This window comes from Takifugu flavidus, chromosome 16, assembly GCF_003711565.1.
Source record: "Takifugu flavidus isolate HTHZ2018 chromosome 16, ASM371156v2, whole genome shotgun sequence".
In the NCBI taxonomy this organism is placed as follows: Eukaryota; Metazoa; Chordata; class Actinopteri; order Tetraodontiformes; family Tetraodontidae; genus Takifugu; species Takifugu flavidus.
Window position 1 is genome coordinate 7,485,301 of NC_079535.1, and position 69,540 is coordinate 7,554,840.

The 69,540-nt window shown below is 49.6% G+C and overlaps 3 protein-coding genes and 2 long non-coding RNA genes across 8 annotated transcripts; 2 read left to right on the top strand and 3 right to left on the bottom strand.

Moving 5' to 3' along the window:
* Positions 1–7,720: 7,720 nt before the first annotated feature.
* On the bottom strand, positions 7,721–10,946 carry cmpk2 (cytidine monophosphate (UMP-CMP) kinase 2, mitochondrial). The gene is made up of 5 exons (XM_057058273.1): positions 10,244–10,946; positions 9,895–10,009; positions 9,434–9,635; positions 9,123–9,356; positions 7,721–8,215 (listed from the first exon to the last, which is right to left on the bottom strand). Exons 1-5 carry the CDS (start codon positions 10,829–10,831, stop codon positions 8,095–8,097), a joined length of 1,260 nt encoding a protein of 419 aa, XP_056914253.1. The 5' UTR covers positions 10,832–10,946; the 3' UTR covers positions 7,721–8,094.
* Positions 10,947–11,166: 220 nt separating this feature from the next.
* Positions 11,167–13,387, top strand: rsad2 (radical S-adenosyl methionine domain containing 2). Its single transcript, XM_057058274.1, has 6 exons — positions 11,167–11,525; positions 11,609–11,770; positions 11,866–12,095; positions 12,170–12,319; positions 12,702–12,734; positions 12,836–13,387. Exons 1-6 carry the CDS (start codon positions 11,234–11,236, stop codon positions 12,998–13,000), a joined length of 1,032 nt encoding a protein of 343 aa, XP_056914254.1. The 5' UTR covers positions 11,167–11,233; the 3' UTR covers positions 13,001–13,387.
* Positions 13,388–13,758: 371 nt separating this feature from the next.
* Positions 13,759–29,666, top strand: rnf144aa (ring finger protein 144aa). Of its 2 annotated transcripts, none has more exons than XM_057058276.1 (8): positions 13,759–14,257; positions 22,438–22,588; positions 22,681–22,785; positions 23,214–23,274; positions 23,897–24,113; positions 24,744–24,891; positions 25,250–25,339; positions 26,794–29,666. In XM_057058276.1, the coding sequence occupies exons 2-8, from the start codon at positions 22,454–22,456 to the stop codon at positions 26,923–26,925; spliced, it is 888 nt and encodes a 295-aa protein (XP_056914256.1). In that variant the 5' UTR covers positions 13,759–14,257; positions 22,438–22,453; the 3' UTR covers positions 26,926–29,666. The 2 variants fall into 2 exon arrangements, with proteins under 2 accessions (XP_056914256.1, XP_056914257.1); XM_057058277.1 differs by lacking the exon at positions 13,759–14,257 and adding an exon at positions 15,220–16,519.
* Positions 29,542–37,554, bottom strand: LOC130539731 (uncharacterized). Of its 3 annotated transcripts, XR_008954207.1 has the most exons (4): positions 36,421–37,551; positions 36,178–36,316; positions 33,644–33,734; positions 29,542–33,440 (listed from the first exon to the last, which is right to left on the bottom strand). It is a non-coding gene; the product is annotated as an uncharacterized LOC130539731 (long non-coding RNA). The 3 variants fall into 3 exon arrangements; XR_008954206.1 differs by having other exon boundaries at positions 29,542–33,734; positions 36,421–37,554; XR_008954205.1 differs by lacking the exons at positions 36,178–36,316; positions 36,421–37,551 and adding an exon at positions 34,178–36,155.
* Positions 37,555–57,116: 19,562 nt separating this feature from the next.
* Positions 57,117–59,239, bottom strand: LOC130513049 (uncharacterized). Its single transcript, XR_008946592.1, has 2 exons — positions 57,714–59,239; positions 57,117–57,528 (listed from the first exon to the last, which is right to left on the bottom strand). It is a non-coding gene; the product is annotated as an uncharacterized LOC130513049 (long non-coding RNA).
* Between the last annotated feature and the right edge of the window lie 10,301 nt (positions 59,240–69,540).

Consider the following 69,540-nt stretch of genomic DNA (forward strand, 5'->3'; position numbering starts at 1 on the left):
GTTTAATGCGCACGAGGAGGTTGCGGTGCCCCGTGACTCGCGCACGCCGCCCGGAACGAGCCGGCCGTGCAGAGTAATGAATGACACCTTCACTTGCTCTCCCTATCTGCTCCGATGAGGGATAGCTTTGCCAGCTTCACATCATAAAATGGTGGTAAAAGTGTAGCCTGCCATCAGCGTAGCGCGCTATTAAATAATCCCTGGTGTTTCCAGTGGCCTGTGGCGGATGACACGCAGGGTGAAATAAACATTAGCGTCGGGAACATCCCTCCGGTTACACTTTGTACGCCATGTGAACAGGTGTGAACTCTGCTCTGCCTCGACGCTATCCGCAATTGCCGCTATCGACGCGGAGGCTACGGGCTGCGCGAACACATTCTCCTTGAAGTATATCCAAACGGCGGCCTTCCCAAATCTGTGCAGCAACAGCTTGCGAGGCTCAGCCCATGAATACTGCCTGAGCTCCGCACCAAGCCAACAGCTCCGAGTCTGCGTTGCATCAGAGAAGGGATGGAGAAGTTAGCTTCAAATGTTGCGCCCATCTATCATTCCCATAGTGGGCTGGCTCTGTTCGGGGTCGGGGGAACAGTCAGACGTTTAGGAGGGCAGAAAATTGAGGTCAGAGGGGGAAGACAAAAGGGAATGAGGGCGGACACGCAGCCAGCACTTGCACGTGGCGTTCAGAGCCGTGGCGGACACGGCGGCGAGAGAGAGACATCCTCAGGCTACCAAGAAATGATATTCTCCTTCGTGTAATATAGAGAACACTATAAAAGTCACCACTTTTACAAGTCTGTGTTCTCTTCAATCTTTGATTGCGCCAAAGCAATAAATTGCCTTTTTGGCAGCTTCTCCCTCTTGAAAGTTTCACAAGCGTCTTTTTTAAAAATTATTATTATTGTTACAAGAACCGGGACGAGACAGAGGGATGAGACAGGGCAACCGAGGCGGACAGACTTTAGAAAGAGGCGATGACGGAAGAAAAACAGAGTCTGGGAGTGTTAAACGACCAGGTGCCGCGTTCTCACAGCGTCTCCGGCGCTGACGTGGCTGCACGAGAGAAATCCAGAGGACGGCTGGATGTTCAGATCAGAACGCTGAGCTGTGCATATTAATCACACCAGGCTAGAGGACTACTGCACCCTCAGGGTACTTTGGTTACTTGCCCTGTGGCTAACGTCCATTAATTACCAGTGAACGGGCGCTGCTCTGGAATTGCTTTTGCCTACATATTGAAGACAGTTTGAGGGGAAACGCTTTAACACGAGATTATTACAGCTGCTTCTTTTCTTCTGGCTTTGCTTCTCTGTAGAGCTCAGCGCTTATCTCCTGTTGCTAATACGCGAGCGCAGGTGCGCGCACGTGTAACTGAGCATTGCTGGTGGCTGCTGGACTTCCTTCAGGGTGACCCCAGGGTCAGGGGTCAACGGCAGGAATACTTTGCTCCGGAAACACAAACTCGATGACGTCGCTGCTACGGAACAGAACCACGCGGTCGATTACGGCACCGATGCCTCCGAGACTTTCGACGTGAAATCCCCGACGTGTTCCCTAAATGTCTCACGTACTTCCGCCACGTTTGTGTAAAAGACCCCCCCCCCCCCCCACCCCCCCCCAAAAAAATGCCGCCTGCTGAAAAACGCAGAGCAGCGTGCAAATATGTAAGATCTGTGTCTCCGGGCGGAATTGGCGGCTCTTCTCTTTTTTTACCCCCCCCCCCCCCCCCTTTTTTTTTTTAATTAGCCGACTCCTCCACCACAGATCCCCTGAAAACATTTCAGAAAATGATTTTTTAAAGACAACAACAAGTCATTAAAACGAAAGATCGTTTTAAATTCATTGTTTATTCTTCGCCGTTGCTCCGCTTTGAGAGCGCTTTAAATTAGGTGGAGAAGTGAATACCTTCAGGGCCATTAGTGCGTGCGTGCTCCCGCCTGCGCGTGTGTGTCTTTTTTGTTCTGTCGTGCTGAAATTGCCGTTAATGATCACGCATCAGTCAACGCTCCTACACGGCCTGACAGCCTGGTGAATATTTAATAACTGCACACTGTTGTGACTGTATAGGAAGACGCTCAGACCTCTATACGGAGACGTGTGGACAAACTTTAAGAAAGAAATATCAGAAGTTGTGATCTTCTCCTCACAGTCGAAGGTGTAAACGCAGCACTTCGATCCGTGTGATGTTTCCATCGCTCAGTGTTTTTGGGGTTGTTTTTTCCCATAAAGCTACTATTTGCAGTGTGTCTGAGTCCAGCCATGCTTGTGTATCCAACAGGGCAGGATTAATCATCTCCCCGCCGCAGAGGTACGGCGAGCCGCTCCGTCTCAGCCACAGAGGAGACATCAAACCCGCTCTCCCTGCCCGCCTGCCTCCTGTTTCCCCCCGGAGAGACAGAGATGGGTTCGAGAGTGGAGACTGGCCTCTGGTATTGCAACTCTCCGTAGAGTCCATATTGATTGCACCTGCCACTGGCAGCTAGCTGGAGCCGCGCGCTCTGGCAGCTGGCAGCGCAGAGCAAGATGGATAACTGCTCCAGCAGAGGTTCCGGACAACTACATCACTTGGCTGTGCAGAGAGTGTTTGGAAGGTAAGGTCTTTCTTTTTATTGTTGTTGCTCCTCATCTCTGTAGGGTTACCTCTGGTTTCCAGGGGAGGAAACATGTCTATGTCAGGGCACAGGGAGAAAAGTCTTTTGGGTCATTTCCATGACAACAGATATCAGACGACTGTCACCTTCCTCTGGCCACTCTGACCACGCTCTTCTGGTCCATTCAAGGTTCAGCATCAAATAACCAATGAAAACTAAATGAAACCCGTTTCAGTCAACAATGAGGAGTCACCTCATTGCACAAAGGTTCTGGGTTCAGTTTCTGCCAGGCTGTTCTGCTCCTTTCTGTGTTCTCCCTGAGCCTGTGTAGGCCTCTCCTCCTACAGTGCAACATTAGCTTGATTGGACCCTGTAAATTACCCTCTTTGTGTGTGTGTGTGTGTGTGTGTGTGTGTGTGTGTGTGTGTGTGTGTGTGCCTGTCTTGTGATGAACTGGTGACCTGTCCAGGGTGTATCCCTGCCTCTCACCTGGTGATTAATGGGATGGGCCCCAGCACCCCCATGACCCTTTTTAAGGAATAAGTAAGAGGGATGGAGGACAGGGCTCCCTGCAGTACTGTGGCCTGCCAACAGGGGGCAACCAACACAGATGAACTACAATCTTTGGCTCCCCAATATTTTCCACCCATGTCCGGTTTAGTAGCCCATTAAAAGGATGAAACCTTCCCCACGTTTTACATGCAGTTGACCACGTTCTTGACTAATACCATTTTCCTTATCGGCGGTGGGCAGCAGGGGAAGTGCTTCAAAGCTGGAAAGTTAGAAACATGAGGAAGAAAATCCCCCTGCTTTCAATATTAGCCCCTGAGGACTGCATGCTAACGTCCGTTTAGAAGGCAGGAGGGGTCACACGCGGGAGGACCTGGGAGGTAAATCCTTTTTCCCCGGTTTGCTGGCGGTACCTCCTGTAGCCTACTGGGCATATAGTGTTTATTATGAAGATGAGCAGCTATAAACTCAATCTTTTCCACGGCGCAGTGAGGAGACTGTAAAGTAGGCGAACGCCGCGTCTCTCCTGCACTACAACTATGGAGTGAGTAAGCTAAATGGGTGTAGAGGGATTGAGATGGCTTAGTCAGGATAAGGCACTGGGATCTGGTGGTACGCTTCTCTCATTTGCGTCTCCGCCTCTCTTGCCCCCCTCTCCCCTTCTCTCTCCCTCTCTCTCCCTCTCTCTCCCTCTCTCTCTGTCTCTCTCTCCACACCCCAAAGGCCTTATTTTCCAATCCTTTCCTTCTCCTGCTGCTGCCGTGACAACTGCAGGGTGGTGGCGGAAATTGAAACGCAAAGCTCGGCCCAATCCCCGGTCATCTGGCGATTCCGAGACGTGGCGGAAGTTCCCCAACTTAGGCGAGCTTTGTGTGCGCCGCCTCGCCGCACGTTCACGCCGTCGTCCCCGTGAAGTTGAGCAAACATTTGCTCTGCTTAATGATTCATATTCTTCGGCATTATTCTCGCCGTCTAGAGAAGCCTCGCATCCCCCAGCCTCCGTGCATCTGTCTCTGCTCGTGATCATCAAAGACCAGCGGGTCCCCTGACGCTCGCCGAAGATTCCAGGATCAAGTTGCTCTACTTTTGTTTATATGTAAAGCGGCGTGTCTAAATATCTTTGCACACGTGGGGAGACGACTGCGTTCTGACCTCGGCAGGACCAGATAACCAGATACCTGGGGAGACGCCAACCGGAGCTGCAGAGGTTGTTGGTTTGGGTCTTTTTGGAGGTGCTGACTCGAGCAGCTCCTCCGTCTGCTGCCGCCTGATGAGGCAGCAGAGAGTTAATGGAAGTGGAAACAAAAATAAACCGTTTTCAAGTATAAGAAGAGACGCAGAAGCAGCCGCGTACAGCTTGGCAGGGTTGCCTTTGATTTATCCCTCTGGGGGGAGGAAGGACTGTATTCCTCTGTTTTGGAGGGGGTGCGTGGCGCGCAAGGAACGCTCCGCGTTCGCCACAGGAAATCAATTTATTTGAGAGGGCAGCCGGGCTAAAAATAGGGAGGCCCCAAAACAATAGCGTCTGAATTAATTTGCGAGGGGGGGGGGGCGCAACTCCAGAGAGGAGAAGTTGGCTCCTGTTTTCACATGTGCGTTAGGGGAATGTTGGTCTGCTCCGCTTTGTCCTGCTATTTGGTTTTGGGTTTTTTCCGGCGCGCTCGCAGCTGTCAGACAGGACCGAGCCTCGATCTCTCTCTCTCCGCTCGCCACTCGTCACGCAGTCCCGCCAGCTGCCACGTTTGACAGGATGTGACGATTCATCACGAGCGCTGCGGCGCAAACAGACAATAACTGTTTTGTCACACTCCGCCGACTCCTAACTGGGGTTTTTTGGGGGAATGTGTGTGGGGGAGTGCTGCGGGGGCCTTCTGGGGCCTGACGTGCTGTTTTTAATGAGATCTCACAGCGGTGTTTAAATATTTAACCGTTCCTGGTAAAACCTCCCCAACAGCCACCAGGCAAAACCAGAGCGGTTTCAATCATCGCAGGCTATGCTACGCTAACCCCCCCAACATCAGAAAATAAGCCTGAATATATAACGCCGTCATGAATACGTGGCCTACTGGGCCCACAACCGGCACCTCTCCACGCCGACGCCGTCGTCACGCGCTGCAACAAAAGGTGAGGATGAGGAGGAGGAGGCTGAATTATACATCTGCTTTATGATGGGGTGGAGCGTTTTTGAGCGCTCTTCCCCGTTTTTCCACTTCGTTTTGGAGCCTCGCCGTGTGTTTTCGTTAGCCATCTCACCGCCGCCGTCGTGTTTTTACATCCATCCACCTGACATGTGGGGAGAATGGTGTCTGCCACCCCCTGCTGAGTTAGAGGGAAGGTGTGTGAATGTGTCCTCTGTGTGTGTGTGTGTGTGTGTGTGCCTGTGTGTGTGTGTGTGCGTGTGTGTGTCTGTGCGTGTGTGTGTTTGTGCTTGTTTGCTCATTGCTTAATAAGGATTACTTGACTCAAATATCAGATAATGATAAATAACAGCATCAGATCCTGATTCCCTAAAGAAACTGCACATCTAATGGGTAAGGGCGAGGAAATATCCCAGAATCAGACTCCCCGACCCAGTGGTGGTTGCTGGTTCCTGAGGAGGGACCTGATTCCAGCATAGTGGTCCATTATCTGCTGAAATATTTCTCCTGCCGGCTGGGAGATCTGCAGGCCACAGATGACAACATCAGCACCCCCCCCCCTTCTCAAACCACCTCTCCTCCTTTTCCCGTCTTCCTCTTGTTCCCTCCTCCCCCAAAACCCCAGACAGCCCATCCCTGCCAGTCTCAGGAGCCGGGCCGATGCTGCGAGGGCCCCGCTGATTGAAGGGGCCATTATTAGCTCCCGCTAACCTGCGCGTCGGTAATGTAACGTGTTGTTTACTGGACGGCGGGCGTACCAGGACGGCGCTGTCGGGTCTGAAGGGTTTGGCAGCCACTCCGTGCCAAATCATATGCATGACTCCTCTTGCCATGCCGCTTCATGTGGCTGCCAAGTGAGGCCCACTGGGGTCTTTGCCAGAGGACCCAGACTCCCATTCGGAGCCCCGCCCCCCACAGAACACACTCCAAAGACACACACATGAAAAACCCACCTTGTGCCTCCCTGATGCCCCTTCTCCCTGCCCCCCAAACTGTACCAGCCCGTGGCCTCCCGCTCCTCTCCCACCCTCCGCCCCGCAGTCTCCATCCCCGCGCTCATTATTAATGATCTGAGGGACAGCTTTCATTTGATCTATTACTTACGATGGGACGGCGGCTGCTGTGCTGCCGCATCCCTGCTGGATCTTTAATTATTTCGCGGAGGGTTTTTCCTCCTCTCTGCTGCCGCTTCTCTGTTGTGAAGATGAAATATTGAAGTTGAGGAGCGCAACTTGAGGAGCGCGAAGTGGCCCCATACAGAGCGAGGTGCGCGCGTGCGGTGCAGCCTAACGCGGACATGCCTGCGCAGAGCGCCCGCGCTCCGCCCGCTCTTCCCAGCGAGCGGCCTGGGTTTTCCCATGGAATGTGGGCAGACTTTCATCTCCAGACTTCAGCGGGTTTGCAGATTAGAAGCAGGATGCGGCTAACCCGTAATTCTTCCTGGAAATGCCTCGGATTCACCGAGTATCGTGCAAGGATCTGACTTACTCAGAGTTTATCTGACAAAAACAACCCCATAAATGCTTCACGTGTGAGGGAAAAAGCTATTAGCTATACATCCATGGCGTTATGTGTAATGTACTATGATTACGGGCCATTAATGTCATATTAGAGTCGTGTTGAGGGCCAGTAATGGCATATCACCACCTTATGTTGCCAAGAAAAACATCTTATATGGAAACACGCCCGACGCCACGTGGCCGCAAAACTTTACGTCCACTCCCGACGCATGGAGTAATGGCTAATTGCTTAGCGCTCCCGCTTCATAAATTCTGCCCTCTCCTGAGAAAGAGCCCACTGTATTCACAGTGAACAAAGTCCCACAGGGGCCCGAGAACAGTTACCATCCCTCAGCACATCGCTATGTCACCACACCACCGAGGGCCCTGCAAAGATGCCCTCGGATACTTACCTCCATCTTAGCGCGGGCTTTGGTAAACGTACCGGTGCCCCCCGCTCTAGCTTGATTACACGTGACGGTAGCATTTGCATCGGCGGCACCTCTGCTCCTCCTAAAACGCCGGATGGCTGTAATTGGTAGCAGGAGTAATCTCGTCGCTTATGCGGGGAAGCGCCGGAGTGACATTGATATACAGCGCTCCATTAATTGCCATATGAATAGGGTCTGGAGTGGATGGCGCTCTGCTGGTGCATCACGGTGTAAGAGATGGGTCACTCTGTCTTCCCCAGCCTGAAGCTTTGCCAGGCTCATAATTACTAAAACCTCCAATTAATCTTCCCATCACAAAGGCCAAATATACACTTCCTCCTATATAGAAATGAGTTACGCTGCACGCTGGGAGTAAACGTGCAGGCCTGGACACGAGTTTATGTCGTGAGGCACGCATGTGCATTTAGGGTTTGTCTTCGAAAGATAAACAAATACAGTGCTTAATTGCATGTGTGTGCCCAAAAGTTCCACAGTCGGGGTCGCATCCTAGACCCTGAATGCATCATACATTAAAAAAGAAACCATTTTGAAGATGTTTTTAAACAAATTTTTTACTTAATTTTACATTTAAATGTGTTTTTTTCCCTTAGTGTCTGGACAGAGGACAGAGGACAATCCACAAACGTACAACAGCACTTCTTAGAAACAGCCGTGCGTGTGTGTGCATGCGCACGGATGCCAACATGAATATGCATTTCTGAACGTGGCCTCCAATTCAGGCCTCTGGACATTCAACCTTCACTCATATGCTGAACTACAGACGGTCAGTGATCAGAGCAGAGGCTCCTCTCCACAATCATGTCTGCAAAAAGTACCACAAAGATAAAGCCTTACTGGCACCTAGCGTCAAAAACGGGTACTGCAGCTGCTTCGAGCGTGGCCGACAGCTGGGAAGAGGAAGAACTGTTTACAAGTGGCATTTGGTCTTAATTAAAAGCTGCACTTCTCGGAGCACTTGGTCGGCAGAAGGGCTCGCATCCACAGTCACACACACTGGACCGACGATCCTTCGGTAAGCCTGCTCCACTCTGCAGAGACACAGGAACAAGTGTGGCAAATAAGGGCACAGCATTAAAACAGAGATCATTGCGTCACACTTCATCTGATCTCCCCACGACTACGAGGGTCGTTTGCTGGCTCAGCCTTTTGTCAGAGTGATGAAATGTGGAAAATTTAGCATGAGAAAGAGCACAGATGGCGCCGAGAGCGGCCATTTCTGGAGGAGAAATGAAGAAGCGCCCTCGGGAAAGAGATTGACCCGTTGTGCAAACTCTCTCAGCGGCAGACTTTATTTCTAATTGCGCCGGTTCAACATCTGGCCGGCCCGTGTGGAAAGGCCATTATATCAGGACAAGGGATGAATGGAAGTAGCCTTCCGCTGTCTGCGCGGCGGCTAACTGGGCCGCCAGGTCCTGAGAGTTTTGACCAGCTTAATGGAGCACAGCAGCTTGGCAGCTAATCACCTGTTCTTCCTCATCAGCAGCCTCCCCCACGGGACAGTAATTGATTGTTAAGCGTTTGATGGATCAGAGCAAGGCTGAGCTGCAGTGAGACATGCAGGCCAGTTTGTAGCCCATCTGTGCTTCGGTGCTTTCACACTCACCGAGAACTTGTTTTCCTCCTTTTTCTGCCCGTCGCACAGCTGGTTTTGTTTTTGGTTTTTTAGGTGAGTTTGTGAAAGCAGTCAATTTTTTTTTTCTTAACTGAAATGCAATGAGAAGCTGAGATTGATTTAAGGCTTGAAATGTTTGGATTTTACCCTTTATAAGTGCGGCATAATGGTTCCGTCAGCAAAGCGTGTTTGTTCATGAGTGCTGAGGTGAGCTGCAGTTCAGCTACAGAAAACCATCCGCAGCACGATATCAGCAGCGCTTCCTCTGCGGACCAGCGTTAAACGCTCAATTATAACCTGTAAAAGCACTTCAGGCATCTCACTTGAGTCTGAAGAGCTGATTGTGGTCCAGCTTCTGCTCCTCCTCTGTCTTAATCAGACCCCTGTCCCTCAACCTCCTCTTCCTCTCCTCAGGGTCAAGGGTGAGCAGGACCACCAGGGTGGGCTCAAGCAGGTCACTGGGCCAGCGGTACAGCTCAGAACCCTCGTCAGGGAGGTTGCACACTGGGCCGCCCACGGCTGTGGCTATGGCGTACGCTGCCGTGCTGTGCCAGAACCTGGAGGCAGAGGACAACGATCTTGAGCATCCTTACGGCCAGATGGAATTCTAACACGACACCTGTGACCCATCTACCTGTCAACAATCACAGGGCCCTTGGACGCTTCCTGACTGACTTGATCCGCTGTGATGTAGTTCCCCAGAGCATAGAAGGCCCTGCGGATGAGGGGCGGTTCTTGATCGAAGCGCTCCCTGAACGGGGACAGGCACTGCGGTGGGGAACGCAGAAGTGCGGCGCCCAGAGCCCCCTTCAGGGACTCCGTCAGAGTGGTTTTACCTGAAATGGGAGGAGAAGAGAACAAACCAAAAAAAAACCATAAAGACTCGCCGTCGTAGTCATTGAGTCTGCAAGAGCGCTAGACAATCAGCATCTTCCACCATGAGGTAATGCTTCTGAGGTCATGACACTTGATATTCCATTAGCAGAAGATCCCCAGCAGACAAAAGCTTCAGCACAGAACAGCCGGCCTTCGTTTTAGCAAGTCATCTATACATCAAACCCGTCCCTTATTTATTTGTAAGGTAATGGCATTAACCTGTGGCATCCAGGCCCTCAATGACAATAACTGGAAAGTCTGGTCTGCCTCTGGGCCCGGCTCTGCTCGGCAGCAGCTCCAGAACAGACGCTGCCTCTGGGATGATGTCACTGCTCTGCAGAACAGACATGTTGTTATGAGGGTACGCGAGAGGGAGTCACGTGATACACATGATCTCGCACGCATGCCACTGCGAACTACCTGGCACTTACAGGGAGAAAATGGAATAATCGAATCTCCCATTGGATCGCTTAGCATGTATTGCAGTACCAACGTCTAACGCACGATGGCGTCGTTTCGCGTAAATGCATGTAAACAGTAAAATCACACAAGATTAAATGTTTTTAACCTCCTTCAGAACTTCGCGGGCCTCTTCGAAGCTGTAGAACACGTCTGAGTTGATGATGTTGAGAGTAGATGGGTGAACCTTTGGCGCTTCAGAGTGGACCACATAAAACTTTTTAATCATCTCACTGTGCCCGTCTGGCCACAGGTTCTGGGTCCACGTCCCGCCGTCCTCGCATTTTACGTACGAGCACACAAGCACTGGATCGTCCTTTATCAAGTCTCGCAAAAGTCGGTCTGAAAAGGACGGATCCTCTGAGCTGGCCTTCAAAAAGTAGCCCCTGATGAGAGAGCCCCTGGTACCGGGCAAAAACGAGGACATGGGGTCCACGGCACAGCCTGCGGGGAGAGCTTTCAAAAGCTTCTCCTCGAGATCTGCGTGGAACTTGACTTGTCTGAGTCTGTCGCTGCAGGAGACCAGGACGGAGTAGAACCTGTCCCAGTTCGCTCTCCTGAACGCCTCCGGTAAAACGTCGCCTTTGCGCGTTTCTTGGATCGCAAAGTAGGACTCTGCTCCATCCAGCTCCACCGAGAAGATGCGGGAGGACCACTGGGAAACGACAGACATGGTGCGTCGAGCCATCAGCTGCATCGGCTGCGTTAAGTTTCGGCACCTAAAATCCGAAGGCGGGGAAACGAAAGCGAGTTGAAAGGCGGGGAAAGGAAAGCGAGTTGAAAGGCGGAGAAACGAAAGCGAAACTTAGCGGGAACTTAGACCTTGAGTCATAAAGTAGAGTCGTAAAGTTCCTTCAGGAATACTGCAACGTGTGCCTTTTAAACAATGAGTCAATAGTTGGTTTCTGGCTCAGTCCAGTTATCTCTTTTGGAGCCGTGTGAGTCACGAGCTTGAGTTTCGGTTTCGATGTTTGGGAACAGAAACAGCTGATCAGCGGTTAAGCATTCATTTCATGTCAACAAACCGCCCAGGCGGGCGGGACCTTTATATAAGGAGTGCACATCCAGAACAGATCCAGGTCCATCTCTGGTCAGCAAGATGCATTTCTCCTCCGTGATCGTGTCTCCGATTCTGCTGCTGCAGTTCTGCATCAGAACTCTGTGCAACCTTTGGAGCAGCGTCTTTTTAAACGTCCGGCGGCCGTCCGACGACAGCACGATTCTTCCAGACGGCGAAGCAGAGCAAACTGCCACCGTCCCGACGAGCGTCAACTATCACTTCACACGCAAATGCAACTACAAGTGCGGCTTCTGCTTCCACACTGCAAAAACCTCCTTCGTTCTGCCCCTGGAGGAGGCGAAGAGGGGACTCGAACTCCTGAAGGATGCAGGTAAATAAACCCCCAGGAGATCACAAACACGGCTGTTTGGGGGCGTGGATGGAGCTCTTCAGTGTACCTTTGTGTTGATACAGGCATGGAGAAGATCAACTTCTCAGGAGGGGAGCCCTTCCTGCACGAAAAAGGAGACTTCCTCGGCAAACTGGTTCAGTTTTGCAAACAGGATCTCCAACTCCCGAGTGTCAGCATTGTCAGCAATGGCAGCATGATTCAGGAAAGGTGGTTCCAGAAGTACGGTAAGATGTTATACAAGGAAGCAACTCTTTTGTTTTCGAGCCCAAAGGGGAAGAAAGTCTTTGGCTCAATCAAAACGTTCTTTCTGTCCCATCAGGTGACTATCTGGACATCCTGGCCATCTCCTGTGACAGTTTCAATGAAGACACCAACCAGCTGATCGGCAGAGCTCAGGGGAAGAAGAGCCACATCGAGAACCTTTACAAGATCCGCGGCTGGTGCGCGCAGTACAAAGTGGCGTTCAAAATCAACACGGTGGTCAACACCTTCAACGTGGACGAGGACATGCAGGAGAACATCAACAAGCTGGACCCGGTCCGCTGGAAGGTGAGCGCAGGGACAGGCGACACGGAGGTCCGGGCATGACCCCCCCGCCTTGACCCTCATGCGTGTGTCTCCAGGTGTTCCAGTGTTTGCTGATTGACGGCGAGAACGCAGGAGAGGAAGCCCTGAGAGAGGCGGAGAGGTTCGTCATCAGCGACCTGCAGTTCCAGGACTTCCTGGAGAGGCACAGCAGCGTCACCTGCCTGGTTCCAGAGTCCAATGAGAAGGTGCGCAAGCAAACTGTGGCATGTTGATGTGGGCGTCAGATGGAATGTTGCAGGTGACCTCAGCGGAGATGTTGAGAAATCCACACTAATCATTTACACCCTGTCACCATGGTGACGGGGTGTAAACATGGGTGTGAACATGGGTGTAAACATGGGTGTAATGCTAAATGCACATTTTGCCACTTTAACTGGACATGATGTCAGGTTAAAGTTCCCACTTTTACAGACATTTTGCTATTTTAGCTCTGTATTTTGAGACTTTAATTGGAAATTTAAAAATTTTAACTCTACACGTCTTCATTCTTGTTGTCTTGGGTAAATAGACATTTGTAAAAAATTTCTTCTGTTCTTCTATTTTAAAATGTGTTTTCCTTTTTTCCAGATGAGAAATTCCTATCTGATCTTGGATGAATATGTGAGTATTATATTTGTCTTCACGGCAGAACGACCTCATTGACCTCAGATATCTCTTCCTGCGTCCATTTAACTGTTTGGTTTTTTTGTTCTTTATCCCAGATGCGTTTCCTGGACTGTCGAGAGGGCCGGAAAGACCCGTCCAAGTCCATTCTTGATGTGGGTGTGAGAGAAGCCATTCTCTTCAGTGGCTTTGATGAAAAGATGTTTCTGAGAAGAGGAGGGAAATATGTGTGGAGCAAAGCCGACATGAAGCTGGAGTGGTGAAAACATCCGCGACACCATTTGTCAAAATGCCGAGGAATCAAAAATATTGAAAAACATGAAGGGTCTGTGTTGCAATTACCTTTGATGCACTTTTGGTTCTTTTTAGTTGTTGCTGATAGTTGAAGCACTGTTGCACACTAGTGCAAAAGTTTTCTGCATTTGAATTATCTTAGAAGTTGTGCAGAAACATGACTTTTTTATTATTAAAAAGATGTATATTTTTGTCGTTAAACCAATTTAAAATGTACCAGTGTTGTTGTTATCCCGGAACCCTTGTAGGGGGCGTGGCTTCGTTGAGTCATGTGAATAGTAATCTCTTATTAATATTCTATTCAGTTCCTGTTTACTTTGTTGGTGAGTCAGCATTAAAATGCAAATATGTTGGTCACGTTTGTGTTAAAAAAATATTTGATTTCACTCTAAATAAGTATATTCCTGAGATCATACATAAAGTTTCACTTGAAGTGAACCTGAAAAATGGCTTATTTACATTGATTTTCTGTTACAGTGATCAGATCTCTTGAGATCACTGATCACTGTCTGGATCCATTTTTGGACAAATCACTGATCACAATAAAAAGGAAAAAAGATCTTCGGGCTGGATGTTAAATTTTAATAAGAATGGAATACTGGTAGAAAAGAAAATACTATAAATATATGTACTTTTGTATAAGACGTGTTTAAAATGACCGTCTCAGAGCGGCGCAGTGGCGGCTCCGGGCAGCAGGGGGCGCTGTTGTCCAAGTGACGCTCCGCTCCGCTTGAAGCGGAGCAGCAGAAGGAACAAATGGCGTCTCTCCAGTGCGCAGCAGCTGATATGCGACCGCGCACAGCAGCAGGAGCCGCTCAGAGGTAAACACACCGCCTCCGGATTCCTCCGCAGCGAGGACGAGCTTCACATTAGTCGCCGAACCTCGCCTGGACGCGGCGCACTCGCGGAAGTCGGCGGCGAGGGAGGAGGACCGACCCCCGCTGTCGAGCAAAAACACCCCCCCTCCCGCGGTCGCCGATGGTCGTCGGTGTTTGTGTTCCACCGGGGTCCGATCATTTGCGCTGTGGGCGACAGGAGCAGGTCAAATGTTTCCACCCCGCCGCTGCTGGAGGGACACGGTAGCCGCCATGGGCATCACCCCTTCCCAGCCGTCTTCCCGCTCCGCCTGACCGCCTGGCCGCCGCTTCGTTAATCCAATTCGGGAGATCATCTGCTCAGCCTTCCCCGGGGTTCCACCACCAGCACGGCGTCATCCCACCAGCCAGGTACGGCTCCCTGTTATTGTCGCGGCGTGCAGGGGGGGCGGCTGTCGCAGTGAAACGTCTTGGTGTGCACTGCAGGTTGTGTTGCTGACAGACGTGTTCATGTGTCCGTGTGCGTGCGTGTTTAGACGCATCTGTGCTGTCAGGTGGCTGCTGCGGGCTGTGGCGCTCTTTCCTCCGTGCGTTGCATCTGAGCTCGAAACCTCCCGTGTTTTCAGAGCGGATGGCTCCTCTGAGCCCTCAGGGGTCACCAGCTGACCCGCCATTTCCATTTTAAGCAGCGACCCCCCCGGTTCCTGTCAGATTATAGGCATAGTTCTGAAACCAGGCCACCATGAGGAGTGTGGGTTTGTGCTCCCATGCCGAGAGTAAAGGGATCGTGCACGTACTGCTAATTTCAGCAGACGTTTTGGGGTTTTTACCCGTGTCACCGTCACGTCATGGTGCGTTTAAGGGCCTTTTTCAACATTACATTTGGCCTACAGGATCAAGCCTGCTATGCTAATAACCTCTTCATTCTGCGCCATCGATTCTCTCTCCTGTGACATGCTTCCAGTATTATTGCAGGCGTTCCAGTGTAACCCCCCCCCCCCCCCTCCCGGGGGGGTGGGATAAACGCGTCAAACTGCCTCTCCGTCAGTCAGAAACTGGGAAAAAAAGTGGTTTCTATAGCGACAAAACTGTAAACTGCTCCCAGGGTAGGATCGCAAAGGGTTGCCTAGCAGTGACCAGCCATCCCATCGCGGTTCTGCTGCCAAAGTCAGACACAAATATTGACCCTGGAGCTGAGATTTGCCTGCACCAGTAGCCCCTGAACTGGTGGCTGGAGGTGAGCAGCGTCCCCCTACAGACCTGTGGAGTGGCCCCACCCTTGTGGACTCCCGTCCTCGCCGATGCGTCACTCCCCCAGAAGCATTTCTTCACTTGAAAATAAAGACACATTCTCCACACTTGGGGCCTGGACGGCAGACACGACACCGCCGTGCGTGTGTATCTGTGTGTGTGTGTGTGTGTGCGCGCTCCAGTTTTTCCAGTTGGGATTCCTCCAGTTCTTTTCCACATTCTCGCAGTTACTTGTGAGAAGAGCCCAGATGTGTCGGACTAAATTCCTGCTTGAGTCAATGACCACCCACAGATGCTGCGGCTTGACAACACAGTGAAGGCAAACTTCTAAAGTCTTGTTGTGTTCGGCGGCCTGTCGCGATCTGATGAGCATTTTAGCCGTCGCTTAGCAACCACGTTTGGGGGGTTAACACGGAAATGAAAAGTTTTTTGTCTTGCAGGCATGCGGGGACCAAACCAGAGAGACCTGAGCGTGTAGTTATTAAGGGAGCGTCTCCTCTAAAGGTCGCGTGCTGTCTGTGATCTGAAGTGTGTTGCTGCACTGCACCTTTTGGTGAATTGCCCTTTTATTCCGCTGACATTGGTCCATCTAGAGGAGTGATTTGTGTGTGTCATCTGTCTCCGGGGTTTGCCGTCTGCCTGAGCCAAAGATTACGCAACAGCTTAAATGCCATTTCAGCCTGGTGTTGTCAGTGTTAGGGGTGGTGTCACTTCCTAGTTGTTCAGTTTTTGGTGTGAGGAAGAGGAGGGAGTGTTTAAGAAGCTACCAAAATGGCCTCCTGATAATGATTTTAATATGTCAGAGCTAGCCTCTGTGTTTTGGTTAGCATCACGCTCGTCACATTATTCTATGATGTTTGACTGCCTCCGACGTGGTTTAGCTCGTTTTTATTCTTCTTTCTTAGCAAGTCAAGCAGAAATGTCATGATATTCGTTGTTGCGTAGCCTGAAATAAAGATAACATTGTAATTTCAAGGAGAGCCATTTGGAATTTTTCATAGCTGACCTCAATTTTCGGCCTCGAACTCACTCGCTCCGTTTGGACTGGTTACAGGATCTGCTGACTGGCTCCACCGCTTAGCAAGAATGTGTAAACAAATTAGATTCCCACAGAAACGAGCAGCAACAGAAACAGTAACGTTTTCATTTTGAGTCCGGAGCTCAGAACCTGAATGGGACACTTGGAGTGTTGCTGTCGCTCCTCCGGGGCCGTCGCGCTAAAGTTAGCCGCTGCAAAACAAAGTCAGGAAGCAGCACGTCTTGGGTCTTTCCACCCACTCAGATGGACCCGAGCGCCTGTCAGTCGAGCGGGTCGTGTTTCCGTCACGTTCTCACGTTTTTAGTCACCTGGGGTTAGCGACTTTCCTTTACTCCACTCAAACGGAGGCTGTCATCCTCGTTCTGCCTCTTCACAAGTCAACGGTAAGCAGACTTTTGTTCCTATTTATTCTTAATACAAGTGGATTTCTTTTGGGTCTGGTCACGTGATGCCACTTTAATCAATAAATGAAGAGGCGTGATTATGACGTTGTCGGTCTCGGTTTTAGTTGCTCTTTCCTCCGCAGCGTTGAGGATAATGAGCCTGCAGCTCTGGAAACAATAGAATAATCAGTGCTTCTGATATTTCCTCCCCTGCTTATTATTGTCTGATTTCCTCTAATATGTAACATTATGTCACGTCCCTGATAGCGAGCGCCTCATTTAGGCGCTAACGCTGCTCTGGCTCAAAGAGGATCGCATTACTCGGGGACCCAAAAGCCTCTAAATGGGCTTATAAATTCTAATGAGCACATCGAACCATGAGCACCGTGACGTCACCAGCAGAGCCAGCGATGGGACGCTGGCGCATTTCCTAAGGTACCTTTTAGGCTTCCTCCTTGTTTCCCTCCGTGCGTCCGGGGGCAGGAGAAGACAGGATGCGTTATTGTATAGGAGGATGATGATGATGATGTGTTGGCACCGGCATGGCTGCAGATTGAACGAGGAAATTGAGTGCACGCGGTCCCGGGACGACACCAGTTAATCACTTTTAAATGGACCTTGCTCCCGGCCTTGTGATTCCTAACATTGCTTGGGAATAGTTTGGCTGCACAGCGGTGAGAGTAGCCCTGGAGCCCCTCCCCCCCCGTGACCATGAAAACTGGATTGCTCGGCGCCGTGAGTGGACAGCGTCTCAGACGCTGTAATGAACCCGGACGTGCCTTCTCACTTGGAGACAGTCTGATTGGCTCTTAACGTGCACAGATGTGCGCTTCAGTGCAGATCTGCAGGTCTCTGCTGCACCGTCTCTCTCCTCCAGGCTCCGGGCGCGACACTCTGGGACCATGCTAACTGGTGCTGTCTCGTTTAGATGACGAAAACCCAGTGAAGACCGGGCCAGTGGTCCCCACGGTGGCCGCCCACAGCAGCAGAGCGTCCTTAGAATGGGAATAAAGGATTTCAGAGGTCTTCAAAAGCTGTTCAGTTAGAAAAAGCAACTATAGTTGGTTCCATGGTGCGCCAACATATTTATTTGCAGATGTTTCCCACTATGGAAACAGCCCGCGGCTCCTTTTAAATTCCAAAAAGCCTGAAATTAGCTCAAATTCAAATTGGTTCATCCCGTGAATGCGTCCATTGTTTCCATCCGCTCCTGAGTCTGTTTACCGTTGAGGAAAATAGGCGTCCTTTTGGCAAAATCCAGTCGTCCACCCTGGACAAACAAGCCAGCAGGACTCACACGCTGACGCAGGACGGGATCTCGGCGGGATCTCTAACGAAACTTACTTCAAAGGTGGGGAAAACTGGCACAGGAAGGAGGAAACGGTCCAAATTGAGCTAGCAGCTCTAACAGACAACATTCCCAAACGGTGAGTTCTGCCAGGTTTGATTTGTTTGATTCCGGTTTTGGATAAAAGTACACAAGAACTTTAGCCGCAGGTTTTAAGTGACAAAAACACCGTAACATGATGAAGAGGACGGCGTCCAAACGTGTTTGCAGCCAAGGAAGCTGCTGGGAAAAGGCGCTTTTTCAGGATTTTCAGGGAGGTTTTTCCTTTGACAGTAACGTTCGAAGAAGAAGAAGAAGAAACTGGAGAACAGAGCTTCTGAGAGCTGCGGCCCACTACAGCGACGGGCTCGTGTTGGACAGAATCTGCAGGTTTCCTCACTCGATATGTCACAGCCGGGTTCGCTTGTGCAACCAGAACAGCAGGCCGTGACCTCTGCCACGGCCGGAAAGCCTGGAAGAACATTCCAGATTTAATTACAGGTTGGGAGAGAAACTCAACTACACGAGGAAGTTGCATTGCGCAACATCCAGCGCCGAGGTGGGCGGGTCACGCCCAGGAACACACCTTTGCCGGAACTGTGTTGTGGTTTGGTGCAGCAGGACCAGACAAGTTAGCAAATAGGGCTTTAAACACACTGTGTGTGTCATTACTGTCTCTGGAGAACCAGAACTTTGTTGTTGTGGATCAACTGGGTCAGATCTGTCACTCATTGTTGCAGCAACAGTGGCAGGGGACCAGCGAGACTGCAGTCCGGCCTTCTGCCCCACTTACCCCGGCCACTGCCTGGTCCAGCCTGTGGAGGCGACTTTGGATTGTTATGGGCAACACACACACACCCGCACACACACACACACACACACACACACACACACACACACATTCAGGTCATGGTGCTAAAATACATCTGTGTGATTGTGTAATACCTTGAGGGCCAAAAATAAGTCGTATCACCCCACGTCAAGGACAGATGGTTACTGTCCCCATCCACCGTTCTCTCTCACACACACACACCACACACACACACACACACACACACACACACACACACACACACACACAGAGTCTCTCACATGACCTCTCACATTCTAAAAATAGGGTGTGTGTGTTCTTTGTGCAGATCATGCTGTCTGGTCCTCAGTCAAACTTAAGATGTTGTCTTAGGGATGCTGTCAGAGAGGGATCATAGAGGGATCATAGAGGGATCATAGAGGGATCATAGAGGGATCATAGAGGGATCATAGATCTCACAAAAGTACGTTTGTGTGTGTGTGAGTATAAGTTTTAATTATCTTATGAGCACACTGGTATCAGATACGTACGGAAATGTCAAGAATGTCGTAATGTAATCTTTAGAATCTGCCCGAAGACAGAATGTGTCCCCAGCTGATCCGACTTTTATCGATGACATCATCCGTGTGCTGTAAAAAGAACTGTGGCCTGTAAAAAAAGAGGCACCAGAAGGTGGAAAAGGGGGCAGTCTTTTACTGCTTCAATAGTGGGGACGGGACGGGACGGGACAAGACAGGACAGGACAGACAACAGCACCTGGAACGTGTCTGATACACAGAACACTGCTAATCCTTCACTCACATTATGGTGAGAAATAGTTCCGTGAGCTTCCTGTGACATGTTCCCAGTATTCCCACTTTTGAGGCATTGGTTCCAGCTGACCACCCACCTCTCCCTCTCTCCATCCCTCCCTCTCTCCATCCCTCCATCTCTCCTCTCTCCCTCTCTCCATCCCTGCCTCTCTCCATCCCTCCCTCTCTCTCCCTCACCCTCTCTCCTCCCTCCCTCCCTCCCTCTCTCCCTCACCCTCTCTCATCCCTCCCTCTCTCTCCATCCCTCCATCTCTCCCTCTCACCCTCTCTCCATCCCTCCATCTCTCCCTCTCTCCCTCACCCTCTGGAGTGTGTGCTCAGCCATATTTGATTATTTGATTCCCCTGGTTGTTTGTGAGGTGGATCACATGATCAAACTGGTCGGACCAGCTGGGAGGAGCGTGTCCCTCAGGCTGTCTGCGATGGTCTAGCTGTAGGTCACAATAACCCGATCTGAAGGTGCGCGGTGCCGGCTGGGCCCAAGCTTCAGGTAGAATAACATCACCTCAGCTGTTTCTCCTCCTGCTCCTCACCGCCGCCGCTCCTCCCGGCACGCTCCTCCTGGCACGCTCCTCCTGGCACGCTCCTCCTGGCACGCTCCTCCACGGCGAGGACTCCGTCTCCACGTGCTGCATGGAAATGTGACAGCTAGCAGCGCGCGGAGTGGCTAACGGCTTTTCCCCACATTTGTCTCACATTAGGTGAGCTACATAAATAGCCCCTTACGCAATGCTTTGATATGGGATTATATAATCCAGCGGAATGGAGCTAAAGGTGAGCGGAGGAACGGCGGCTTTGTTGGAGACACGTGCTGATGTTTCATATTAGCGGAGCGATGCACGTTGCCGCTGCTCCTGGACTCTTCTGGTCCCTCTGGTGTCGGAGGCGCCGCGCTTTGTCTGCTCACCTGCTTCGCCACAGCTGGAACGAGCGAGCGCACACGTGCACAAATTCATTATTCACATCTCCTGGCAGTTCCGTGGCTGCTCAGGATATAATGGTGATCAGGTCCATTTTCCCCTGCGTGTTGTCTCTCTGGGGGGGGGCAGTGCCAGGCCCAGCCTCCAGCCTGCCTGACACAAACGTGCACAGCCAGCAGATAATGGCTGTATTTTCTCCTCTTCGGTGCAGGTTGATGTGTGACCTCTCGTCTGAAAGCCTGGATCCACCGGTCCAGGTTCACAGGGCCAGGCTGGTCCTGGAGAGGACCTGGACTGAACATGGACCAACGTGTTCCACAGTGATAATGGACACGTGGTGAATAATGCAGCAGGCGGACGCCACCGCACACCGTTTCTCCTTTAGCCTAGAAAGCTCATTTTCCTCTCCTCTCCTCTCCTCTTCCTCTCCTCTCCTCTCCTCTCCTCTCCTCTCCTCCCTCCTCTCCTCTCCTCCCCTCCCCCCTCCTCTCCTCCCCTCTCCTCTCTCCTCCTCTCCCTCCTCTCCTCTCCCCCTCTCCTCTCCTCTCCCCCTCTCCTCTCCCCCTCTCCTCTCCTCTCCTCTCCTCTCCTCTCCTCTCCTCTCCTCTCCTCTCCCCTCCCCTCCCCCCTCCTCTCCTCCCCTCCCCTCCCCCCTCCTCTCCTCCCCTCTCCTCCTCCTCCTCCTCTCCTCTCCTCCTCCCCTCCTCCCCCCTCCTCTCCTCCTCTCCCCTCCCCCCTCTCTCCTCTCCTCTCCTCTCTCCTCTCCTCTTCCTCTCCTCTCCCCCCTCTCCTCTCCTCTCCTCTCCTCTCCTCTCCTCTCCTCTCCTCTCCTCTCCTCCTCTCCTCCCCTCCCCTCCCCTCCCTGGCAGGGCAGATTATAATGAATTAGCCGGTCTCTCTCGGTGTTGTGAGTTTTCAGCTCCAGGTGGTTTTGGCAGCGGGTCTAAAGGAGCTTAGAGCGGAATAAATAAACAGGCTGGTTCCAGTGGTTCTGAAGGGGGGGGGGTCCTCACCTGCCACAGAGGTGCGGCTGCAGCCCCGAGTGCTTGTTGCTGAAGTCTCCTGGTGGCGTCCACATGACCAGAGGTCAGGGCGCCGTCGTCCTGCGTCCTCGACCCACATTTGTTTGTCTGCCTGACCTTTGCCCTCAGCTATGCAAACAAGCCTGACCCGTGCAGCTGGACCTCCACAGGTGATGCAAATGCCTCCCAGAGGCGCGGCGCTCACGGCAGAGTGGTTCAGAGGTCAGGCTCCATCAGCTCCATCTCCATAACAAATCGCCGTTTATGCTTCTGTTTCCATGTTCAGCACCTTGCCCCCCCCCCTGCTGGGGGCCGGCTGGCCAGAGTGATGGATGGGTGCCGCTTTCCTCACCCTGAGTTAGCTCCTGTTGCTAACGTGTGGGGGAGGGGCGTGAGCTATCGTTCCTGTATTTGCTGAAATGTAATGTTGGTCAAAGGTGCCCCCCCCACCCCCCCACCCCTCCCGCCCTTGATTCCTCTCAGCTGTCACATGTTGGCGGCGCACAGGTCTGGGGATGTGAGGAGAGCTGTCTCCGCCCCCTGCTGTTACTGTCCCCCCCCCCGCCTGTGGCGCCCAATCTCTCCTCTTTATTTTTTTCAGCACTTTTTTTTTTCCTTCTCTTCCATAATTTCCCTCCTTCCCGTTGCTAGGCAGCAGCCGGAGAGCTCGGCGGCGCTGACGTCTCGCGTACGGGCCCGAGTGGGTGCTCTCTGCTCTCGGAGCGGAAGGACGGGGTGCGAGGAGACGGCCTAAAATAACCGTCTGGCACAAAAGAGCCCCGGTGACGCAGAGAGGAGCGAGCTGAGATGGATCGGGCCGCCGCTACCACAGTTTTAGCACTTTTCTAGTGGTTTTTCCCTCAGAAAGATGAGTGGAACGACCTGAGAGGTCCAGCAGGCTGGTTTATAAAAGCAGATTCCCACATTCCGGACTTTATTCTCCATCTTCCGCGGAGCAGGAAGTGTCTCTCTCGCTCATGGCTTCATTCGTGGCGCTCACAACCCGTCTGTCTGTCTGTCTGCCAGCTCAGCGGCGGTGAAGATGACCACGGCGCGCTACCGTCCCAACAGGGAGCTGGCCATGGACCCCCTGGTGTCCTGTAAGCTGTGCCTTGGAGAGTTCCCTCTGGAGCAGATGACCACCATCACGCAGTGCCAATGCGTCTTCTGTACTCTGGTGAGGAGGCGTTCCTGGCGTTCCTCTATCCGTGCTGTGTGTTTTCCTGTTAGCATAAGCTAATTCCACATGTGTCTTCATCCCCCCCGCAGTGCCTGAAGCAGTATGTGGAACTTCTGATTAAAGAAGGGCTGGAGACTGCGATTAGCTGTCCCGACTCTGCCTGTCCCAAAAGAGGACACCTGCAGGAAAACGAGGTAGATGTTCGGAAAAACCAACCAGAAGTTTGTTCTTGTTTGTTTCTGATGAGTTCATTGATAGAGGAAAAGGGAGATACTGTGTTGTGATGCTAGTAAATGCTGTTTTATCACCCTAAAATGGACCCGCCGTCTTTGTGATGGTCAATCTGAGCGCTTTCAGGCGGCTTTAATGGATTCGAAGCTACCCTGAAATGTCAGAGAACTTAAGGAAGATCGATCATGGGACTCGGCCTCCTGCCAGCCGGCCTGTTTGTGACAGCAGGGCTGGAAGTGACTACTTGTTTACATTCTCCATTCAGCAGGACATTTTCCTACGCATTCACCTTTAACACCTGGCAGCTGGAGGAGAAGATCGATGAGCAGTTGGCTCTAGTTGCAGCCGTGCTGAAGCTTTCATGTCCTCGTGTCTCTCTCCTCCCTGATAGATCGAGTGCATGGTGGCCACAGAGGTGATGCAGAGATATAAGAAGCTCCAGTTTGAACGAGGTGAGTCAGCGCAGGAGCAGACGCAGCTCCTCGCCGCCGTCCTGAACGAGGTGTCGGCGTTCGTGCATCGGAAGCGATGGCGTCAGCTCCCGACGTGTTTCACCATCGATTCCCAGCGTGGGTTCTCTGCTCAGCAGCCCGAAGCTCGTCGGCTCGGCGCGCCTCCGTCTTCGTTAGTGACGAGGTGTCGATGACGAGCGGCTGACTCAGAGGGGCCTGTTGGGCTTGTAGTTTAAAATATAGATCTGGCATCAGCGGCGGACGGCTAAGACTCGGGCAGGAAGGCGGTGTTCTGTGACAGGTGCTCCAGCTCAACACCTCTCTGGGCTGTAACGGGATCCTGCGACTTAACACCAGCTCCCATCAGATAAGAGCCTGGAAGACCGTCCAAAACTGCCGACTCCCCGCCAGGGACCCAGACTGACATCCCATATCTGACATTTAAGATTAAGAGTGAGGATCTTTAGAAGATGCTGAAATCTGAATTTAGTGTCATAAACTCGGAGAATCCCAGAGAAAACGTGTCTAAGATGCTCCCGCAAAGAGAATCCCACCGTTTCCTTCAGCTTGATAAACAGATGGGCGACTGTTTAAGATTTTGCTCGTCTCCCTGTTCTGTCAGAGGTGCTGTTGGACCCGTGCCGGACCTGGTGCCCCTCCTCCACCTGCCAGGCCGTGTGCCAACTAAAGGAGACAGATTCTCCGGCGCTGCCCCAGCTGGTCCAGTGCGCCGTCTGCGCCCTGGAGTTCTGCTCGGCTTGCAAGGCCAGCTGGCACCCTGGGCAGGCCTGCCCGGAGAACATCCTGCCCATCACCTCCTTCCTCCCGGGAGAGAACAGGTACTGCTCCTGACACCATCCTGCCTTTTGTATCTGTGTTGAATGAGCTTATTTAGCCTTAACCCTCTCATTAGCTAGTTTAAACACGGTTCCTTCGTATCATAGATATGAGCTACTCATAAATCATACATGAGAAAATGTTCAGGTGGCCTGGTGATACCGTGTTAGCCACAAGCTAATGCTGCAGAGGTTAAGATCGATTTCTGCCGCTAGCACCACTACAGCAGGGTGTTAGCTTCAGCTGAAAATGCAAAAATTAGGTGTATTTAGCTTTAGTAGAGTGCAGCTATTGTCATTTATCTGTCGCTGGCTGGGGTTTGCTGCGCTCAGCTTCAATTAGCTGAAATGAACTTAACTGCATTTAGCTAGTCTGTAAAATTGAATTAGATGTAGTAGACTGAGACGGGCCCGTTTCCAGATCATGGATGTATTATCTGGCGTTAAGCGCTGCAGTGTTCCCTGACCTGAAGAACATTCCTCTTTCTGCTGAGATCCAGGAAGGAGAACGGATTAGCGGGGAGAACGGATTAAGAGTCCACTGTTGGCTAGAATAGAATATCAGAGTTTCAACTTTTAAGATGTCTCCTAATGTGGTGACATCACCATCCCTTCACCCTTTTTCTTTCCCAGCTCTTTTTACAAGAACGAGGAAGACGACGCGCCGATCAAACGGTGTCCAAAATGCAAAGTCTACATCGAGAGGGACGAGGGCTGCGCACAGATGATGTGCAAGAACTGCAAGCACGCCTTCTGCTGGTACTGCTTGGAGTCCCTGGATGTGAGTTGGATGCTGGAAACGCTCCTAATGTTCACCGAGAGCTGAATTTCTCCTGTGAAACACGATTCTGCAGTAATTCTGCACACCGGGGATCCTCAGCGTAGGCATTATTTGTTTGCTTTGACACTAACGGCTTTCATTATCAGGATATTGCAGCTTAGCCTTGGTCTTAATAGGAAAAAAGAGGCATTTCCTGTTTTTTCTAGGGATTAATTGAGCCCCGGTGGCTTAAAAAGTCTTAAACATGTGAGCACAACAGCCCACGAGTCATTCAGAAAGCAGTTTCCCCTGTATCTGTCTGCCTGCTGATGGTGTGTGTGTGTGTGTGTGTGTGTGTGTGTGTGTGTGTGTGTCTCAGGATGACTTCCTCCTTATCCACTACGACAAAGGGCCTTGCCGAAACAAACTGGGCCACTCCAGGGCGTCCGTCATCTGGCACCGGACACAGGTGAGGACGCCTCTTCTCACACACTCCCCTCACGCTCTTCTCCCTCCAGCATGCGGACACACACGTGCCGCCCCTGCCCCCCACCCTCTCGGTCTGACTCACACACTTGACAGGCCGCCGTTATATTGACTACACAAAAGGGAAAAGGGACGGCTCAGACGGCCTGAGTGTCCCAGTGTCCCGCTGTCCCTTAGTAAGCCCATTATGTCCACTGTGGACTTTAAACCAGGTTTACATAACCAATAAACAAAGGGAATGATGGATTTCATAGACAGGACTGGCTGGTAAATTAGATGTGAAAAGGAAGATTACAAACAGGGATTGAGCAGACATGAATTTTTCCCTAATGCTCCGTTTTAACGCCACCAAAGGGGGGGGGGGGTGTTATTCAGTTAGGTTAGCATGCACGCTAGCATCTGTTACCCAGTGGGGGCAGGCTGAGTCATACAGTATGATTACAGTTCTGCTGGTGGAAACAAGCTAGGGCTTCACTGCTCCCTCCGCCTTTGTCTCTTGTTTCGCTCCCCTTGTTTAACCCTGACGTGTCCTCCCTCCCCATCTCGCAGAATTAGAATGGCTCCTCTCTTCTGCCCTCATAAATGCGACATATACCTGCCCCCCCCTCCTTCCCCATGAAAACCAGTTTGGAAACGTGTGTCTTGTTTCTGTGCGAGTGGTGCCATCGTTGCATATGCAGAGTGATAAACATCTCCGTACGCTGCTTTCCTCCGTGATAGCAGCTCCTGTCAAGCAGCAGTAATGCTAATAATAACCCGCCCTCAGAGACCTGTTCGCGTGTGAGGCTACAAAATGACTTTTTGCCCTTTAAAATGTGCGAAAAACCACTGAACTGTGATTAAACCCTTGTTGCAGCCACGTGACCGCCTGTGAGGCTGCTGCTGGTCCTGTTGGTGTCTTCCGCCCCCTCGTGGCGGGCTTGCGCACCTTCACTGCAGCGTGTATTTATATCCGTGATAACCCAACAATATACAAAATTATTGACCACTGATTTTAGTGGCTGATCTTAAATTGCACTGATGGTGCTGCGGTGATAAGAGCAGTGATGTCATATGTTGCCGGGACAACTAATAAACCTGAACAGAAATAACTGATTAAAAAAATGGTGCTTTTTGAACCCATCATACCGTCTTGATGTGTTGCCACCTGCTGGACATTATGTGGAACTGCAGGTGATTGGAACCACCGGAAAAGAACATTCCCAGTTCCTGCCGAAACAACATATGAGTCCATGTTGTCAGGATATGAGTGCATAAGTACATAAAATTATTCTTTTGAAAATGACTAGGGTAATGTTTAAATTTCCATCCCCTCCCTCGTTTGCTGACCCTCGTGTGACTACCAACAGATACATAAGGCCACAAGATATATGAAATATCAGAAAGTGGTTCTCTAAGTCTCTGAAAGCAAGGTTGTGTCTGCGGGTGTGTTCACAGGTGGTGGGGATTTTCGCCGGTTTCGGGCTGCTCCTGCTGGTGGCGTCCCCGTTCCTCCTGCTGGCCACGCCCATCGTGCTCTGCTGCAAGTGCAAGTGCAGCAAAGGCGACGACGACCCGCTGCCGACCTAAAGGCGCCCCCGGAGGCCGAGCAGGGAGCCAGTTCAAGGACGCGCCGTCCTTCCTTTTTATTTCTTACTTTGTCAGCTCTGTTCTGTCCCTCGCTTCATATTTTTTGGGCTGAGCCTGCACCGGCCCCGGCCGCTCGGGGATCCATCGCTCTGCATGAGGGGGGGGCGACCTCGGCCTTCTGAGAGGAACAAGTCGGACTAGTTAAGGGGGCGGCGTGTTGACGTGCGACGCTGCGGAGGTTTGTGCCGGTGCTGGGTCGACAGAGAAGGGGTAAAGACGCACTCTGTGGTGCAGGGGCACCGCTCCATTCTCGCTCTGTGTTGTGGGTCTGCCTCCCTCTCCCCCAACCACGACGGCCCACGTAGCTCTGCAGTCGATCCGTAGCATTAGAGCATCACCGCGCGCTTGGCGTTGGCTCGAACTGCACGTGGGACGTGACTCTGACGTCGCGTTCCCGACGGAGGTCGAGGAGGGGGGGCGCCGTCTTCACTCCACTCGATGTACAGCACGTGGTTTTGATGATGTCAATGTTTTATAACCTGTCGCTTTTAATAGAACCGTGCGCAGAATAGTCTTTGTGTTGTACTTTTGAGTGTTTTCCAAAGTCCAAGACGAACTTATTAAAGGGGAATGCCACTCAAAATAAACATACGCTTCCTCCTCAGAAGATGAGTAAACTCCAGGTTCGTTCTTTTCCCTGCTAAAATGCTTCTTTCATCGTCGTCGTGGCCAATTCTGATGCATGTTAGTCACTTTTCAGTCCAGATTGAGTGGTACTCCTCTTTAATGAAAGCATTGATGTAAAAACTCCAAATCAGAGGACCTTTTATCCACATGTTGTGGAATCCTTGTGAATATTACACTAAATAGATGTCAGTAATGTGGGTGTTGGCCTCTAGGTGGCGGTGTAGCCAAATAGAAATGCATAGCCTTAAATTGAGACTAGCCAAAATCAGGCATTTCCCCTGTGCATTAAGAAAAATGTCGTCCAAATCAGGAATAATCCCAGGGAAAAGCATGTTTTCAGCTATGACAGTCACTGAAGCCCTTTATCTCGAGATGATTCTATGATGTCCTTCATATACGTCACCTGTTTTGTGCTGTTCAAAGCTGATTAGAAGCAGCTGCCCCCAAATGACAAACTTGCATACGTCTTTGTGTTTACTTTGGTTTTTGAAATGTCTCGGTCTTCTGTTATTTTCCTCACCGGTAGGTTGAGCTCAGACGACGAGCAGCTGATCTTCACCAGGATGTGCAAACACAACGGTGAAGCTGCTCTCTACTGTATCACTTTATCTATGCAAGTTTGTGGCTGAGCGCTCGTTTGAGGTGTCCGCCTGTTCACGATGGGCGGGTCGGAACGGCGGAAGCAGCAGCAGGTCGTCACACGTGTGCATATCATGATTTCATTTCATCAGGGAGGGAGGAAGTGGCCCTTACCTTCAACAGCGTTGGGTGGAGAGACGTCCTGAAACCAGGATAACCAGGATCAATTAACACGGCATCATTTTAGTTGGAAGAAGCGATTTGAGTCTGATCCACGTTCCCGTCATTGTTCTGTGAGCTTGTTTGGGTTTCACACGCAGCCATTCCAACGTCCGAGAAAGCCATTTGGGACCTGGCCTGCAGCTAATGTAGCACGTCGTGATGGATCAGCTGAGGATCAGCAGTAGCCAAACAACCTTCGGCTCCGACCTGAACTTGGCTGATCGGTTTTATCAAGTAGCGTCAAATTTCAGGCGCCTCGCTTCTGATCTGCGTTGCGTTCACTGACCCGTCCTGAAGCTTGAGCACAATTTGATGCCAAACCGCTCCAGTTTTTACATTCTTGTTCAAATCGGTGCTTCAGCCCCATGAAAACCACCTCGACTCCACAAGGTTTCTCACTTTAACCGACGATTGTGCCAAGCAGCTTTTACTCCTAACATGATCTGTGTGTGTGTGTGTGTGTGCGTGTGTTTACGGTGCCTGCTTCGTCACCCGGGGGAACCTGAGGGGTTCTCCAGCAGTTCTCCTTAGTTCCGTTCCTCGGCGCCGTTCATCAGGTGCAGATGCTGCGTTATGCAACAAACAGGAAAAGGGCCAAACGGAGAGAAGCGAGCGTCGGCGCCGGTGACGGCAACATCCTGGGTCCAGTGAGGTTACAAGGACAAACTTCTACAAGATGCATGTTTATTTTTCCGTGTTTATATCACAATATGGTAGCCTCTCTGGTAGCATCACCTTTATCACCCAGCCATTGGCTTTTAAAGAAATTCTTTTGATGTTCTGTTGCTGTTTTACTACTGATATTGTCTGATTTCCTGTTTTATGAGCACATGATTTGCCCTCAGGCCTGATTAATCGTTCGTTTCACACTGAATTGTGTCGTACAGGTTGGGTTTAACGTTATTAAATGAGGATTTGTTGAGATTTGACGGAAATTTGTCAGAGTTAATCCACAGTTCCACTAACACTGTGACAGCAGGTGTTAAAGGTCGTTTCTGTGATTATTTTTTAAAATCTCATTTATTCACTGCAACGTTTAGGGGAAATGGCTCCCCCTGGTGTTAGAGGTGTGTACTTCAAATTTAAAAAAGAAGTCTTGGTCTGAAAAACATCACAGGGACAAAATAATTGAAGCACAATTTTTTTTATTTTTTTTTTTTTAATCCCGTGTAAATATTGTTGCACGGCTTCTGTATTACACTTTGCCCGTTTCCATGGATACAGCAACAATAAAAGAAGACAAATTACAGAAAGCCTGTTCTGATCACAACGTTCTTTGTTCTGCTTGATTCTTGCCTTCATATTCCCGTCAGGTTCACGTGGATGTTGATCTTTTGTCGAGGTCTTCCGGGGAACGGGTCACTCCCCCCCGTCTCGCCGCCTTTGTGTCTATTTCCTGCCAGATGCGGGATCGGGAGCATTAACGAGACAACCCTGAAAACGAAAGTGCAAACGACGCTGATGCATCATCCCCTCCCCAGCTGTTCCCTGTTTGGAAGCCTTTCAGCCAATCAGCGGGCCGGACCACAGGAAGTCGCCATCTGTGGGTATCGCGGCGACGATCGCCGAGGCTGATGTGAACGAGGTGGACAAAAGAGCCGAACCGCGGGGAAAAACAGGAAGCAGCGAGCCGGGCTCCGTCTCCGAGAGCCACGGGGCCAGAGCACCTGCTCAGACAGAGCGGGACGTGGTGGCGCCGCCAGCTCCTCCTGGTACCGAGAGGAAGAAGGACAGAGATGTGGCCCAGATTCAGAAGTGTTCTGCTCTTGTTTAGTGAAGACCTCTCTGCACCCTCCCAGACATGTGGTACTCTCGGGGTGTAGGAACGTAAAAACATCTGTCTTCCATCAGCTTATTGCCAGGTGAACCTCGAGGAAGGTCTGGAAGCCCTAAACATATTTAAGTAGTTGTGATGTGTCCATCATAACGGCTTCATAAAGAGTCGAACCTCTGACCATGATTTTGCTCCACCGGGGGGAGCATCAGCACCTAGAAGAGCCTGCACATTCATTATTCCTTCATCACCTAAAGTCTTAATTAAGAGGCAGCTTCCTGCCAGCAAGAGTTGCCTTCCACCAAACTGGGGGCTTAGGTGACGTTGACCAGATTGCCAGGAGGGGGAACTAGAGAGCTGTTACAGAATCACAGCCTTGCTCAGAGGGTGAAGATAGGGGTCAAAGGTCAATCTGAGATATTTGCAACCACATTTCAAAGCATTAGCCAACAGATCAGGTGTAACTGAGGGCAAACGTAATCAAATATCCACCACAGAACGTCTTCATCACAGCGGTATGAAGCATCTTTCTCCCTGATGACCAGCGCTCGCCCCCCAAGGAAGGACTCAAGTAAACATGAATCGACATCTAAAGCTGAGAGGTCCCCTCTCGACGGGGGTGAAGGGTTAATAACAGGCCTGAGCGTGTGCTTGTACGTGCACGCACAGTACGCAGGGCTTTAATTGTGACTGGGGGCCATTGTTGATCAGCCGATGACTGACAGGAAATGACAGAGGCCCACCCCCCGTCCATTTAATCCCAGCGTGTAACGGCGCTGCACGGCGTCCCCGAAGCCTCTGACACCTATTAGCTCTCATTAGCTTCCCGCGGTTCTGCGAGGCAGCACAGCGGCCTGTCAGATCTGCTACAAAGCCATGTACAGTATTTGTTGATCTTGTTCCACTTGACTTGAAAGGACCGGGCCGAGCACCGGGTTCCTCACCCGACACTGACGCATCTGGGGGATCTCCGGTACCAAAGCTCAGCATGAAAGAAACCGACATTATGAGACTTGAGATGCTTTGAAAACTAGATGAAAGATGAAAAGAAGAGTCTGACGGACGATCGTCTCCAGCGCCCTCTGGTGGCCGTTTAGATGTTTCGCTACAGTCCAACAAAAGACGCTAGAGTTGGAAGGGGGGTTGAAGTAGTTGGCGTTTCAAGTTATTCACACAGATAAAAATCAGAGAAGAGTTGCCAAGCATCAAATTTACCCCGAGACGGGGTGACAGGTCGTGACTGACGGATCTGAGCAGCTTTAAATGAAGCAACCAGGAAAAAGGAGCCAGCTAAGTGAATATTCAGGCCCAAAACTAGAAGATTCCTTGAGTTTTACTTATCTTTAGTATGAAGGGAAAGAAAAACCAAACAGGTCTACAACAGCTCTCCGCTTGCCACCTGTCTCATTCCTCCCTTCTCGCCTTGATTTTATCTGGGAGAAGTTAGCCTGGAGTCATTCACCTGAGCCTCCTCACCTGGCCCCCCCGACGAAGCCTGTTGGGACGGCGCGTCTGCCTGTTAAAGATAGCTGCTGCGCAGGAGCGCTGGGGAGGGGAGCAGACTCTGTTCTCTGTCATGGCGAGGTGCGAGAACAGCGAGATCCTGAGGGGTTTTGGGTTGGAGGAGAGAAAACATCATCCAAAACAAACGAGGCGGAGTTGATGCCAGGTGGAGAGCCGAAGGTTGAAAAGGATTCAGCTCGCTTCAGCACAACAGATTCCACTTCAACGCGTTCTCTTTCTTGTTTAGGATGTCAAAGATCAAATCAAAGCAAAACAACACCTTTGATGTTCATCCAGGGTTCAAAGAGATATTTCGTGGGAGAGAATTGGATGGATTTTTCAGCACATTCTCATGTTTTTCCTGGCTGTGGGTGTGTGTTTGGATGGGGAGGGTTGAGACCATCAGCCAGCAGGGATGACGGACGGTACAGGGCTGCTACCATCAAGACAGCTTCCAGCCATGCACCTGTTCCTTCATCTCTCTCTCTTTCTCTCTCTGTCACACACACACACACACACACACACACACACACACTAACCAGTCAGTCAGTCTCCCCTTCTGACTTTCCTCTAATCAAAGACTAACTGAGGTTCTACAGCTTAAGATGCAGCCATATTGAAACGCAGATGTGCCCCCACAGCTAGTCCCTGTGTTTTCCACTTAAATCATCATTCCCATCAACCAGCATCCTCAGCGATCCCGCCGGTCCCGCCTCCCACCTGTACATCAGCTCCTTAGCGCTGCCTTCAATATCGCCTGAGCGTAGAGTCGTTTCCAGCGCGCTCCTCCGGCGTGCCCTCTGTCAACAGCAAACTTTGTGAAAAGCGAGCTTAACAGGCCGTGAAAGGGCGGCACAGATGGCTACATCCTGGGTGGTAATTATCAACCACTTCCACCCGACACATGCACGGAAAAAAGGAAACAAGCGAAGGTGCTGCCTCCAGGTCAACCGACGCCGCAGACGCGTCGCTGCGATCTCTGGCAGGGGGCTCGACAGTAACTGACACGGAGGAAAAGGGCCTTCTGGAGTCGAGACAGCCCGCCGACGGGGTCAGAGGTCAAGTGCAGCAACAAGAGGAGGATTTCTGGCTCGAGCGCACATCAGCTCAAGCGGAGGTCTTCATTAAAGCCCAATTCCAGTTCGCAAGAAAACGTTTGTTTTGGTTTTTTCACTAATAAAAGATGATTTAACTGAATGTCACATCTTGTTCAACGGAAGTTTTTTATTAAAGCTTTTTAATTGCTACACAAGTGGGTTCACTCCAACGGCGCCCACAATAGACAGGCAATAAAAGCCAATTAGTCGGGAGCGACACCGGCGGCGCTAGGTGTTGCTAATGGCTGAGTTTATGTTCGCGCCACAAATAAATGGTTTTTTTTGAAGAGCTTAACCATTTGTTTAGCTGCAGATCTATTAAAATAGAAGGTGACAGCTAATTTCAATCCTCTTTAATTTGGGGCAAATTGAATACGCTACAAGGTGATCGGCGGAACCCCCCCACTCCCCGCCCGCCTCATGCAAAAATATGTAAATGCTGCTGGTATTAGAATCTTTGTCTGGTTGTCATTCTCACATGGGGCACATCAAAGCCATATGACCTGATTCTGCACCTGCTGTTTAATTAAATTTACAAGACAGACACAGTCTCCACTCCCGGTGATGTACAAATCTGGCGTTATTACCCCGGCACCGTAATTTACAAGGCAATTTACTGCTGGGCGGTAATGGTGCCTGCCAAAGTGCTCCCTCTGAAAAGATACACAAACGCGCGACAACAAGTTATCCCTCCTGAAGACGGCAGCGAGAATGCCAAGACCGTTCATGAAAATGTAACTACAGCAGTCGAGATGGCGGCGCCGAGGCCAGCGAGGCGACTACGGGTGGTTCTGAGGATCAGTCAACAGGATCATCACTAGACAGCTGAAATAAATGAATGTGTATAAGTACATACCTGACTGGAGTACAGCCTGCCTTCCTGTAGGAGGCGTGGCCTGATGGGGGTCATCTTCAGTGGGCGGAGCCTGATTAGTCACCTGCAGGAGCTGCAATTATATTGTATGTGAATATTTTCAGGCCAGTTTTTGTGAGAGAATACGTACTGTCGTCCTTTAAAGCGGGTCAGATTATTGCTAAATGTCGCACAGTTTGTTCGACAGTGTTGACAGTGTCTAGAGGCTGAGGACAGATCTCTAAAGCTGCTTGTTCATCCTAAAACCACTCTGAATGAATTCTGATGACTTCCAGAGGCCACAAGTGTCAAACTTCTGCTTTACTGGCAAATCTTTACCCATACAAGACATGCAGAGGAGTGGAACTGTTACTCTCAAACACTAAACATCAGTATCTTTGCTAAAAAGCCTTGTTAAAATAAGGGTTTGCAAATAAGTGTAAAAAGTCAGTATATTTATCTATAAATATTTTTTAAAAAGTATCTGTATTATCTATGTATTTAACGTTCGTATGTCTTTTTTAATGAGGAACTTACCGAAATAAAGCTTGATATATAATATCTAGCCTTTTATTTTACGATTATCCAAAGGTTTAGCCTTTATAAACCATCCCTGTCCAGAAAGCCCCGGTCTCACATGCTGCTGTTGTAATATTCTTATACGTTTTTCACTTATTCTATATATATTATTATTCTATATTCTATGAAAAGCTACTTGTTGTCTCTCATTTCCAGAAAGTCTGTGTGTCTTCTTTGTTGTATTTGTTTTTAAGGGCCGTATCAATCAGCGTTATGGACATCAGTGACCCCTAGCGGTGGGTATGATGTACTACACCCACTGGCACCGCTCACATACTGTAAGAGATTTGGCTTCTGGGCTTGAAAACTGTTGTAGTAAGAATGAAAACTTTACCAGCTGAATTAATATGGTTGACGGGATGTCTCGTGCTTGAATTAGTGTGTCCATATAACACTAAAGATTTAACTTTATTTCCGAAAGGTTTGGTAGTACACAGTTCAATGGATTTAATACCAGATGTGTGTATGTGTGTGGAAGATGCGAGTGCATCTCGACTGGTGGTTGCATGTGAATCATGTGAATGTGAGACATGCCCCTAGCTGCATCTGAGTGTGCATCTCAGGCAATCCATAATAGATGATGAAATTTGGCAAGCCGACCAGCCTTATGGTCCTTTCCTCCTCCTGCAGCTGCTTGTTTTCCCAGAACTCATCTGTGCTGCTGACCAAGAGTTGTGTGCATATGTGTGTATATCTGAGGCAGAGAGAGAGAGGCAGAGAGGGAGAGAGAGACAGAGAAAGAAAGGGAGAGAGAGAGACCGTGTCCGTATGTCACTGTCTTTGCCCACAAGCACTCCACCAGCATCTTTCCATTCCTCAATATGTCAGACTTGAATATGAAAACAGAAAACTTTTTCATCACTCAGCCACCATGTGCACATATGGCCACAAAGCTGAGGGCAAACGTCTGAAGTTAAGTGGAAAGGCCAGAAATCAGCAACAAAGCACACAAAAGAGACTATAATTCCAAGGCCACCAGTACAATAATACATTCGCTTTAGCAGATTTGATATGACTGTGATTATGTTGCTAAATAAACTTCACAGAGCTGTGATCAATGGTCTCTAAAACAGCTCAATAACCTTCAGAGTGAGAAGTGGACCTGCCTGGTCCAAGTGGCTGCAGCTAGCAGCCTGCCATCGAACCGATATGGATCTTAATTATATGATGCTAACCATTGGCTGTGGACACTACTCTCCATGAGTCTGATGGCCAAACCAACCTGCTGGGTGGGAACGGGAGCAAACAAATTTATCACGATTACTCTCCGTTTGCACGTGCCGATGTGTCATATAGCAACACTTTAGTCATCCCTGTAGGAGCCTAGAGTTTGGGCTAAATAAAGGCTGTTACATGCTCCAAGAACCAAGAATGTTTGTTCTTTCTTTTGGTCTGGGGCCTTTGCAGCATGTAGCTTGTGCACAATTCCAGCCGAACCTTTTGTTGTCTGAGAGCAATTGTTTGAGTGGTCAGAAATTTGAAGTGGGTGTGGCTAATGCAGTAAAACAGAGCAAAGTTGACTGGCGTGAACACTGGATAGCCAAGAAGAAATCGTAAAACTTCAAATAATCCTATTAAAGACAGCTGAAGAAGGTGACGCGGGGGGAGGGGCCTAACACAGGAGTTCGATGTGACGTAAGGAGAAATATGCTGACTTTGCTCTTGTTCTCACAACCTTGAGAGAATGACCAAGCTTCTCTGTTCTTGGAACCACAATGATCCTAATTTTCCTCATTTTTCCCCCTGCTACACCTATAATCAAAATCCTAAATCCTAATTTTCCTCACAGTGGACTCACTCCTGTGAGAGGCCCTGTTGCCTTGGTGAAACACTCCATGCTCCCTAATGGATGAGACAGATCAAGACTTCCTGAGAACACACATTCCTACTGCACTTTTTGACACATTATCAGCTTTTCCAAGGCTTTTGGCAAACACACTAGTTTCAAAGTCACTGACCCAGAAAGTTTGAAGTTCCTCCCTGCAAACAGTGGTGAGCATTCTGCCATGATTGATGGGAAAGGCCTGGCTGGTTGCATAGGATGCCAGTGTGCTGGCTGTACAGCAGCTGTTTCCACCAGCTCGAGGATAGCAGAGACTGGGAAAAAAAAGAGTGAGGGGGGATGAAAGAGAGAACGAGAGAGGTCGAATGGGAAGCAAAGAGAGGGCATGAGGAGAGAGGAGAGAAGAAGCCAAGTCTACCTTTCTTCTGCCCTTCAGGCAGACCAGGTGTCTGTAGCTTCGTGCTGAGTCGTACCACACAACCTGGCACGGCGGATCCAGAACAGGTTCTCCTCATCGTTCTCTCCTTCCCCAAGGATGGCCACAATTAACACATAGCACCCGGTGCAAGGCGCACGGAAAACATGCCGAAAATGACAACGCCGCGAGCCGCAGCACATGGAGAGTGAAACAAAAAGAGAGTGTGGGAGCCAGAGAGGCACACCGGAGGGCTGGTTTTATAAAGGTGCAGGTGCAGGATTTGAGTGACTGCCAGGCTGCAATCTCCTTTTGGTTCCATATTAACGCTGTCAGCTTTTTACCTCCGCTCTCCTCCCCTCACCTGCGCTGCTCCTCACTTCTGTGGATTTGCTGTTTTTCAAGTGCTCGCCTCACGCCCGAGAGAAGTGGAACAAAAACCCGCAGCCTTGCAGCCATCCTTTTATCAAACTCTTAGATTTGTTTTGCAAAGTTCAGCCATGAAACAAACGCCAGAAAAATCCGCCCGCAGCCTCCTTATTGGCCCGTTTACATGGCCACAGAGCACGGCTTACAAGCTGCAGTCCATTTTTCGGATTTCTTTTGGATGATAGGCTCAAACTTTCCATTATTTTCAAAACATCTTGTGTGTAAGAACAAAATAAATCAGATTAATGGGCATTGGAGAGAAACATAGATGTGTTAATCTGATCTAAATTGTCTCACTTGCTCTTTAAATGATCCCTTGAATGGTCCGATAACTCCAGAAATCAGGTCACGATCAGATTTTTCATGGTCATTTTTGCACTTCCAGCAGGGCATCATGTGTGAATGCAGCCACGGTGGACAGCACGTGCCTTAATGTGACATAATTCACATGCGCGGCTGAAAAGGATGACCTTAAAGATGATTTCCAACCAGTCCGGTTTGCTCCTCAGTGATAACACGTGGGAACGCGCGCGCTCACACACAAACTGGAAAGCTCTCAGATCTCAATCAGCCAGTGAAAACTCGTACCCGGCGCATCTGTCTGCCACCTCAAAAACAGCGACCTGTTAAAAATATCCTCGCTCTGGTCAAACCGTGCTGCACGCGGGCCCTCGCCTGTCCCACCGAGCACGCGGCGGCGACACCTCTGCACACGCCGCCATCTTATCTGTTTAATTAAGCTTCCGTTTTATCACACCGTTTGTTTTTTCTTCCTCCCGCAGATGTTTGCCTTCGTACTGATGGTTTATTTTTAACCGGCGAGACAGATGTCTGCTGGCGACAAAAGCAAAGTTTTGAATGCGCTGAAACTTTACCGTGAAAATCATCACACAAGCGCGTGTGGATTTGAGACTTTTCCGGATAATAAACAAGGCACTGTTTAATTCCTGAGGGAAAATTACAAGATGGGCACTCTTCCACGGTTAAGGTTTGGCTGTCTGTTTACATGGAAACACCCTGACGGTACCTTCCTGTGCCAGATCAACAACAACAACGTGTGTATAACGGCAGATTCTACACTACTACTGTATATCTAAGTGGGATGAATCTGTGTGTACGCGAGTGTTTCTGCATTGAACAAACGTGCTGCCAACTAGTGGCCTGGCATGAAATCTAAAGTGGTTCAATGATTTGTGCAGTTTTCAAAAATGTTTCCATTTGTTATTTTTCCAGAAATGCTAACGATGGTTGGCGTATACATGTTATGCTACTGTGCTACTGATGTCTAAGATGATGTCAGGAGGTCATATTTTTCAATGGAAACATGCTAATACATTTGCTGTCAGGCTGCAATGCAAATTCTCTGGGATGTTCTACACACGGCTGGTTGACCTATAGATAATTAATAACCTTATCATCCATCAACACCTCTTTAGCTTATGGCATAGATTCTTTTTTTTTTCATGAGTGCACAGAAATGTTTTGTGAGGCATCAGGCCAACAGAAGCGGAGCTTGGCGAGGGGGGAAAAAAGTTTCACAAACGACCAAATGTCACTAATTAGTTTGAACTCTGCATTTTTGATGAGGCCAGTTGGTGTGTTGGGGTGGTGGCGTTGGCAGGGGGCAGAGGGAAGACGGGGAATTGATGGGCTGTGCCTCAAAATGTAAATTAAACAAAAGGCGGGAGTTCACATGACAGCTTTGGAGGGGCAGGGCTGGAGCACTTCTGATTTTCTGTGTGAGAAGGAGAACAAGTGGAGCACAGAGCACCAAACATTGGCACATGGCGAACAGCTCGGAGGCAGCTGAAGCAAAATAACTTCTGTTCTAGGGAACAACAAAGGAGGAACAAACAGCGTGGCCCACAACTTTTTGGTCCTTATTATTCTGTGATTTCGTAATCTAGAGGATGGGATCTGATCTACAAACCATGGACAGCTGGTTCATTTCCACTGCCGAGCCTTGTGGGAGATGTAGTTTCTTCTCTCTACGACATATGCAAATCCCAACTGTCCCTCCCATCTCTCTCCATAATTGCCGACTTTTTCGGCAACAGAAGGAGGCCCATTTGCGCACGGGTGTGTATATGGGTGCGTGCGAGGCGGCGTGTCTGCGCGCGCAACCCTATGTTCTCGTCAGGGTCCAGCCTTATTTCAAGGGATAAATAAAAGATGCAGAGTTCTTCTGAAGGAGCCCAACAGAAGGTAGACGCAGACAGGGATTCTTCAGAGAATCTGGGCCGTGCGTGGCGTTGCATCGATTCGCCATTCGGGCATTGCGAGGTTCAAACGCACTGCATTGTGGGCCGCAGATTGTGTTGCCTGTGTGACACGCTAAAAGCCGGCCCCCCATCTGCCTGACAGATTTGCTCGGGCGGCTTCTGAAAGCTTTGGCGAAGAGAGACAGGTGGGGATGGAGAGACAAACAGGCAGAAGGAAGTGTGCCACTCATCACCTCTCAGCTGTCAACGAAGGGAGAGGAACTTTTCCGGCGCCGAACAACCGGCCAACTTTGTGCTGAGCAGCCAGCTGAACTCCCGTGAAGCTCCGTGGGCAGACTGTGAGGAGCTATACCTGTCCACCAGCTCACAGGAGGAGAAGCATCACCGAGAAGAAGAAGCAGACCCGGTGATGATGCACCCTGACAGCCTGCATCAGGGTAAATTATGGTAATGGCATGCAGTCATCTGCCTGGTGCCATTTGACTCGACAAAAACACTTAAACACTCCAGCTATTCCTCTAAGTGGGAAGCAGAGAGGCCATCTTGGATGGGTGGGCCTGTGGGTATTTTGACAGGAACAGAGCAGAAGAAACCCAGTGACGCTGCAGAGACATCCCACAGTCTGTTCCACACAGAGGCAGGTGGACATGCCTCCTCAAAACCTGCCGGGCTGCAGATACGTGTCGCCCTGTATTCCATACGTGTGGAATTCAACTGCTTGGATGGCAGATTTAGTGATCTGATTCTCTTTTAAAAAATAACAATTAAACGGCATTTTCAAGTTTTACATTAGTCAAACTTGACAAACGTCATTCTGATTTTTACTGTCTCTGCAAAGACATTCATGGGCTTAGCTACCAGATTTTGATTTATTTTTTTAAAAAAAGCATTTTCATGGCTAGATAACATTAGACATGCTTTTAGTCTGATCACATTAGGGTTCTTGAGAGACGCAGTGTAATGACGGCCCAATCAAATCTATGCTCCCATTCAAACCTGGAATCAATACCAATATGTTCTCATTATGAAATGTATCTTTTTGCAGTGGTGAGCAGCTGCTCTCCCGCTGCCAACGTCCCTCCTTCTTCTCTCTCTGTTGAAACTCTATACGTGGCTATCTGAAATAGCAGACAGACAGAATCGATACAAAGTGTGTCAGCAGCGGCTCTCCCTTTTAAAATGCCTCATATGGGGTTGGGGGGGGTGGGGGGAACCCTTCTGCTGATAACTGGCCTTCACAACTCTAACAGATCAACGTAAATTCATTGAGACAAATTTCCACATACGCTAAACGTGTATGTAAATGTCTTTGTAAGCATAAATCCAGATTATTTGGACAGGACACGCTGCAGCATCCAGAGAACCAGCCTTCCCACGTTCCGTACCTGCACATTAATCATTTCCTCCTATGCTAAGCTAAATATTGCTGCTGCACCTAATTGCAGGCCCTATCTTTCTCGTGCAGGTTGGCGGTTCATAAAAGCAACATAAACTATGGAAAGTCCATAAAAGGCCACAGACAGAATTTCAGCAAGTGGAAGAGGCAGAAAAGGGGGAGAACATTAGGCCGCAGGTGGGGCTGAGGTTAAACGTGAAGATAAATGTCATTTCTAACCCTCTGTTGGCCTATACAGCACAAACAGGGTGACGGCGCCGTGCTTATCATCGGCTGCACACGCGTCCCCACATTTCTTTCTCTCTGGTCCTGCAACAATTAGCTCCAAGATGGCAAAGAGCTTGTGAAATGTCATTCTGCCAGGTAAAATAGCTATAATATCACAAAAGCTGCAGCTGAGTCGCTCATACGGCACAGTAATGAGAGGAAGGTGAGAACCAAGGCCATAATTTCACAAAAAGAGGCAGGAGGGGGCAGAGATTTCAGCACTGAGAGGGAGAGGACTGGGATAGCAGTCAACTGGATTTTCAATGCTATGCTAATATTTACGCTAATTTGACATTTGTTTTAGGTCAGATGATGATAAAAGGCTCCCTGTCAGATGTTCATTATCAGTGAACTGGCATTTTTACATTCTGTACGAGTTTCTTGATTGCTCATGAACAGTTCGGGAGGTTCTGTCAATATATTATTCAGTATGAATATTCAAACCAGCAGCACTACATGAACATACAAAACACTGTTTCCTTTTTTTTAAACTTGTCACAACTGTCCTGTCTGCAGAGTCCAGATGGAAAATGAAACTCAGGACAAGCAAAGATGGCCCCTGGAGGCCTTATACCCTCACCCCCCACCCAGAACTAGAGCACTGGCTTGGCAAAGGGACCAGGTCTCCGCCCTATGCCTGCTGGGGGGGCTTCAATACCCACAATCCCTCCTCCCATCTACCCCTTCCCTCCTGCAGTGGATGGTGCCCAAATGCCAGCACGTCCCACCTGGGCTTACCCAAGCCTGTCCTTACTGTTGTGGGGGGGGGGCTATGGAGAGCACTCACCCTTGACGGTAACACTGTGGTCCAAGGACTGGCTGAGGTTCAGATAATTCTGTTAATCATGCACAGTGGCAAACAAGTACCCAGAACAAAGGGGATCCAACAGACCAGAAATGGTCCTACATCTCCAACCACTGTGCTCGTTCAGTAATTAGCACTTTCATTTGGTCTAACGTTTCTCCTTGGAGACTTTTGTTGGGTTTTTAACACAAGTCAAAGCACAGATCCCAATCCTTGTTATCCACTGTGGAAATATTACAGTTCTAAGGTTTTAACTTGTACTAAACTCGCATTAAACCGATCTATTTCATGAGCTAGCATGTAAATTGGGTACAGAATTTTGCGTATAAAGTCATCTCTGACTCACTGCCTTGCTGCCAGGCTGTTGTATCCAATCGTTGCTGCTAGCTAGCTGCTCAGATGCTGTCAAATTGAGTGGCAACCTTCTCGGCTCGCTTACATCTGGGGTGTGAGGGGTATGTGTCACAAACAGTCTCCTGTTCCAGAAATCCACTCTGTTTATCACCTGCTGCTATTCATATTCATGTCACTATGCCTCTCTGGCCTGAGAGAAGATTCAGTTGGTTCACTGACCAGCTGCCTTTTGGGTAGTTCTGGGTTTTCTAACTGATCTTCTGAGCTACAGTTTGCTAATTAAAATGCTTCCAGAGATGTCTGCACCACAGAGGTATTAACATATCTAACGTTAGAGAATATGTCGGCTTTCATGAATGCGGAAACTAAATGGAATTTTAAATCAAACACAAACATGTCGCTATTAAAGCCGGCTAATCATTTGATTACATTTGGAATAAATCTGAAACGGACCTCACCAACTGAAAACATAGCAACCGTAGCGTGAGAGAAAAATGAAAATTAAATACATTATTCACGTTGCACCTTCATCATTGCATTTGGCCCATGTGCTGGGTGTGTTTGTACTAGTGTGTGTGTGTGTGTGTGTGTGTGTGTGTGTGTGTGTGTGTCTTATCTGTTTGGCTCTGACTTTGGCAGACATTCGCACTATGCCATGCATACAGAAACATGCAGGAATGGGCCCGGAATCAAGGTCAGGCCTGGAAAACAATGTAGGGACACTCCTAAGACCTGACTTCTGCTGAGTTTGGCAGTGTGTTGCCCATCCCCCGAGGCCACAGCCAGGAATCCCGCATCACGCCGATTTAAGGAGAGGCGGGTTTTTTTGAAGAGACTACATGGTCTTTTGGCACTGAAGGAAGGCCTACTTTAACCCCCGGTAAATAGTTTAGCAGAATCTTCCCACAAAATCAAAACCTCACAAAAGAAGAACGGCAAAACTTGGTCACATTCGGGGAAACTGCTTCACTCGATTTTCAAAAAGACATTTGAAAGAAAACCACGCGGCACAAGAGGCCAAGGGCTAGAAATACAAAGAGATGGAGATCAGAGTGCCCCCCCCCCCCCCCCCCCCCCAACACTTTTGTGCTGACCTTAAAAGGAGCTGCGCACTGTGCAAACATCTGGTCCATCAGCTGGATCCTATGCATCAGCGGGCACAGGGACACAGTGGGACAGGTTGGCGGCTGCCTTTGACAGCAACAGTTAATTTCCAACATAATCAATTTATGTGCAGCTCCATAATAACCATCTGTGTTCTGCACAAGGAGGACAGTCCTGAGGAACAGAAGAGCACGGGCTGCTCCTCCTCTCCACCAGCTACGCCAAGAGTGGAGGGGAGATGAAGGGAGCGGAGGAGATGGAAGAGACGGAGTAGGGATGTTAAGGAGACAGATGGGGGGCCAAAGGGTTAGGACAAAGAAGGCGTGATAGAGATGATGAAGAGGAGAAAAGTTTGGTCGCTGAACTACAACCTGGGGAAAGGAGGAGGCAGGATTACAATCGTGTGACGCACGCGGGCGTCTTGAGCCTCCCCCGCTGTAGAGCCAGTTGTTCTACAAGGTTAGTTTCTTTGGCACTTCGAGCTCACCGTATCCCCAGATCCACCTCCGATGTCAAAACGTGCCGGGCCGGGTGTCACTCAGACGATTACCGAATCACCTCGGTGAGCCAATTACACCCCGAGCTGTCAAGGGCAATAGCGAACGGCGCCTCGAACGCAGACACCCACAGCTTGGCTACTGGGGGACAAAACATGAAAACAGACTGAAGCTCGGTCGACCCCTTCACCCCTGCTACATGCAATTTTCACAAGAGTAATCAGCATAATGCGCCAACCAGCACACATGACGTCTGAGCTGCTTTGAGGAAACTTTCGTTCGAAAGTGAGAACTGTGCTTTAAAACGGATCCTTTTTTCAACTGCGTGGTTGAACAGTGAACGTTGGAGCTCCACGTGTGACGGTTCAGATGCTTTAAATGTCACTTTGCCCTGAATGTAACAAGGAGCGTCGCTCAAACATCACAAGCCAACTGGCTTTGAGCTCACCTTCCTGCGAGGACCTCAGGTGTGTGATCTTGCTGGGAAATATATTTTTGCTGGATCCAATTTACTGGTGGACCTCAATATAGTCCATAACCTATCATGCATTATACATTCACTGTGTGGATGTCCATGTGTCCCTGTACATCCTCTGCCGCCCTAATTGACATGCAGCAGGGCCCAGCAGCTGTGAGGCTTTCCTTGTGTGTGTGTGTGTGTGTGTGTGTGTGTGTGTGTGTGGGTGTGTGTGTGTGTGTGTGTGTGTGTGTGTGTGTGTGTGTATCTAAAGCTCTCAGTAAAGCCCTTGCATCCTCTGGGCCACCTGGACATAATAGCCCTCAGCTGCCATCATCACAACCAATGCAAGAAGCAGCGCGAGCCGAGCAACACACACTTGGGCCCACGTTGCTCGTAATCATGCGTGCACGTAAATTGAATTTTTAGATGAGCAAATATAACAAAATTGTAATCACAAAAATGCATTTCAATATTAAATTAACAAATCGGAAAAACAATTTGACATAAAAGTGAAAGGCCTGCACACTGAGCCTTGATTATATATATATATATATTTAATACATATATTTCCCTCCCGCCTTTATCAGAAGCCTTTGATTCTGTCCTGCTTCTCAATTCTTCATGGAACTCCAGCATTTCAAAGAGTTCTTCCTCGCTCCCCTCCTCTTTCCCGAGCGGAGTGTTGGCCAAGTCTAGGAGAGGGACTGCCCATCAGAGGTTGGCTGCTATCAGCAGGGGGCCTCATGTCTCCAATTCAGGTCAGCCTTGGCTACAGACAGGGACTTTAAAGCGAGCCACGACGCATCCTGTGATCCCAGTAAGCACGCTTGTTAGTGGAATTGATAACGGACCCATACACCTGGGTCCTCTGAAGTTGGCATGGCATTTTAAAGGGGAAGACGGGGAGCCAGGGCGGCCAGATACCATGCGCAAACGTGCTGAACCGAAGAAGGGAGGGATGGGGGGGGGGAAAGGTCTTTTTGGCATGTGACGAAACAGAATACGTTTCGGGGAGCGACCTAGAACATTGTGGAATTATGTACAAATACAGGGCATATGGCATGGAATCATTGGAAGAATCCTAAATGCGTTTTGGCTCCATCATGGTAGCGCCTTTTTCGACAAAGTTTGAGTTATATTTACGTCATTATGAGAGTCCTGCGTGGGGCATTTTCTCTGACATGATGAAACCCAAACCTTTGTGTCTCCCTCTCAGCTATCACGGATGCAAGCGGCGCACTCAGATGCCACATTTATGATAATCAGAGTATAATTCATTTATCGGCTCTACCTTTGCCATGTGTTGACCCCACGGCCATGTTGCCAGCTCACATCTGGCTGTGTGGTGCGGCGGCTCAGTCCTGGATGGGATTTGCCCCTGGTGATGGGGCATCTGGGAGACCAGATGAAGCAGAGGCTTGATGAGTGCTTTGTCTATTATGGATATGGGGGCTTTATTGAGACATTGACAGCTGCGCATTGACAGTCTCCTGAGCAGGAGGCCTAGTTCGGCAGTGGTGCTTTTTTTCCTGTTGCCTGGCGAGCGAAAGCAGAGCTCCGATAGAGGAATGGGTGCGTTTTAACCTTTCAGGAAAATTCATAATTGATGAGAAATCTGTGGCGATAAGCCTCCACATCCAGTAGGACCAGGATACTACGATAAAAGATCTGCCAAAAAAGATGACGTACATGCGTGAATCTGCCATTGTGCCGTCAGCAGTAAGGTGGATGGAGGGTCGGGAGGATGAACGGAATCATAGTTGCGACCTACGGACCCGGCAAGCCGAGCCCATGTTCTCCAACCTTGCCTCCTGCTCGCCATTTGTGAAGGATTTGGGGATTTCATAATTTCCTGTTCTTTCTGAAAGGGGGATGGCAGCACCTGGTCCACACAGCTGTACTTCATTTAGAGAGCAATTTGAAAAGAGCGAGGGGGAGAGGAGAGGAGCGGAGCAGCCTTGTCATTAAGGGCTCCAGAATGGCCTCCGTTTGTTAGACACATGGCACAGAGTTAATGCCGCTGAATAGGGAATAGGCGCTGTTGATGCTGTCACAAATTTCTCATAAGTGCCACGACATCTGAAAAAGCCACTCCAACTGCAGGGGGGTGAAATTCAAATTTTTTTCCTTACCAAAGAAGGTTTTTTTCGGTAGGTAATTGACAGCTGGGGCTGCGATGCGTGCGTGAGTTTCTGCGTGTCGAGATGGATCTTCTATTTGTATATCATTTCATCTCTGACGCACCTTGAAGTCGGTGGCCCGTCTGCGTCGGAGTTGGTACCGGTGAGTTGATGGTGACAATAATAAGCAGATTGTTGGTAAACTGAGGCGATGCGGAGGTTTGTGCGGGATGCGCAGCTGCCTCGCCTCTCCAGAGTTGATCTAATTGATTTTGACGTGCACATGTGCAGGGGAGAAAAAAGAAACGTGGTGAGGCGGGATCAAAGGCAAACGCTTTATTGCCACATCACAGGCCCCCGCTGCATTTTGAATTCTACCAATCTGTCCAAACAGTCAGATAAAATCCTGTGATGAAGAGATGCACTCCTCTCCTGTTCCCTTGCCCCCCTTAATCTCTACCTCTCTCCGCCCCTCCTACTTCCTTTGCTTTAGCGTACGTCTCAAGTGGCGATAAGTGATGCAAGAGTCGTGATGCGGTATGAAAACAGCCATCCACAAAAGGAGAAACCAACTTCCACAACTACTTGTCACGGTCTTGACAGATGTTGAGAACCTCAAACAGGAGGAAGCAAATTTATATTTAGCGACTCCGGCAGAGGAGCCGCTGCAACACTTTTAATCTCAACAACAGGAGCATGTTTATCACCTTTTTTGCTGTCTTTCTATGAAAAGAGGAACGGCTCAACACCAAAGCTAAATTTGTACATAAAGAGGAGCTAGTAATAAGATTTTAGGAAAGTAGCTAGGTAAGATATGTCTCAATGCACCTTAAACTCAACTAAATGCTTCAGATTTTTACCACAACACATTTAATGTGCACATGAGGAGCACAACTAACAGAGAAACACGGAGCGGCAGCACGCAGCTGTCCTGTTCGGTAGTTAGCCATCTTAAATCCTCAGTGGGTGTTGGGCTGCTGCTCTGCGCTCGCTGTTAATGGGATGTTAGCGTGCGAGTGTGCGCCTGGGTCTGTGGGTACCACTTAATAAAGCGGTCGCAGCTGAATGGAGCACGCTGGGCGAAAAATGAGGGGTACAGTGGCATGCAGAGGTATGTGCATGTGTGTTTCCTCGCGTTTACTACACGCTGAGTACCAAAATACTCATACTACGAGCAAAACGAAGACATTTTTGTAATTAAAGGACATTTTGGCTGGTCCCAACAACTTGATTGTTTGAGGGTTAAGATATGGATTAGGTTAAATTGTGTTAAGGTTGGGGAGTTACAGTAAATGGGATGTTAGGAGCTGGGAAATGCATTATGTCTATGAAATGTGGTAGCACAAAGACAGAAATGTGAGGGTGTGTGTGTGTGTGTGTATACTGCTGGGATACACAAATTGGTCAGAAGGTAACGAGGAAACAATCATTGGTCCATTCATCCTCTCTTCACCCATCACTCAGGTTGTCATGACAGCAGGTAAAATGGCCACGAAGCATCCTTTGCAACCAACCTGAGACGTAAGGTACTAGAAGGAGCTCTGCAGATTTTCGAGTGTGCCTTTGGCAGGACAGGGGTTGTAATGGTGGCAGTGGGTGATTTTGAGGGTGGAGGGGGTCAGGGAGTTGTTGGGGAGGGAAAGTGGGGGTTGGCGGCTCTCCTCCCTCCTGTCAGCCCCCTCTCTCAGCCAGGCGGGCAGGCTGCGTTGGGCAGCCCAGCTCCTCGGTAGCAGATGCGAGCCCTCATGTCAGAGGCAGGCAGTGGCCCGACGGAGTGCCGCTCGTGCTCATACCTCATTGAGCCATCTCCCTTAGCAGATGGCGCGCTGCTGCGGGCGCTTCTCTCCCCGATAATTACCAGGCCTCGCCACAGATGGAAATGTCAGTCAGCCTCACAGGTCCCGGTTCCTGCCACTGCCTCCGTCCACGGCCCCTCTACCTAGGCCTGGCGCTGCCAACACTCACCATGTGTTCTGTGACTGCTGACTAGGCAGGCAACAAAAGAGGAATCCGCCCCCATGAATATTCATGCGGGGACGTTAGGTGGCTAGCTGTAGACCACACTGGGCACCGGCGAACAGTTGGCCAGGTGCAGGTTGTGACACCCATTCTGGTGTTTTTGTCTTTTACTCCGTCACCATCTTATTTCTCCGCAGATTTCACCGAGGCGCCGGCGAATCGATCTCATCCAGAAGACGGAACGGCAGAAATCACATCTGCATCTTTGTAAAGTTGTGGAATGACATATTTAGAAGATTAGGATAACTGTGTTTGCAAAATGGATTAATTCTAGCAGATGCCAGGACTAACCCCCACTTATCTGTGATAAGGTGACCAGATGTCTCCGCTTGGCAAAGGCAGTACTCTCTGAGTTTTATTACACGGCGCCAAAGCATCCCCCGAGAAATCTCCCCGCGCATTCACAGATAATCTACCTTCGCAGAGAACAAGGCGACAGGGTTTTGCTTCTTTGTGTGTCTGTCCATGTAAGGTTCTAAAAAGCTCAAGAAGATTAAATCCATGAAAATACCTTTGTGCCTATGTGCCAACAAGGCAAGGAAAGGCTTATTGGAAATGGAATCTTATAATGTCTCCCAACAGGAAACAGGAAGAAGAAGAAAAAAATCTCCCTTTTACTAAAGGGCTTTTAGGAGGAATTATTTTGTCAAAATGTTAATTTTGAAGACACTTTTTCTTTGCTTGTAATACTATGAAACCAAAATACCCTGTAAAACAAAAAGGAGCCACAGCTTAATGATGGATGCTTAATGATGGATGCTAAAATTCCTCAATCGTTAATTAGAGGCGATGTTTACAACCGTGTGTCATTTCAAGCACCGAGATGCATGCGGCTAGTACCAAGGGTGCAGTGTGTTGTCGCGGTGTGTTGTGTGTGTTGCTTTCTGCAGGTCACAGAAGCCCACAGCAATAAACAGTTGCAGCGGTTAGCAGGAGAGAGATGAGTCACCACGAGGGTGCCTGGAAGTAGACGTGGGCCGCATTCGTCTTGCTGTGTGCAGAGCACCAGTGGTGACAGCCTGGAGTCCCAGCCACACGTGCAGGTGGTGGGGAGGCCATGCAGCTGCAGTCATGCACGTAAGAATAAAACACAAATAAAAGGTCGTCTCTTTCAGTTTTGTTATGCCTTCTGGTCTGTTCGCTGCCAATAACCTAGGTAATCCAGTAATGACAGATGATATTGTTGAGTTTATGGTAGTAAGGGAGCTAGAATTCAGCAGTAGCAATAGAAATTTTGGTTCATATGAAGATACTTTTTTGTGAGTTTTTGTACTGAAATAACAGCGTCTCTTCCTGTTGCCTTGAGCGGCCAACAAATCCTGAAACGTTGTGGAACGATTGACCTCGGTCTAACCTCTGAGGACAGACCAAGTTTTGATGAGTTACACTTGGGCGGAAGAATCAGTTTCATGGTGGGGATTAACCCAACCCAGCACCCGAGTCCTGAGCTGTTGAGCTCTTGTCAGACAGACGGACAGACACGTGATAACATGTGATGCAACACAAAGCAATGCATTCAGTCTAATGGACCACACTTAATGGAAGGATCCAGCCGTCTACAAGGCTAATGCTAAGCCAATGGCCCCATTAGCTTATATTCAGGTTTACGTGGCTGTGAAACAAGACAATTGCATAGCGGTGAAAAATGAAATGAATCTAAATGTTAATCTAATTAAAACAGGCATAAAGACATCCAGTTCAGTCATCGGCCCACAGGTTTGATTATTCAGTTTTAGGGCCACTTAAGAGGCCTTTGTCAAACCCAGGGTGCGAGAGCTCAATATAACCTCTGATCATGATTAAAAGTGGTCAAATGAGACTCAAGATGTCACACCTTTGTGTCGGACAGATGCAGTTCAACAGAATGGCATCAGTCTCCCTCTGGTTTTTCTTTCTTCTTTTTGTCTTGGCCTGACAAAGCTGGCCCCTCATTTCCATTCTGCCCATTATGCAGATGAGGATGGATCACATGTCGGTTGGAGATGAGTAAAGCAAGTGCAGAGGCCAGTTCTCCTTTAGGACCAAGTGGAAATTTGCACTTAAAAGCCATTTTGTGCGCTAAAACAATGGCCCAGGTGCTGCGCCCTTGACCAAGGGCTTCGTCGTCTCCTGTGAGGCAGAAAGTTGGTGTCACACCTGCTCCGGCTAATTTCTGTTCGCTACCGGCCCGTCTCATTCAGGTTATTAGACAGTGCAGATGATGCTGTCAAAATCAAGATTTCTCTCCTTTCTTACCCTCTCCTCCTAACTGAACGTCTTGATAAATGTTCTGTCATACAGCTCCTGCGATACGAGTGAGACTGTTTGTAGCTGCACACAGAAAAGGGCCGTGTTTGAATAATAGGAGAGGCCATATGGTATTTGTTCACTGCGGAAGATTTTTGTTCCTGTTTGTCTATGGACAAAGCTCAGATCAGAGAGATTAGCACTTATCACACAAAGCAGTCAATCAGCAGACTACGTCAAAGGCTTATCACACAATACTGACGTTTGGCTCCCGACCAGAGAAGAAATCACCCATCTGAGGATCTCCGCATCGAAACCATCTGATGTTTAACTCATGATGTGAACGCACACAGCAGAGCCTTTGTCCTGGCGTTTAAACAGAGACCCTTTCAATGTCACATTAGCCGCGTGCTAGGCAAACGTCCCATTAACGCCTCGAATTATCGGACCCCTGTGACTCACATGGAGGTGGTGTGGAGTACCAGGACACCCCAACCCAGCAGACATTTAAAATGGGGTTTGTCAGCCTGGTTAGGTAAGTAAATAACACAAATATGATTCCAGGATGTCACCTCTTGCTCAAACTACCCTGACTATCTCCAAAGTTTATGAACGCACACCACACTAAAGGTCGTGCGTTGTGCGTGTGAGCGGACAAACGGGGCAAAAACTCCTGATCTGATTCTCTGGAGATCCCCAGGATTATATACGGGAGCGATAACAAGGCTACCCACATCACCAAGGAACCTGTGCAACCCCGGCTGGAAGATAAGGTCCAGAAAGCTTCCGTGAGATAACCAGTGTGTAATTTTGCACTTTTTTTTTTATCTAGCAAATATACAACCAGCCTCCACCTGTGATAAAGCGAGAAATACATTTTTCCTCCATGTGGCAGCGGCTCCCTGCTCAGATACGATATTCTTCCTTTTCCATGTCACAGATCATGCCGTTCAATCCCTGTCTCAATGCTAAAGTTTCTCCAGCTGTCAGCGGCTGATTTGTGGCTCCAACAGCTGTGGCCCCAGCTCGCCTGTTGAGATTAATGAGACTGGATGATTAGAATCATTTCAGATTTGCTGTTTGAGAGGTTGCATCTGGAGAAAAGGCCACGTCACTTTACAGTGACCATATCGCCAAAAGTTTTTCCTTTTAACTTCTGAAATACAACGGAAGAAACAACATTTCATTGGTGCAGTTAAAGATGGAGATTTCTCCAGTCTCTCAGTCTTTAAACAGAGCCAGAAAATTATTGTATAGCATCGAGTTAAAAGTCCCCTTTGGTCTTTGAGCATAATTATAATTTTGCCGTATTTAGATAAGATTAGAGGGAACAATGGATGTAGGAACATTTCTTTAAATGACTTTTCATAAAGCTTCTTATGATGAAAGTGTCCCATTATCAACAGGCATCAAACTATGCAATTAACATTGAGGGCAGATAACGAATAAATGGCCTGCGAGGGCCAGAGCAGGAACTGCTCTTGGATGCTACGTGCATTAGCATTAGCTTTGTGCTCACATAGAACTTGTTTCTGTTCAAATATATCACGAATTCTTCTTTTTTTTATGTCTGCACTGCAGCAGAGGCCCTCCTGCAAGCAGGGACTTGCCCGCAGAGCAGGAAAAGAAGTGCAGAGGAGTTCAGAGTGGGCGTGCGTGAGTCAACGAGTGAGAGAAAGTAAGAGTTGGGTGACCTTGTTACTAGTTGGGTTGAGTTGGACAGGCTGGTAGGAGGTTGCTGTCTACAGGGAGGGACAGACAGATGCTCGCTCTTCTCCCTGGGCAAAACATCTCGCCTGGTACAGGCAGCGCACAATCTGGCCGGGCAGCTGTAACCCTAATGATCACTGGTGGCGCTGCACCTGACCCACCGACCAACCGGCCGGCGCCGCGCTCGCCGGGCCCTCCCCCTTTTCCCTCTCTCTCTGCTCCCCGACCCCCTTTCTCCTCTTTGACCTCCAACTCTGAGCAGAAAGACAAAGGGGAGAAGGTGTGGGGAGTGTGTGTCTGTCTGTGTGTGTCTGGGGGGGGGCAGGTATAGAGTTGAGCCAGATTGACGCGTGTTTGCATGGGGGGGGGGGGTTTGGATTTAAGGAAAATGTAATAAATATATAGAGAAGTGGAGAAGTGAGGGTATAAATGGAAGATAGTGTGGAAGGAAGATTGTAAGGAGCTCCCATGCTCCCCTCCTGCCACCGCTGATCCAGGCTGAGCTGCTTATCGGTTCTCTCCCACACCGCTCTCTGGTGTCAGAGCTCTAATTCCAGGGGCTCGGGCTGGAAAATGAGCCTGGCTGCGTGCACAGCATTCATCTATGGATGGACGGACGCATGAATGAGGGCACGGATGTATGTTCTGATGCTTAAACAATGACTGGCATGATGGATGCAGAGTGTGGGTGGTCGACCCGCGGGGGTCCGGTACAATCGCAGCACTCGGATCAGCTGGTTTTGTTTGGTTTACCGACAAAAGAACAATAAGAGATGCAACAATAACCTCCTGGTCTCATACAGTCGATATAAGACTTTATATGACAGCCATAAAAAGCTTTAATACGATCTGTTAAAATGTCCATGTTTATTTATAATAACGCACATTTGAGTGGGAAAATAAGCACGAGCACACATTTTCCTGGAGCCATTTTTCATATTTGAGGGGACTTATGGTTTTACCCAAATATGTTTTGTCCAGTGTGTGAATTATGAGCTGTAAGACTCCTAAATCCACATTAATCAAAGCTGAGCCGTTGTTTTCTCAAGCTCTCCACACACACCCGCACACACACGCTGCGCATGAAAGGTCGTCCTTTCCGGCCTTCCGCCGTAAACATTTTAATCCCAATTAATCACCGATGCAGCCGTCGCTCGATCTGATCATTTTTTTTGTCAGCAGCAAGATCCAGATTTGCACGGCTGACGCACAGCTCGCCTGTTTCCTCCGTCCTGATCTGGAGAGAGCGACGGAAACGTTGTGTTCTGGTGTGTGCACTTTCAAAAGGGGGTGCTAGTCGTCTTCATTTGGATCCTCTCTGTCTGCACACCACTGAGAGGGTTCCAAGCCTTTTTAGGCTCAACGCAAAACAAATGACGACAAAATGTAATGAATAAAGCTAATCCCTCCAAGCTAGTTGCCTCAATACAATGATTCTGTGGCATTCTGATTATTTTCTCAAAGGAGCGTTTTAAAAAAACTGGTTTCCCCCTGGAAACAAAGGGTTCTGGGTGCTTTTGTGACGCTCTGATGTTGGCCTGTCAATCGCTTTTCGCTCAGCCGATTTCGGGTGAGAAAAACGGCGAGAAACTGCGTGTTTGGTGTCAGAGACAGATCGAGAGAGGAAAAGACAGAGAGCATCTGCGAGTGAGAGGGAGAGGAAGCAGAAGGGGTGCTTGAAAGTGCGAGTGAGGAGCGGGTGTGTTTGGAGATCGGCCCGGGCCAAGAATGTGTCCGTGACTGCTGCTCTGTGTATCTGCCTAGCCTGGGTGACACCAGTGACACAGACATTTCCCAGCAGCCTCCTTGCAGGCCGGAGCCACCGCCGCTCTTCCGGGAGCCAATCTACTGTACACACACAGACACAGACACAGACACACACACGATCGCTCTGCCTATCCCTCTTTAGGCCAAGCAACAGGCTCTGTGTTAGCCTAAACAGACCAGGACAGTCGGAACCATATGACCCCAGCAGGACTTCTCAGACTGTGCCTCTGCTCCAAGCGTAGTCTGCTGGCCAAGACTGCTCATGTTCGCAGCATGTCTCCAGCCCAGCAGTTCCGCCATCAGGGACTGGCATCGATCTGAGGTTCTAAATGCTCTCCACTGCGTGTCCGTCGGGCCCTTTGGTCAACTACAACATACGAGTGCGTCCCACCATCCGGTCCCGGCTCCAGTCCTCTCGTAAAGATGGTGCACTAGCGGGCGGGCACGCAGGCGGGGTCAGGACATTCGGATCTGGAGAGAGTTCACATCCTCTTCCAGCCGCCCGGCAGTCTATCGACCATGTTTCCTTTATCAGCCACTCGTCATCCGGCAGCCCTGCACATGACCAAATTAGTCCCAGTATCAGCTGTTATCTGGCCCAGAATGCCCCGTCCGCCTGACCAGCATCACTCTCTTCTCAGCCCGCCGCTACGCCAGCTGCCCCCGGACTGAGCAAATCCAGGCTACGGATACTGGGTTTGAGCTTCAGCAGACTCCAGCGCGAGGAAGAAAGGCCTCGCTTCCTTTTAAGGCGGCTGGCTTTTCTTCGGTTTATAAATATATGAGATATAAATTATATATTTATATACCGAGGAAAGGGCGGCCGGTGTTGGGAGGTGACATGAAAAAACACTTGAAAGGTGGAGGAACAATAATAAATGAGACTGTTGGACGTATAGGAGAGCCTGGGTTTAGCCGCAGATGCACAGCGACCTTGCAGCTCGGAATTTCTGGAATGGCTGAAGTCGGACGCCCTGGCAGAGCGCTGGGCTCCTGCACAAGCAGAGCCGAGGGAAGATTAGAAGTCGCACTTGGCTGGCATGACTACATGAGTCACTCGTGCCCTGCATGTGACGTCTTAAGCAAGTTTCAAGTAGCAAAAATCACAAAGTAGAAGATTAGCCGCTGGCGTACGTATTCATCTTAACTCATGGACTTTCTGTTTTTTTCTTTTACTTCTTCTTGGATCTCTTTGCTCGACAGCGGCGTGACCTTGGGTGAACTGAGGATTAGTTTAAATTCCAAAACCACTTTCTGAAAAACATCTCACATCTAATTAGCAGAGAAAAGTAAGAGATTAAAAGAGTCGGTGAAATATTTATGCGGTACAAAGCGCAGCCACAGCTTGGTGCTTTTATTCAGCGCAGAAACTCTAAACTGTAGATCAGAGAAACAAGCATGCGGATGAATACGTGTGTATGTGCGCGCCCTATAGCCCCATACATACATGTTTGTGTACTGATTGGGGATAGGGAAAGTTCACGTTAGGGGACAAGAGGGAGGCAAAGAGGTGCCAAAGACCACAGTACGCCATGGGTGCCAAGCAGAACTGAACACCCGCTGCCATCCAAACATAAATAAAGTGCTTTTGGCTCCGGGAAGCCACCAGCGTGCGCCGTGCATCCGCCAAACAATTTTTTTTCCCTCCCCCTAACATAGTTAAAAACAGGACAAATTTGATTCAATCACTCGCTGGAAATAAATATATGCCACTTCTCGGAGCACCAGGGTGTCAATCAGATGGTCAGTGAGTTTTTAACTTTGCAAAACATAACTTCAGGAGATAGAGTCTTCCTCAGGGAGTTGGAGGAAAGGACCAGAACCGGGCCCACTGCACCAGCCTGTCCGTGGTCGCTCCTCGCAGTGACGCAAGGCGCCAACACAGGCAAGGCACGTGAGCACCACAGCTCTTCACCGGCGAAATGAGGCTTAACTGCTAATGCAGTGTGCCATTAAAGCTGGGATCTTCTCCTTAAACTCCCTTCCTTGTAATCAAGAGTGATGCAAGGGAGTTTCAGCTAATTATTCCCGGCACAAATCACCCATTCGGCTTCATTTTTTATCTAATTTGGTCATGCGTCAGACAATGTGATTGTAGGGATGTGTGTGTGTGTGTGTGTGTGTGGTGTGTGTGTGTGTGCAATCTGAAGCCTGGGGCTTTATTGGTATTCTTCACCCACTACTTCTTGAACAATGCTCACACGGCACCAACTGGACCCTGACCTTTGACTCCTGATTGTCAAGAAAAAAGGAGTACGGCTGCAACAACGCGGCACTTTCCCTGCCAAGGAGACGACCCCCCCCCCCCCCATCACACCACCTTCCACTCACTTCCTGGTCTCACTGCCTTTCCATCATCATTACACTACTTTGCCCCCCCCCACCCCCCCCGCATGTAGAGCAGGATAGATATTCCCATAAGCCTCGGCTCCAGTCATCACCCTGTTTGAATGCTATTGGTTTAAATGCCGTGAGATCAAAGCAGAGCAGAGTAAATCCAAAAGTTGAGGCACAAGCTCCAAAAAAAGTGGCAACTTGTACTGCTGCGCCACATTTCTGATGTGTGAAATATTCCAGAAAATTACACATGCGGTGTCATATTATTTGTAGCATGTGTTAGCATGTTGATAAAAGGTCATGCAAGTAAACCAGAGACGTTTAGCTTCCTCTCTTTCGGCCCACCAGGCTCTTAAGTGTGTCGGTTTCCCTCCACTTGTTTTGGTGAAATCCATCTCCTGGATCCTGGGCCGCAGAAGCTGAGTGGTCTGCTTTTTTGCTAGCCCGTTGCTAGGTGAAACCCTGGCTTGTCTGTGATCTCTCTGATCCCAGATTCTCTTCCAGCGTTAGCCAGCAGGCTCCATTCCGGAGCGGTGACTCCAACAGGAAGTAACACATTAGCAGAACAATCAGGTTCCTTGTTTGAGCTTTATGTTGACAGAAGCTGCCATTAACAGAACGGTGTAATCGAGTAGGGCTGATACGACCCAACAGAAGCGAGCTAAAGTAGGCTTCACGGGTTACTCTGCTACATTTATTGAGAAAGGTTGTTGTAACAGAAGAATCTGATGCAGATTGTAAGTGCAGCCTGTTCACAGGCTCTGGAGAGGGAAGGAGACGTAGCCGTGTGTGTTAGCGCAGCCCAGACAGGGTCTGGGTGCAGCACAGGTGGATTCTTTTAAAGTGCTAAATACAAATATTAGAGAAAATGGCAGAAATGTAATAAATATTAGGTCATGTTAGCCTTTGGAGATGATTATTGTGCTTATTATGTGGGGTTCCTTGAAAAGGCTATATTGACGAAACAAATTAAAATCACCACTGTGCAATTTTTACATTTTTTATATTTCAAAATAGTGGCTAAAATGATTTCTTTTATGTTTGGAATGTTTTGATGGGCTGTTGTGTGACAGGTGTTCCGCTCTGAGCCCACTTCACCACCAGGCCTCCTGGACTGCCCCTATTATAATTTGGACCAAAGAGCTGTTCTGATCCATTCTCCAATGTCTGAAAGGAAGCCCACCCTTCGTCCAGCTCTCCTATCTGGGTCCAGAGAGAGAACGCGAGGTGTTCCAGGGCCAGAGGGGAAATGTAATCCCTCCAGGTCTGCCTCGGGATCTCCTCCGAGCTGGACAAACCTGAAGCACTTCCCCGGGGAGAAGTCCGGAAGGCACAGGAAATAGGAACCACCTCAACCAGGTCCTGACAGCGGATCCCCCCTGCTGTGTGAGCAGCCAGCTGCTGATACAAATATAAATAAACACAAATACAATAACACAAACACTCTGCAGACGCTTTCTGAACCTTCAGGAGGCAGATTCAGGTGAAAATGAAAATTCAGAGTCTTTTTTTAAAAACTTTCTTAATTATTGACCAAAAAAAAAGAGCAAAGGCTTGTGAACTCACCATACGTGCACACTTACCTGCACGTGCACCTCCAGAAGTCACAACAGACTCCAGATCATGTAGCCAGATATGAATAACATCTGGCCGGCGCATCCTTGGGTCACGAAACCGCTCCATTCCCATCACGCCGTCGGCTTTATGTTGCTACTACAAACTCTCCGTGCCCGGCTGTTGTGGCTACCACACGGAACAAACCCAACTAAAACCAACCGCGGCGCTGACTGAAGATTCGCTGCTTGTGCGACACGTGAGAACTGTTCTGCTCTTGTCAGATAACATTTATTTTGACATTTGAAAGCCTCCCAGAGCCCCATTAAAACCCTCCTTATCGCTCCACCACGATTTGATTTTCAAATATTTGCTGGCAGTTATTTAAAGCATTCAGCTGGGTCGCGGCTGTGCCTTCTATGTGATGACATGCCTTTTGGTACCGCAGAGAAGGACGCCAGATAAAAGAGAAGCGGTGCGGGCCGGGGCCCCCTTCTCCCCCCCACCCCCGGACCGCCTGCGACAGGAGGGGAACGCAGCCGTATGTGTGGCAGGTGGACTTCCTGTCTTTGTAATTACAACCAAATTAGGTTAAACTGCGGCTCCCTACCCCGCCCCCACCTCACCCGCAGTCCATGGAGAGTCTGTGACCCCGCGCCTCCGTGCGCGCAGGACTGCTGCAGCCTCATGGAGGGGGCACATGTGGCCACGCATGCACGTTTTGCTCGCACCTGCGCGACTCACGGGTGACACACGCTCCCTCCTCATTAAAACACGGTGCAGCTCCTGAGTGTTTGCACAGTGGGGCCGCCGTCGTCTCCGTGCAGGTGGGGCCGGGCCGCGAACTGGGCTGGCTCTGATTGGCCTGAGCTGGAGCCTTCAGTTTGGGTGTGGGCAGGGCTCTAATTGAAGACTGATGGATTTACATTAATTTCCTCTTCACACCTGCCTCCTTTATCTGCTCTCAGATAGCGCAGGAGCGGCGCCTGTGCTGGCAGGCCCGCGAGTCTTTCTGTGGTGAATAATGGCCACGACCGAGCTCACGAGCCTCTGAAACATACACGAGCACGCAGGACGCCATTATTCTGTGCAGCTGATGTACCTGAGAAACTCTGGAAGCGTGCGAGCTGCCAATTAAAACCAATGAAAGAGCCGAGAACAAGAGGACAGATGCTGCTTCTCTTCTCTGATCTTCCACACAGGTCAAAAACAGGCTAAAACAATAGGAAGTTACATTTGTGCACGTCTGGCAAATACAGGAGCACATAGAAGCATTTGAGGCTCTTTCAGACCTGTGGGGAACAGTAAACCCCCCCTTCCCATCCCCATCATCGCTCTTTATGGTGTGTTTGTGTCAGTATGTGAGGCGGGGCCACGTGACCTAACACGGCTGGGAGGCCAGAGGGTAATGGCGGAAAGCCCGGAGCTGTCAGACGTGACTGACGGAGCTAAACGCCGCCTTGACCAGCAGGAGCGCAAGAGGACTGAGCAGCCCGCTCGGGGGTAGGAACGTAGAGAGGGGGGAGGAGGAGGAGCCATGGAGGCACGCATGGGGGGGGGGGGGGATGATGGAAAAAGAGGAGTTTAATGTCTCCGACAACGGTCCAGGGCAGACCCCACCAGCTGGAAAATAATTGCTGAGTTGGGGAAGGGAGAGGGGAACAGGCTGACATGATTGACTTGTCATTGATCATAATCTTAATTGCATGCGTCCGAATCCCCTGGGTGTGATTTGTCCACTTGGCACATGTGCGTGCGTGCGTGCGTGCGAGCGTGTGTGTGTGTGTGTGTGTCTGAGAGAGACTTGTTTTAATAACAGACAAGGCTCTTCAAAGCCACAGACTACAGACACTCTAATGAAACAATGATTAAAAATGTATATGACAGAAGCCTCGGACAATATTTGCTGACTGATCCACCTGCAAACGCTGAACTCTCCCCCAACTATTGTAAATAAACCTTTTAAAGAAAACAAGACTATTCTTTGATGAGGAGATTAATGCCAGTCCCGCAAAGCCAAGCAGATAAGCCGAGAACAAAGAGGAGGAACGTGGGGAAACACCTCGTCTTGTTCCTCTTCAAAGCTAACAAAAATCTATCACATGCTTGAATCCTTTAAAATTACACTGGGGGCTTCTACAGTAATGCGATAGGCTAATGCGCCAGGATATTTCTTGGACAGCGTGGAGCAGAATTGTGGAAACCGATGAATAATCTTGGACGTAATGCTCCGTAAAACCACAAAACGTTGGGATTTCTTTTTTCGTTAGGGGTTTTCCAAGGATTAAACAACCCAGATAATTAATGATCCATAGAGGTGCTGGGAAGCCTCTCTACAGTTGTTTTGCTACGGGCTAAGCTAACCAGCTGTTTCCAGTGTCATACTGGAGCACCACACCGAGATTGATTGAACTTCGGAGCGCAACAACCATCCAGAGTCACATTTCATCACTGCAGAAATATGTTAAAGTCCTGTTTTGGGTCTGAAAAGGGTTTAAAATCACTCTGACTCGCTCAGATACATAATAGAAACCAGAGCACAGACCACACGGGGCTAAAACGTGCTGCATCCAAACCGGTTTTGCGATTCAGAATGAAACTCTACACTTAAGAGATGGTTAAAACCTGCAGAATAAAGACAATAAAAGCAGTTCTGCAACCTCTCAGCTCAACCTCTCCCCATGTTTTACTGTATTCTGTAACTGAAAAGGTGAGAAGCTGACCTTTTTGAATGCCTTCTTTTAGCTTTTGCACAAATGGGATTTTGTCCTGGTGCGCATTAACACGGAGGCCAAGGGCCGGAGCAGATTTGGCAGTGCCGATGGAAGGACTGAAAACGAGCCGCCGCCCCGGTTCTGTCGCACACACAGAGCAGTCAGACATCTGCAGACTTCGACAAGCGGGACTGTTTGAAGGACAGACGTCCACAAAACGTGTATGGAGCGAGGGACACCAGTCCCGGGACACCAGGAGGTGCACGCAGTCAAAGCGGGAAGATTCAAACGGAAAAGATTTTTCCTGAAGAGCAGAAAAAAAGAGTTTTTTACTGTGAGCCAACTGACCCAAAGTCAAGCCAACAGAGGCCCACGATGTGCAGACATGCACGCACACATGTGTAAGTTATCGGTGGGGGGGGGGCAGAGACGCGTCAGCTGCATGAGCAGGAAATAGGACAAGGTTAATGTTCTATGACAGATAGAAGCCAGCTACTCTCTTTAATGTTGCTCCCACCAGGGTGCTGCCGACGCTTGCATCCCACTCTAGCATCCTTTAGAAAAGGCTTCTGCCAACAACTGGTGGGAGAGCAGCGGCGTGCCAGCTGCCAAACATGACATTTGCTGGCTGGGCCGCTGAACCCCAGCGGGCGACATCTGCAGCGCAGCCTTTCATCCCCGCGCCGGGTACCTGTGTGGCCCACGGCCCCTGAGAGTCAGGATGAATGCGCTCGCTCTTCCTCCCAGCTGGGCGCCGCGTAGCCACGGGGGCCGCAGCGCTGACACGGGCGACGCGGAGCCGCACGCGCACGCATATGAAAGCGCGTCCACTTTTATATCACTAATAAACCATCACACTTCACCTCACACACACCTTCACACAGCTCCCAGCAGCAACATCTGCAGGTCTGGGGTCCCCCCCCCCCCCAATGCTAACACCACCTTTGTTGTTCTGTGACTGGGGGCCAGCAGTCAGGGTGCATTAGCACAACCAGCAGCCACCGCCGGTGACACTGGCAGAGTCCCGCGGTTTGGTCAGAGATGGAAACAGAATCCGGAGCCGAAATAATGCAGCAGAGAAAAAGAGGCTGATTGAGAGTTAAAAAAAAAACAAGAGAGAAGAAAAGCGATGAAACAGCAGCGACGCCAGCAGCTCAAACAGAAAAGTAAGAAACCTCGAGCGTTCGGATCAGACAGAAATACCACTCAGACATCTGGCTGCAATCTTTTTTTTTAAATCTGCTATTGTGCAAAACGTTTGAAACATTTGAACGCGCACGTGCTGAGCTGGTGGTAAAACGAGAGAACGTATCAAAGCGTTTCCAGGCTGGGAAATAAAAGGCAGGCGTTGTTTTTCCACCTCTCGATGGCGCAGCTCATCAAACCGGGGACGTCGCACGTCTCCACCCTCATCAGAACTCCCACAAGTGTCGGAGTCTTCGTTGACACTGACAGTGTGCTGCTCTCCGTCTCTTTAATCAGGCTTGATCTTTGACCACTTGTTGTTATGAGAGGTTCTGTGTAGGGGTTCTGCTCCCGGCTGACATCCCATTAGCCCCACATTAGGAAATTCTAATCAGTGTGCCACCGGGACGCTGGGACTCGCAGCTCCTATTTCACTTAACCTCCAGCAGGAGAGATCAGACTCCGCGTCTCAATGTTTGTCCCTAATTACCTCCCCGCAGTGAGCTGCCACACGCAATTTAATCCAATTTTCATCTGCTCTCATCTTTAACATCGCGCAATGAAGTCAGACGAGCGTTCGGCGTTTTAGGGATCGGCAGTTTTGGTGATGTGACGCCGTGTTGGGTCTGCGTGATTCAATCAACGCTGTTTGATTGTTGGACGCCATTTTTGCTTCATCGTGTGTTTCCAGGCGGGCGACCCGGAGTTCTGCTGATGAAACAACCTCTGTTGTTCTTCTACAGCGTATCCATGGAAAAATAAGGAAGATTTAACTGTAACCTTGAAAAGCATTTTAATTATTTCAGTCGCCAACGACTTGAAACCTTCAACATTGATTCCAAGCTAGTATAAATATCGATGTTCTAGTGATGCTGTTAACCTCTTTCACATCTGCCGTTGCCTTGGTGACGATCATGCTAGTAGTGCTGATCTAGATAGTGCTGATCCAGTAGGATAATCAGCAAGAAATTAAATTAAATAGACCATTTCTTATCAATTTTACTAAAGATTTATTTAAATAACAAACTAAACTGGCTTACATTAATAAACAAGGCTCATAAATACTGCACAGAGGCACAAATCCTTCCTTAAACAAAGATAAACACGAGTTTGTTGACGAGCTGCAGGTGTCACAGCCTCAGCGGCACCGAACGAGACGGCGCCGGCTGCAGCCTGGCACGTCGCGCGAGGATTAAAGCCAAACGCGCTGCTTTGTTTTAATTTCAAATCTGTGTCAACAAGTCGCATAGATCACCCAGATTAGATGCGTGTTTAAAACCGTATTGCAAAAACTTGCTTCCTGTCACTCGGGTCTTGCACACAGCGGCAAAGGCGGCGACTGGATCGGGCGGGATTATTAGCAGCAGCTACTCAGCTGTTAGCATCGGAGCAGAAGCGGCAACCTCTTTGCCACGATCCCTCAACAGCAAAGCAGAAATTGGAGTATCTTCCATTGTCTGTGCGTCTGCCAGCCTGATTATGAGCAGGCACGGTTGCGCACATATGTTTCCATATTTGCATGTTTACATCTCCGCGTGCACTCCGCGCACGTGTGCTTTTAAAAACCTGTGATGTCGTCCCTAGGTGCAATCTCGAGCTACGCAGTCCTCGGTCCTCATTAGCATTTCTCGCTGGGCCTGTTCTGCTGTTCGTAGCCCCACCAGAGGGGCCTTTGGCACTGTGGGAGAGGTGTTGCAGGCGGCCTGGCCCCGCTGTGCTCCTTCCTTCCCCCTCAGTGGGGTGCCAGGCACAGCGTGTACCAGTGGCAAGCCAAGCCTGACGATGAGGCTTCCTGCACAGCCGACGCCGTGTTTGAACAGGGCAGGGGGTCGCCACGTCATCCCGCACTCACACAAAAACCACACACGCCACCAGGCAGCCTCCCGGTGGGTGCGACATATGTTTGGGGGATGCAGCAGAGGTGAGCGTGTGGGTCTAATCTGGCGGCAGGTCGCAGACGCGCGCTGGATCACGCTCGGTGAAGGTGGAACATCTGAAGGTGAAAACGTCGGCCGCGCTGCTGCTGTCCCACTCATCCCTGACGCTATTCACGCCGTCCTTGATGCAATCAGCCAGCCTCCTTCTGCCGCTGACTTCATCCTTTCGGCGCGTTGCGTGTCCCACATTAAGTTTTGATTCACTCATATGTTAAGCTCTCAGGTGAGCCTCCGGACCATGAAATATTAAACCTATGAATTCAAGGAGATGTCACATTCTGTGTTTCATCCATTATGCACACTTACACCCCGTTGTTGACTCTTTGGAGTCTAATAGGTGCAGATTAGAAGATGTGGTGCAATCTTTTCCTCGGCATCTGTTTTGTTTTACAAAGTCCTACTTCTTGGCAGCTTCCTCCAACCGGCTTCTGGGTGAAAGTTAAAAATGTTGAAAGAGCACAAGGACGAAACGCAGCTTTTAGCAGCAACCGTGTGGATGAAGTGTGTGTTTGTGTCTGTGAACTTCTGCCTTTAGCTTATATCTGAAAGATCTCAGCACATAAATATGCATGGCAGACGAGCTCATCCATTTATGCTTCTTTGAATTAGTATAAATCCACCAAATGTGTATGTTTTGGACCACGACGGGAAACTGGAGAAACCCTGAACTGGGGATTGAACCTTTTTGCTATGAGGTGACCGTGTTAAGAACTTCCTGATGTCACAATAATCAACAGAAACAGAGCTGCGTCTGTCTCAGAAGCTTTTACACTGGCTGCCCTCCTCAAACTGACTCTCGGGGGCGGTCAGGGGAAACGGGGAGCTCAGTAGGAAGATATCGGGTTGCCCTGACATGAATCTCTACGTGTCTCTGCTGTGTGTGCGGTAGGAGGACAGCAGGGCCGACGCGGCTCTCAGCAGCAGCGTCTTCGGGTGCACCAGCCTGTCCTCTGGAGGAGATAGGTCTGGCTCCTCTGACGGAGACCCCCCCCCCCCCTCCCCTTCCCCCTTCCTCTTTTTCAACCTTCTCTGCTTATCTCATTGAAACCACAATAGGGTTTTGTACGCTGGAGCAAAGCGAGGACGCTTCAGAGGACAGCCGGTGTGCAGTAGGACAGAGATCTCGAGGACGCACTGATGTGGTGCGACGCAACCCGCCACCTATCAAACAATGGAAAACCAGAGCTGTGTAGCGCTGTGGGCTAAAGCCTTCTTTGGCTGAAGCTAATCATTAAAAACAGATTTTGTTAGTTGCCCCATACAGACAAATCCCGCTACTCTATTATATAGCTAGTGCAATATTACTGCGGTAGAATCGTACATTCCACTGCAGCAGCTGGGTTATTAATAATAACGTTTTTGTGCTACTGATAAGCCACATTGCTTCCCAAAGCTCTTGTATATGTTCGCTCTGTTAGCTAATGTAGGCTAACAAACTACTTCATGGTTTGCAGGCAGAAAACATCATGTCTATGTACAAATGTTGAACATCGGTGGCTTAAAAACAGTGTATTATCCACAGCTTGTACTCACGGTTGATGCGTGGAGCAGCCATCTTGGAGGGTGAGCATGGTTTATCAAGGCTTCCCCGAACTTGTGTGGATGAGAGAGAGTGATGGCTGCTATTGGGTGAAAATGTCACAGTTTTGGATTTATACTATGTCTCTGCAGCGTGACGGCTCTGGATCCCCATTCCATGACATTTATAGTACAGCACAGGTGCACGTACCCCGGCTTTGTCTATATAAAAGCAGATGAGCCGCAGATATCAGAGCAGAGACGGCACGAGGATGTGCTGCTAGCTGCGTTATATGCGGCACTAACACACCGCTTGCTCGGCCCACCGCTCGGCGACACCAGAAAAATAAACACGGTCGGCTCCAAATAAAAAGGCAAACGTGTCATTTGTGTTCCAGGTTTTGTGTCACAGAGGTCAAACACTGTAAATCTTCAGAATGCTGCCGCTGAACTCGCCATAAATCGTGTTTTGCTCCAGGCTTCAACCTTGACGATCGCGCAGGCCAAAGGCTGTGCCCCCTCATGTATTTTCTCATGGCAGGTAAATTGGAGAGCCAGCAGCTGTAATAGGAAAAAGCCTTGGAGACACTTGAGTCTCCCTGACGAAGAGAATAGCAATTATTCTGGAAAATCAATTTTCAACCCAATCTCTCCCCCCATCGACCGCGAGGCTCCTTGGAGGTAAAGAAGGTGACGGATCTCTATTTGCTACATGTGCTGAGGAGAGGCTCCTCGTTTGCTTTTTGACTAAGCACACAGCCAAGGACATTCAGTCCTGTCCTGTCTATGAAACATTGATTCTTTTTTCCTGCTTGAACTTCATTTATTTTGATCAATGTGCCGCCTGTTCAAACTCCATTTGCTAATAGTTATTCCATTTGTGGGCTTGTTTATGAACAGAAAAGCGTCAGTGGAGGAGAACACACATTGTTTCAGGTCCAGAAAGGTTTCTTGCGAGTTTGTCCTGCATTTTTGTGTCTTGTACCAAGATTCAGTGCATTGTTTACCACATTTTTACAGCTAACCGTGAGGTACCGGTAAACTAGCAATGACCATTTTGACTAGCTTTCCATCACCCCTGTTCTGCTGAAGTCTTTCATATTTATGTAATTCTGAACATTAAGCAGTTTATATGGGACGGTGCGGTCGCATTAGCGTGCCAGTGCTTTGACGTGCCACAGAAGTAAATCAGAAAATGGCAGCGCTCAGATACTGTGCACGTCTAAATCTAAATAATCCAGCGCTAAAAGCCTTTCCTTGCACTTTCCGTCCCCGTGCAGCCCCGATGCTCGGCGACGATTTCCACACTTAACGTCTCGGGGGGGAATTTTATTGTGTTATTTTTATAAACATGTGCCAATATGAACAAAAAAAATGCACCCAAGAAGCGCACGCACGTGCACAAGATCCTCGTACAAGAAGGGGGATTGGAGGATTTAGACTGCTGGGTTTGGAGAAATTGCTTTTTCTCTTTGGTTCTCCACCCCCCTGTGTGTGTGTGTGTGTGTGTGTGTGTGTGTGTGTGTGTGTGTGTGTGTGTGTGTGTGTGCGTGTGTGTGTGGGGGGGGGGGGGGGGTATTTAGTTTTTTTTTTAAAAAAGACCATTGTTGAAACAGATGCTGCAATGTGTGTGCCACCTATGTCAACATGGCCGCTCTCTGGGTCCGATGCTGCTGGAAGATAGGATCCGGCTCTCAGAGACACAGAGTCTAGACTCCAGATGTGTTTTCACACACTCACACACACACACACACACAGACTGGGAGAGATTACAATGCACTTTCCACTCTTGAAGAAAAGCAAATCAAAAATAGATGAGAAATTGTCACATAAAGGATCAGTGACAGACATTTTGGTGGTAAAGAGGGGTTGTAGGAGCACAACATTTGGTTGTGGTTAGGCTCTGAAGACGTCCAGGCTCCGTTTCGCAAGCCAACGCACACAGACAGCACGGCAACATGAGGTTTTGGTGTTTGTGTTTTAGAATCCCGACATATAGATTGGAAATCTTCATTGTAGTTTGCATTTATGTAAATCTGCCACCGCTTTCCTCAAAACTGCACTGAAATAAACAGGAGCATATGCGGCCAGCATATGCTCAACACCGCTTTATTTAGACCGTTCTATAGTGACAAGATAACAAGAGTGTTTTTGTGAAAAAAAAAAAAAAAAAAGACACATGGGTACATCGCAACTGTTATACCAAACAAGACTCGGGAAAAACGAAAAGTAAAGAGTGTTCGGAGCACAGATGCACCCGCTCTCTCGCTAGCTCCTGCGCTTGTGGGTATACTGCCGATCCAGCTATTCTTGTTGGTTTGTTAATTGTTTGTCACCCACCAGGTGCCATCTGTCTGCAGTCCCACAGTCCCCGAGCCATGTGGGCCGGTCTGCCTGGCGCCTGCCAACGTCACTGACCTGCAGCAACCGTCCACACCTCCGTCACACACCTCCTGATCCGTCTGGGATAAATAGCTTCTCCCTCCACTCCTGCGCTGCCATCGCAGCTTCCCAATCTGTCCTGTGCTGCAGGGAGGGGTGGGGGATGGGGGTGACAGAGGGGATGTTGGGGAGAAACAATGAGACAATGAGAGAGAAAGGATGGAGGACAGAAGAGGGGGAGCGCCTGGTTCAGACCGCCGCTGCAGGAACAGTTATCACGCTTCCGTTCATCCAATGACGGGTTAAAACGGCAGCAGAGGAATCAGAAACCGGGAAACATGGGTGGCGTTCGGCATGGCGTCGATGGCGAGCCCCACTTTAAGAGGCGCTCCGTCAGACAGCGGAGGTCACCTTCACCTGGGCCTGATGTTGGGGCAGCTGCGTGTTGAAAAATGAGCTCAGCTGCTCGCTTCCCGGGAATCCTGCCGCAGTCTGCAACCACCCGAGGCCCAGCGCCGCGCCTACACACGGTGGCCCCGGTGCAATAAAGACAGAGCGAACCCCCGCCCCCCCACCCCCCCGCTCTCCCCACACGTCTGTCTGCTCGCCATCTCGGGGCATGTTGGGTCACCTTGACGACGGGGCCCAGCGAGGGAAGCCGCGCCCGGCTTCGGGGCAAAGACAGAGGCAGTATGGGTAATGAGGCATTGCTATGCAAGTGGGACAGCTTTTGGATAACCCTGTCAGCGCGCACGGACGGGCGCGGGCGCACACCGCTCCAAAGCGGTTGTTTACGAAACATATTCATAGAGGTCAGCAGGTCACGTAGCGCATAGTGCTCAGGCACAGACACTTTCAATTTAAAAGAAAACCTGTGACGAATGTTTTTTTTTTTATTGTTTGGCAACACCGTCCCCTTTGGCTATGTGTGATTTTTCAAGTTTCCAGAATTAATTTTTCCACATTTCCATGTCGCAGATCCTCCCTTCTGCGGCTCAGAGTAAAGCATTGGTGCGTGTTAAAGCGGTGGCTCGTCGATCAATCCGCATCCAGCGGACATCGGCGCCGAGCGGAGCCAAGGCGCACGGTATGGCTGCGAAAACAATGTAAATCAGTCACCGCGGGACATTCCTCTGACAAGAACAAAGGAAAAGGGGAAGAGCCAATGGAAGCGCACCTAGTTCGAGGAAAGAGAAAGTGCTGCGTCTCCTGCATGTTGACTTTACCGTCATCTTTAGCCAAAATCCCGAGAAACCACAATAATCCCTAAACTGGTCGAGCAAGACGGAGTGGAAATTCCTGCCCACCTCCAGTCCCACATGCACACAATCCAAACTGAGGCGCAATTAACATCAGCAGCGGACATGTGCTAGTCATTACAGCTGCAAATATACAGTATCATAGCAGAATGGCAGGGGAAGACAGAAGAAGACAAATATGAAACATATCCTGGTTTATGAGAAGAGCAGCAAAACATGCCCTGCAGTTAAAACTGACCACAGATGACACAAACGCCCGCCTTTGTTTTTCATTAAGTCGGCTTGTTTTGGAAGACATAAAGCTCCGCACGGGGATCTGCCAGGAATCGGTTTCCTCTGGTAACCTGGTTCGAAATGGCTCCTACCATGTTCGTTTACACGACTGAAGCGTTAAGGCGGAAGGTTCCACCTCACCGTTCGACTCTTCCCTCTGATTGCAACTGGAATCATCGATTCCTGAACTGCGGAAACGCCTCTGAAAGGTTTGCAACCGATACCGCTTCCTGGTCTTAAGCTGCAAAGCCATGTTGTCCAAAAATGGACCGCGGAATTTGTTCTCTGTTTCTAACGCGCTCTTTTTTTCAACTCCCGACGTTGCCACAGATGCTGGCAGATTTAGCCTGAATTGATTTTCGGAGCCAGATCCACTCTGGCCAGCTTTCCAGTAACACTCCTACACGGAGGTGGAAACAGAGCCGGGGCTGAATCTGAGACTGGGGCTGGAGCCGACCGTCGGCTGCCAGGGGACGTGCGCCAGGAGTCCTGAGAAATTAATACCAGCGCTGGGGCCTCGCCGCCATCCAAGATGTGGCTCCAGCTGGAGGAGACGGCGCTGGGGTGATGTCACCAAGGTTCAGAAAC

Excerpts from the sequence above, each read along its gene's own strand:
- rnf144aa (XM_057058276.1), top strand. The coding sequence starts at position 22,454 with ATGACCACGGCGCGCTACCGTCCCAACAGGGAGCTGGCCATGGACCCC. Across the intron at positions 24,892-25,249 it reads ACTGCTTGGAGTCCCTGGAT|GATGACTTCCTCCTTATCCA; the intron begins GTGAGTTGGATG and ends TGTGTGTCTCAG. Across the intron at positions 25,340-26,793 it reads TCATCTGGCACCGGACACAG|GTGGTGGGGATTTTCGCCGG; the intron begins GTGAGGACGCCT and ends GTGTGTTCACAG.
- rsad2 (XM_057058274.1), top strand. The coding sequence starts at position 11,234 with ATGCATTTCTCCTCCGTGATCGTGTCTCCGATTCTGCTGCTGCAGTTC. Across the intron at positions 12,320-12,701 it reads TTCCAGAGTCCAATGAGAAG|ATGAGAAATTCCTATCTGAT; the intron begins GTGCGCAAGCAA and ends CCTTTTTTCCAG. Across the intron at positions 12,735-12,835 it reads ATCTGATCTTGGATGAATAT|ATGCGTTTCCTGGACTGTCG; the intron begins GTGAGTATTATA and ends TCTTTATCCCAG.
- cmpk2 (XM_057058273.1), bottom strand. The coding sequence starts at position 10,831 with ATGCAGCTGATGGCTCGACGCACCATGTCTGTCGTTTCCCAGTGGTCC. Across the intron at positions 9,636-9,894 it reads TGAGGGCCTGGATGCCACAG|GTAAAACCACTCTGACGGAG; the intron begins GTTAATGCCATT and ends CTCCCATTTCAG. Across the intron at positions 9,357-9,433 it reads GGCCCTGTGATTGTTGACAG|GTTCTGGCACAGCACGGCAG; the intron begins GTAGATGGGTCA and ends CTCTGCCTCCAG.